General features: G+C 37.5%; 3 protein-coding genes across 3 annotated transcripts; 1 reads left to right on the top strand and 2 right to left on the bottom strand.

The window, feature by feature from the left end:
* Positions 1 to 789: 789 nt before the first annotated feature.
* Positions 790 to 3,731, bottom strand: LOC125179103 (transcriptional regulator ATRX homolog; the record flags this gene model as incomplete). The annotated part of the gene is made up of 5 exons (XM_047884268.1): positions 3,191 to 3,731; positions 2,502 to 2,895; positions 1,734 to 1,908; positions 1,221 to 1,385; positions 790 to 911 (listed from the first exon to the last, which is right to left on the bottom strand). Coding segments are annotated over exons 1-5 (1,397 nt in total), but the record flags the coding sequence as incomplete, so codon positions are not given.
* Positions 3,732 to 18,149: 14,418 nt separating this feature from the next.
* Positions 18,150 to 29,540, bottom strand: LOC108670923 (neuropeptide F receptor-like). The gene is made up of 2 exons (XM_018158418.1): positions 29,010 to 29,540; positions 18,150 to 18,722 (listed from the first exon to the last, which is right to left on the bottom strand). The coding sequence occupies exons 1-2, from the start codon at positions 29,538 to 29,540 to the stop codon at positions 18,150 to 18,152; spliced, it is 1,104 nt and encodes a 367-aa protein (XP_018013907.1).
* Positions 29,541 to 62,511: 32,971 nt separating this feature from the next.
* On the top strand, positions 62,512 to 62,994 carry LOC108670924 (neuropeptide F receptor-like; the record flags this gene model as incomplete). Its single annotated transcript, XM_018158419.1, has 1 exon — positions 62,512 to 62,994. A coding segment is annotated over exon 1 (483 nt), but the record flags the coding sequence as incomplete, so codon positions are not given.
* Between the last annotated feature and the right edge of the window lie 1,514 nt (positions 62,995 to 64,508).

Consider the following 64,508-nt stretch of genomic DNA (forward strand, 5'->3'; position numbering starts at 1 on the left):
TATACTTCAAATCGAATTCTGATATCCAAATAACGTTAATTTCACGCATGTAACAAGACGTTATAAACATGAATCACAACACATTCTGGGTCGAAGACACGACTAATGCGGGTATTACCAGATTCAATAAAAAATATTTATCTCACTATTTCCTAATATTAACCTGTCCAAAGTGTGCTTAGGGGCAACTATTTACATGATTAATTATCATTTTCTTTTCGTTTAGAGTTATCTGCCACCTCTATTTGAGAAGCAGCATTCTAAATGCTCGTACACACGATGACTTAGATTACGGACAGGTAGTAATTTTCTTGTATAGATGATTTAAAGCTTCTTTGCATCCATGTACTGAACTTCGTGTTACTCACATGCATTTCAAATTTTAGTTGAAATACTCGCAATAAATGCTATTGTGTAGTTTAAATGTCGTAATCTAGCATTATCTATTGCCAACATTTTTTGTCTCGTCAGGTCCCACGGAAGATGGGCTTGATGCCTTGATCAACCGAGTGAAGAGATAATTTGCATTATTATGCCACTTATTATGCAAATTAGATCTAAATGATCTAAAAGACTCGCCTAAAGTATGAAATTTAACTCTTAACACAAGCGCCGCCTTCTTCCACAAACCAGATGTGCACATCGAATTTATGACAGATTATGGCCTATAACTTTGACTATAACTTTATAACAGGCGCGAACGGAATACGAAACGTAACCTCCATCGTTGATCGCCCTGGACGCAAAGCATTACCTCAGAGTTTTCATATTTGAGTTGCAAAGTCTCGCCATGCATCCTTCTTCTCCTCTTCGGTTAGTTCTTCTTTTTCGCCATCGAGGAGTGAGTCATGTAAGAAGACCGCTGAGATCCAATTCTTGTGTTGGGCGATAAGGCCGGCCATCAGTTTATCCTGCAAGAACGTGAATAACACACATAAGAACAACAGTGAAGCATTGGGCAACTAGCTATTTAAGCTTTGATGCAATAGCCTAGAAAAGATGAGAGTAACTATAAAATAACTTTGCACTACGAGTTAAGCTAACAAAAATGTTCACTGTGCTGCTTACTATGGCCCTAATGCATAAGCATAGCTTCCCATCTAGGCCAGATTGTTTCAATTGAGCGAAATGAACTTCAATCTTACGTGGCCTGGGACTGCTACGTAGGGAACACATAGTAAGGAACAGATCATTAAGATACTAAAGAAGAAGACAAAGACCTCTACAATGGGCGTGTTGAGGTACTCCACATCTGCACATGACTCGTAGAAGTCGGCGATGTTGGTGGTGTCGAATGTCGGTGTGATAGTCTTCTCCTCAAGCACACGTGCTGACAGAATTAGCTTGAACACCTGTCGCCAGTAGATTTTTTCCTCCATTGAGCCCTGACAATGAAAAAAAAATATAACTCAGTACTCACTGCAGTGACAGACAGCGCATTTGCTCCAAAATCGACAATTACGTGACTTCACGGACAGACGGACAAACATGAGCACAATAAGGCCATTTTTCCATAAATGAGAAAATGCGCTAAAAATCAAATGCTAAATTGAGGCTAACATATCAGAGGCGCCTACTTTCGTGTCTACATGCAGTGAAGCAAGAATTATACAGAAGAATTATACCCAAAATAACAATAAATGCGGCTAATCAATGTGGCAATTGATGTGGTGTTAGCTGAGATAGAAAACTGCAGGCAATTAAAACAATGCAAAACATAACAAAAGTATTACCTGTGTGACAAATCGGTAAATGTAGCTGGTCTTGGTCTGGCCCATGCGATAGATCCTCGCCGTGGCCTGCGCATCGTGAGAAGGATTCCACGATGCGTCAAAAATTACGGCCCGATTGGCCGCCACGAGGTTGATGCCGATGCCAGCCCGAGTGGAGACAAGGAAAAGTCTGCACCTGAGAAATTATTAAGGTTATTTATTCAGAGAAGAAGAGCCAGAGCAGGAACACAGGCTGTTTTTGGTTATAGTCTTGTGTGCAGAAGACTTAAAAATTTTATTTTAATTTTATTTTAAAAAGATTTATTGCCCACAAGAATTGCAGTTCATTGTTATACTGTAAAATGGGGTTACTTTGACCGGCGGGGTAACTTTGACCACTTTTCGTTTTTTTAACAAAAACCCCCAAAACTCAAAAACGATTTGACATAGAAAAATTTTGTCAATCTGGGGTAACAAAGACCATCAATTTTTTTTAAATTACATCAAAACTATGAGAGGCAGGAGCCAGCAATTTATGGTGAGTAAAGCTAGAGTATAGACCTGTATTTTGCATGTTTCAATTTAAGTTTAACTTATCTAGTAAAAAAATGGCATCATTTTGAAAAAAAAGTGGTCAAAGTCACCCCATTTCACGGTATCCATTACATTAGCAAGACAAAGACATATTGAGACAAATAACTTCACTCAAGAGACTGACTCCATATTCAAATCATTGAATATTAGTCCTGGTATAACAATTTTATTAGTCCTGGTATAACAATACAGTACCTGTCATTCTCCTCATCATTGAAGAACTTGCAAAGGCGTTCCCTGGTGTTAGCAGGGGTGTTTCCATCCAATCTGAGGTAGTCCAAGTCCGGCGTCCAGTTTGTAAACTGCAGCGGCTTGGCATTTTCATAGGATGGCATCGTAAGGTCCCCTTTTTCTATCAAATCTAAAAAGTTTTCGATGAGGTTTAACGTTCTGAGGCTTTGCGAGAAGATTAATAGTTTTTCACCGTTGGTAAAGCAATCTTGCATGACGTTCAGCAGTATTACCATTTTGCCGCTGTATTCGGGGCAGTTCTTCCACGTTTTGTCTTTAATGTCAACTGACGCTGCCACGATCTCCTTCCACCAGTCCAGCTGCATTTTGTCCTTCTGGGTGAGACCGTCGGGTGAATCTGTGACATGTTTTAATTTGATTAATTAATTTTCCTTATTAAAGTTAATCTGTTGAGGAACACATTTAAAGTTTTCCAAAATATTATAAAACATGCAAACAGAACCACGCTATGTGCATGGATATTTCTACTTAACGGTACCAAAAGAGGCAAATTTAAACTTTATCCATGGAGCAAAATTACACGTCTATATTCATGAAGCCAGATCAACATTTCAATCGTAAATAGCAACAAGCTAAAATTAAACTGCGCAGCAAGAACAAAAGGCATAGGTAGAAATATTCCCAAAACTCACCATCACTAGGACTAGCAGGCTTGCAAACTGCCTCCTCAGGGTAGTCCAGCTCGTCAATTTCCTCATCTTCATCACATTCGGCTTGCAGGTCCTCATCCTTTTCAGACGTGTTAGTCGCCAGCATCATAGGATGCGTCCAGACACGACGTAGGTTATGTAGATCTTGCAAAAACGCAGATCGACCAGGGCGACCCGTTGCGCTCTTCTTGTAGCCGCCTTTTGCCAGGTTTTTATTGTAAAAATCGTACATTTTGGCCTGCAGGGGGCTCATCTTTATGAGGATTACATACTCCATTTTGGATGGCAATGGCAACAAAGTCTTCAGCGATGTGTGGTCCAGCCACTGAATGCAGCTGTCGAGCATGTCCTGCAGCACGTATAGTCTCCACTTCATCCTCTTCACATTACAAGGAGTTGCGTGAGCATTGCTCCCGGCATCGATTGGTTTCACAAATTTGTTGTGGAACTCCTCCTTGGAGCCCAGCAGGTTTGGCCTAAGCGTAATGCAGCGCACTCCACCCAATTGCAAAAGCGACGCCATGTCTGCGCATCCGTCTGGAAAACTGGCAGCTGTAACTAGGAAGCAGAACCTAATAGAAGAAGAGCTTCTTAAGGACACAGTAGACTGTGTTTTGATTCGTGCTAAGTACACGGATTATTTGTTGCAGTTAGAGACCTTCCTAAAGGCCTGTGAACAAGACGTGGATGAGGACTGGCTGAGACCCCACCGTGCTAAAATAGACCTATTTCGTTCAAGAATGGAAGATTTCTTCGCATCTCAACGGGAGCCGGATGCTTGTTCCAGCCGTGGCAGTCGCCGTTCCGGAAGCGTACGTTCGGCTGCTAGCTCCACAACATCGTCAGCCAGAGTCAAATTGGCCCAACAGCGCGCAAAGACGTACGCCGAAAAGGCCCTCTTCGAGAAGGAAGAGAGGCTTCAGGAAAAAGAAATGGCCATTCGACGTAGCCAACTACAGCAGGAGGAGGAACTCGAGAAAATAAACCTCCAGAAACGGAGGATCGAAATAGAGAAGGCAGATATTGAGAACAAAGTTTTGGAGGAACAGCTGAACTCCTTGGAGGAACAGATAAATCCCATGGATATTTCAAGCTCTTCTGAATCAATTATCTTACGCAAAACCTCGAAACAACTATGTACTAACCACGGGTTGGAGAATTGTCCCAGTGCTGCGATTTCCGGCGCCTTGACACAGGACGTTTTCATCAACGTTTTAGAAAAACAAAACGAAATTTCAAGTTTATTAGCCAGAAATCAGGAAGAAGCCTCGCTGCCTCCTAAAAAACTTGAGCCATTTAGCGGCGAAGACGTGACCGAATTCAAGGCCTTCCTGAATAAATTTGAAAGCGTAATAGAGTCAAAGTGCACTAATAATCTTGATAGACTCGCATATCTGGAACAATATATGATCAAGGATGCCCAAAAATTAGTAAAAAGCTGCCTGAACGCCGACGCGACGATTGCTTATCAGCAGGCAAAGTTACTCCTTAAGAGAGAATACGGAGACGAATTTAGGGTAGCTGACGCGTACTTGACCACGCTCCACGCTTGGCCAGAAATCAAATCTGAAGACGCCCATGCTTTTACCGAGTTGTCCCTGTATCTGATGCGCTGTCAGAATTATTTGAAAGATGCATCTCAGGCCAACCCGCTGCAAAAAGAAGATTTGCCGAAAGAAAAAACACTTGGGGTACTTTGGAATGCGGACGCTGATTTCTTCACCTTCGCTCCCCTACAGCCACCGGGTTGTTCCTCACGCAGGAATATACTCAGTCTCACCGCCTCCATCTACGACCCTCTTGGTTTGATTGCGCCAGTGATCGTGAGGGGACGAAAAATTTTTCAAGAGTCGTGTCGTTTGCATCTTGATTGGGGATCAGCCGCTACCTCCCGAACTTCGCCAAGCCTGGGAGGACTGGTTGGCCTCGTTGGATTCGCTGTCTGCAAATGAAATACCAAGATGTTTAATATTTTCTGTTGCACCTCGTGAAACCATTTCCACAGTGCTGCACACGTTTTGTGATGGCAGCGAAACTGCCTACGGAGCAGTTTGCTACTTGAGATTCATAACTTCCGAGGGTGCCTTCGTGAGTCCGCCAGTTTTTTCAAAAGCAAGACTCACTCCTCTCGGTAATAAAACTCTGAAGACAATTCCTCGAATAGAGTTGTGCGCCGCAAAGCTCGCAGTGGACGTTGCCAGATGCGTGCAACGAGAAATAGAATTCAACTTGGACAAACGATATTTCTGGTCAGATTCAACAACTGTTCTAAGTTACATCAGGAACGACTCGAGAAGATTCCAACGATTTGTGGCTAACAAAGTCGCGTACGTGAGAACCTGGTCGGACGCTGGAGATTGGCGTCACGTTCCCTCGGAGCACAATCCTGCTGACTTGCTCAGTAGAGGAGCTACCCCCGAAAAGCTCCAAGCTTCCAGAGAATGGAATCTAGGACCGACTTTCTTATCGGATCGGGATTTGTTTGTCTCTGATGATATCTACGAGATTAATGAAAGTGATCTTGAATTGAAAAGCACCAGGCTTTTTAAGACGATGGGCAGCAAACCAGACATCATTTCCAAATTAATCAACTCTACGTCGGCCTGGGAACAGCTGCGATTCCGGGTGGCATGGCTTCGAAAATTTATCTCCTATCTGAGATCACGAACGAATTGCGAGAAACGTTTAACTGTGAACGACTTGAAGCTGGCAGAGGATTCAATAGTTCGGTACGTCCAAACCCTCGAATATCCGGCCCCGAATATTCTGAAGCGAGATGGCTTGAAAGAAATGGGCCTGCATAAGTTGAATCCGTTTTACGACAAAAACGGCATCCTCAGAGTTGGAGGACGGATTAGACGCTCAAGATTGGACCACGAAGAAAAGCACCCTATCCTGCTACCTGCCCGTTCCCACATCGCTACTCTTCTCGTGAATAAAACACATCGGTTCTTGGGACACCTCGGGAAAAACTCTGTTCTTTCGGAACTTTCTAAAAAATACTGGATTGTTGGAGGACAACAACTTGTGAAGAAAATTCTGAGCAGATGCACTATTTGCATCAAGTATCAAGGAAAATTTTGTGCTCAAATGATGTCCGATCTGCCCGCCACGAGGCTGGCGACGGACACCCCAGCCTTTACCCATGTGGGTATTGATTTCTTCGGGCCTTTTTACGTGAATAATAACCGTAAGACGGAAAAACGTTTCGGCGTGATTTTCACGTGCTTAACAACTCGAGCAGTTCATCTCGAAGTGGCCTTTTCCCTCAATACGGACTCCTTTATCAGTGCCTTCCGTCGCTTTCTCTGCCGGAGAGGAAACGTTGCCTCCGTTACGACCGATAATGGCACGAATTTCGTTGGCGGAAACCGAGAATTGCGAGAAGCGCTAGAATCTTGGAATAAGGTTAATTTCGAAAATTGGTTGCTTCAACGAAACATCTCGTGGAAATTTAATCCGCCTTACGCAAACCACTACGGAGGCGTGTGGGAAAGGCTGATTCGAAGCGTTCGAAAAATTTTAACTTCTCTGCTACTCGAGCAACCTTCGAAGTTAACAGATGAGAGCCTGAATACTCTCTTCTGCGAAGTCGAGAGTATATTGAATAACAGACCCCTCACTCCGTTATCGGACGACCCGAATGACTGTGACGCTCTTACCCCAAACCACCTTCTGCTCCTGAACTCGACCCCATCGTTGCCTCCAGGCTTGTTCGAGCCGTCGGACATCTACCTTAAATGTCGCTGGCGTCAGACGCAATATCTCGCAGACGTTTTTTGGACTCGTTTTCGACGCGAATATTTGCATTTGCTGCAGACAAGACAGAAGTGGAACAAGGAAGAAAGGGTTGTGAAGCCAGGAGACCTGGTTATCGTCTCAGATATAACTTTGCCACGAAATCAGTGGCCACTGGGTCGCGTCGAAAAACTCTCCCCGAGCGAAGATGGAAGAGTTCGAAGGGTCAAAATTCGTGTATGTAAATTTAAAGACGGCTCAGTTACTCGATTGGGGACTTCAATTATTGAGCGACCCATTTCAAAGCTAGTACTGCTCATGCCAACTGATTGAGCTACCTTGTTTTATCAGTTAGTGCATTTTAACCCGTCTGATAAGATTCAGTTTTAGGAATAAAATTTCCTTTTCTTTCATACTTCGATAAGCCGGTCTTTAAATTTGGGGCCGCTGTAAAGAATTTTACTGAACATACTTCTCCCGTGTACATAAGGTTGGGACCTTTTACGTAGGACCAGAGTTGATGAGCTCAGACAAAATTCATTTTGAACCAAACTTGCCCGAGATTGTTCAGCAATTTGGTATGTTATGATTTACTTATGTTATGATCCTTTTATTGTTAACCTTGTTTTTTTTCTATATTGTTTATAATCTCGAATATGACCTAAATTTTGTATTCAGATTGTTCATTCTTTGTTTTCAGAAACCGTTACAATCTACAACGCGTTTTCATTCTGAACAAATCCCCAGAACAAAGAGCCATAATCTTTACAGATGGTATTGTGCCCTCATTAATGGAATTCTGTTCTAACGTTCCGATGAAATTTAAATATTAAGTTAGCAGAGTATCAATACGATGTTATAACGTTAACTTATAAATCAGTTCAAGATCATAAAGCACTGATGAATATTGTCAATTATTGTTGAAGCCCACCTGATAATATCATTCGAATTATATTTTTAAGTCAAATTTTAATCCGAACTGTGTTATCACGTGTGCTCACGTGGCTCTCCATGAAACAAATTAGACGTCGAGGTCAGGAATTAAGTTTGTTCACGAGCGGCCTAAAGCTGCGAGAAATTTTTCGGGGCGTATTTAGGGATATTTCGTGGACGGAGCGGAAAATCTTTATTTTACTGATAAAAACCCACAATCGTGGCCCCTATTTAGATGAAAGATACAGTGAAAGTCTCGGTTTTCATCAGTTTACGAATAATAAAAGAGTCAATTGTTACTTTTTTGACTAATTAACTCCTCAGTCATTCGTATATATGCATGCTGTGTTGGCCTATTGTCAGGAAATTGGTCCCATTGGTTAGCTTCTAATTGTTTTCATCCTTCCAAGTTGAATTTTTACTTTCAATATTAAAAAAATTCTTGTTTCTGTGAATATTCATTGAAATTCAGGCCACGATCGGTGCCTGGATTCTGATTCGAATATCATCGAGGCCCGCAATGGTTCAGTGCACCGTATCGTGATGGCGCTGCTTCGTGGCATATTATGAATAAATAACAGTCATCATTGTTATCTATTGTGGAATGATTAATGTAGATTATCTAAACATATTAAACAGTCTATCGTCACTATTATTTAATATGTTCTGAGTGATTTTAACTCGATGAAATTAAATTTTCGCGGACAATTTCTGGGCAAAGGTCTTCTTGTCACGCGAAGTGTTCCACTTTACCAGCAATGATGCTGCCAACTAGGCTTAATCGTACCTGGGTTTGGGGGCTAGAGAAATCCCTTGTTCAGATCTCGGATAGTAATTTGAATGTGTAGGAGTAATGAAAAACTATAGTTGCCGCGAGAAAGTAAGGTTATTTTTTTAATAATACAGGATAAATTTAGTGGAATCTCACTTCAGACAGTTATTCTAGGTTAAGCGGCGTTTGAACTAGGTAAATGCAGTGATATTTAAATATTTAATAAATTTTATCTAATTGAATTTCTGTGCAAACGGCGTAATGCAGAAAGCTCATTATTTGATTTTTATTGCCTCGTTATCATTTACAGCTACGACGTCGCTCGCTCTTGTATTACTATCACTGTCAGTGCACAAACTAATGAAGCACAGAGCATTATTGCGTGAGGGTGATTGATTTGGATCTAATGGCATATCTGGAGGCTGTTAATCACCACAGTCGACAATCTAGATAGATTAGTACCAAAATATGTACGCATAATTTATTCCCACATAAAATCATCCTATTTTGTACGTAACTGAATTTTTTACAGGCATGACCAAATCTGTAGTGATATCTGAGAAATGACATAACTGAGAAATTTTCTGTTAGAAGAAAATCACCTCGCCTGATGAACTCAAGTATTTTGAGGACGCGTCTACGTGATACGACCCACCAGGCAAACGATGTTGAATCTACTTTGAAGTAAAAGATGTTTGGTTGAATAAACGTTCCAAGGTCATAATTTATAGTTTCATTACGTTGAAAAAATATTGTAATTAATTCGAGAGTTCGCTAAATTGCTTAGTAAATCTTAGAAAACAAACACTGAAGACATTGCGTTTCGCAGAGTATCTGTGCAGTGCACACATTGCTTGACAAAATACCACTTTCCAGCTAGTCGTTTCTTCAATGGCTTCTGATATACTGCAGCAAATCACACTTGATTAAATTAAAAAATTTTATTTTTAAACATAAATTTTTGTGTGACTTGGTGAAAGTGCTGAAAATTCGTACGGCAAAAAAATGCCGGAGACAGCAGCTTGAACCAAAAAATTTCAGCAAAAATCTCGAGGTGAATCTTTGATCCAAAGAAAGAGTGAAACAATTCTGAGTTAAATAGATCAGGCCCGAATATGAAAGAGATTCATAAGTTCCAGTGGGCAATGGCCTTTGACTTTTAATTATGAACTTATGTGCGTACATCTACTGAAATTTTTACGTCATTAATTACAGCGAAGACACGTGAGATTGGAAATTCAGTGCCGCACCGAGATGAGATTCTTCCCTGAATTGTGACATTTAATTAAAAAGTTCATTAAAAGAATATGTGCCAATGATTTGCGTGGAATGAAGCGTATTGATTAAGTTCAACGTAGAGGCACATTCCTTTTCCTCGTTTTCGCAGTAATTAAGCGGAGGCTTATCCATGTGAATTGGCTTATCCATGCGATAACGTTCATCATAGCGTTTGTGTTACTTCCTGATATATAATTGAACGAAGCTCAAAATATCAGAGATGCGACCTCCCTCCGTGACATGCAGCATGCGATTCGAAAAATATTTTGGTTGCACGATAGATGAATTGGATAGTTCCGTCAGCTTTAATGTGTAATGCATCTAAGTCGTGTTCAGTAGATATGTAGGTATTGACATCCGCGTGACGGCCGATTTTTCCAGGCTGTTTCTGATATTTATGTGTAGAATGCTAGATGTCCTACAGTCAGGACTGCAACATTATTGATATGATATTGACTGCTTACTCATTGAAGAAAGTCGCACTGTTAAGAATGGCAGATTCTAAATTGACTCTTCGACTCAATATAAGAGTCTGCGATTTGGGGCCAAACTCGATACGTTTCTGCTTCGAGCAACACAACATGCAATACTATTACATTCAACTGGTGAGCGTAATTTGCGATACACATAAAATATTCTTCCATTTCAATGTTTAGCATTAGAGATGGTTCATGATTCGCCAGACAAGGCTAGATGTAAATTTCTGAAAATATAGTGTGATATCTATCACCAACATGAACTTGAAACTCTCAACTTTACTTCATAGTAATTTTTTAATAAACGACGCACGATTCAAGAAAGCCTCGCGCCGGCCCCACGCTTTTAACGCAGAACGTTTTTTTTTATTTCTGATCTCATGCATACAAAACTCGTGAAATTAATTGAAATAATTTTTTTATTTTCATGCATTGTCTTCTTGTTTTTCGTCCGTTTAATGAAGTGTAACTTGGAATCTTTTCACATGGTAATGTGTATTGAAATTCAGATCTCATTGTAACGCTATTACCTGCAATGGCGGCTCACGACTACTGATAATGCTATGCTTGGCCGGTGCATTAGTCAATATCGGGAGTATATTGGCTACTTATGTGACGTGCGTACGACAGCGGAGTCGCTTGCAGTGTAGCAGCAAATCTATACCTATAATTCTATCGCAAGGGATATTATATGCGACAAATAAGTGCTTCTACGCCTGACAGCCCAATAATTGGCACAATTATAGGAAGCAAATTAGGCAATTAGTTCGGACGAGTTTCTCCCACGCGACATTGGAATTGTGTGAACGCGAAGTGGGAGTCGTTGTTGGGATTCCGTACACTCTCTGTGTGTATGCGTTCCGTGCACAGCACTTCGTGCGTACGCGAGTGTCAGCGACTCTGTGCACTGACTGTGATCTGCGTGTCAACATTCCATACCATCTACTTAGCATGAGTGTCTGCATCTGTGTTCACTGCTTCGGTCTTCGTGTCTCGATCTGACATATAATTATGAAGCTGCCTACTCGCCTGCTTCAGTGCCTCGGCCATTTGATGCCTTCCACTACGGATGCAGATGAATATTTTGTGTTTAAAAAATAAAAGATGAGCTTGCGGTTCAAGCATAAGCAGTTTTATCTGCGATACGCCTAGGTTTCTTCTTTCTAATACGATAAATTGTCTCGAAAGTTCAAATAAAATATTTTAGCACCGAGTTGCAAGTTATATCTTTCTCTTTTGAAATATCAGCTTTACTGCATCCATGTAATTCTATAAATGTACAACTATTCTCGCTATTTATACAATCTCTATTGTGCTGACTTATATTAACTTATTCTTTCAAAATATTTGGAGAGACTCAACTGCACTCATGTTTAAAATGTTCGAATATACCTATCCCATTAATTTTTCACATAGTGTCATTTTCCACAATTAACTGCAATGTTATACAAAGTACAAGAGAATTGAAACCCTGCAGTAAACAACCTACATATTTTGAAAACTTTTTAATTGTCATAAAATCCGCGGAAATTAAGCTCTTCACAAGAAATAATTTTTATTGTCGCGCATTCTATATTCAACTACAATGGTAACAGACTAAGAACTGAACCCGCGAATGGATGCCAACCAAAAGTCGTAAAACAGCTTTGCATGGACGAGAACCGTACCCTCGCTTAAGGTAATTTGCATCTGTGCCAAAAATTCCATCAGTTTATTACTAAAGAGGAGGGTTACAATTTCTTTTAATATCATTTAAGTTTGATATTTTTTATGAAGGGGGTTCGGAAATTAGAATTTCTAATTGCATCAGGGCAAATTATTGGTTTTGTACCCCTATTTTAAAGATGCAATTTATCAGTTTGAGATGTAGTAGATGTGACCGCGTATGAAGCAATCCGAATGATGTAAGAACTTTCATCTTTCATTCTGCCTTTACTCGGGTTCGAAATCGCTGTTTGACATCATGCGCATTTATCGAGAGCGATTGCGTGTAATTGTTTATCTGCCTTATGGATGCCCCAAAAAATCAGTGTAAATCAAATTGGTATTTCCAAATTATTTATGATCAAAACTGTCATGCTGAAGCATCTTTAAATTATTACCATTCAATGTTGCCTATAGTGTGAATGGGGTTCTATTTTGCCGTAAATGCACCTGATGCTTTATGCGTTGGCATGCACTGGGAAAAATAAAAGTATCTGAAATTATTATAAAGATTTCTGCTCCAGCTATTACGTAGGTATATACTCTAATAAATTTACTTAAAATTACGAATATATTGAATTTTCCCCTAAGTTGATCTCTTAATTCTTTGTTACAAGTATCGTTTCCGTTCAATTTGAATTTCAATATTTTTTACATCATATTTTACATCTACTCAAAATTCATTTTAGTTACGATTTCATCACTCTATTTTAATCTTATCCCATGATTCTATGGAGAGTAAGAGAATTCTTTAACACGAAGCTTGATTTTACGCACTGTAATTTGCGAGGAGCATGTAATCGAATTGAGGCTTTTTCTCAGAGTCGTGAAATAAAGTTAGGTAATTGGCCGTTCCTTTTTTTCGGCCTTCGACAACCGGACGGCGACGGACATAGTTTGTGCGATAGAATTACGACCGGAAGAAGGATAAGTGTTGATCATTATGGATACGGATGAGATCACATGGCATAAAGGTGAGTGATGATCATTATGGACACGGATTGATTAACTGATCACAATATATATAAAGGTGAGTGATGATCATTATGGATACGGATGATTAACTGATCACAATGTATAAAGGTGAGTGATGATCAATTTATGATGACCATGTCCAAAAATTACCAGTGCCGTCAGGTTTTTAGAACCTAAGTAACGGTAGCTGCGGCGTCGTTAATTCTCTTGCATGAAAAAAAGTTTTTCAAAATTAATTTAGTGATGCCGTGTAACTTCGACCATCGATCTGAGAGGAAGTCAAGTTATCGAAAATGTATAGAGGTCTTGTCTCAAGTGTTCACAACATTTCTTCTTTATAATCTACATAGAAGCTTTAGGCTCCACTCGCTCGTTGATACAGGTAAGTTTCACTTGATGGCTTGAGCTGAATTTTTCCGGGCGTTCCGTAACTTTCATACTTCTTTTTGCTCGAGATACTCGCCCGGTCGAGCAAAAATATGAAATGTGGCGGAAAGTTTCGGCAAGACCAAAACAGTAGAAGTCCTTATCGACTCTGTCAGGCAATTCGATGGATTTCGAGTTAGAGTTTTCTTCTAAAATATAAATTGTTACCCCACCACAGCCGCTGATCCACGAGCATCCAGCATCGTTCAGATAGAAAACCGAAACGACTTTTTACAATTAAAGACTTGAAAGACTTTAAGACTTTAACTAAGTTGAAAGACTTGTTTTGGCATGGGTTATCAATAAATTATATCTATATACGCCGATAAGAAGCATATTGTAAAATTTAATTAGAATACTATTTCTTATGTCTTATTTCAATAGGAAATGCACGAATGTTCACGTGGAAGTAGAAACAAATCCACTCCAAGTCATGGCGTTTAATGAAATTTTTAACTTAGAATTATTTAAACTGGAAGCCTTGCCCCTATCCGTTCTCTCAGCGCTGAATTCTCGCCAAAGACCTGGCTCAAAGTTTCCGGATTCGGAATCATGCTTTCCTTCGGGGAATTTTCAAGTGTCTGATACCCAGCGGTGTTATCGTGACGTACTGCCCGAGATGATGGCTACGAGTTTGAGCTGATTTACGGGGCCTTGTTTGTTCCGCTGCCTCTTTCCAATTGCACGGCTGCGTCGATATTTTTTTAATTTCATCGCTCACACTGAGCGCTTTTAAAGTTTAGACCGCATACGATTCTTTCTATAACTTCCGTGGAAATTATGTTTATTGAAATAAATTATGAATATTGTTTTGTAGATATTTTGATCACTCTAGTTGAAGACTAGTTCTTGATCAGTAACTGGGACTGGTCGCGACCGTTCTGTTTTAATTATTATAGTGATTTGTTGAATTCACCGCATGTGACTATATTTAAATCCCATTTCGTTCATAAAATTATCAGAGAATATGAACTTTTGATTGAAATAGTGACAAAATTTTTTTCTTCAATGTTATAGCCGTCTTGTATAAAAATTAAGGTTTAAGCTGCTTTGTGCAAGAGTTGTGAGCCAATCTGAGCAACTGCCTACGTTTTCATTAAGAGAGATTCATTTCGAATTTTTTTCGCCGTCAATTGCTAAGTTTTCTGCTCATATGACAAGCCAATGTATTTCTGACTTGCTTCCCTGATATTGGCTGATGAATGGCACAGGCTGATAGGACAGGCTCATGGATCGTCTACCTTATATTCTTTCCTGTATATGAGATCTAAGCTAATTAGAGCCTCAGCAGCTGAAAGTGATTACCCGTAAACATCGGCGCGCTCTGAAGCGACGTGCTGCCATTTTGCGCAAAATTCAGTACCGTCATGAGTGGATTTGCCGATTCATTGGATTTTTACTTATGGATAACACTACGCAAATGTGAGGAAACTGAACAACGAACGCATTGATCAGCATCAAAGTCAAAAGCTGTCGATGAACGTAAGATTTACTTTTTTTGTGCCATTTAATTGCGTGACGAGAGAGTACAAAATCTTCTGAAAAGTTAACTCGTGAAGTATAAATACGAGTAATTTGATACAAAAAATATGCGAATGTCATTCTTATATGATTTCATTAATATTGTGCACACGAAAATGCGAAGTAGGGACAATTGCACCAAACGTTTAATCGCAATCAGTCCGCTTCAATAAAAGAAACCTATTAGTGGGTGAGACATTCGATTTCCTTCCTTACATGCATCCAATTCTTATCCTGCTAGCTATTTACTATATATATATAATATATATATATATAGTATAGTTCCTTAAACAGAGTCATAGTCTTACTTTGGTAAAAGTTTTATTCTTATAATGACAATTCCTTCCTCTAATTCTAGGATGAACAAGCGGCAAGAAAAGCCATCACAGCAGCCAATTTCTAATTACATCACGAAGGAATGACATCAAAGACTGCAATAACCTTCTGTTCTCTCTAAAAAGAAACGCTACTATTAGCTTCGATATTGTACGGACTGATACATTCGATTATTGTCGATTCCCACTGTAATTGATAACATTGTCATTGTCGGATGGTCGTTATTGTACGTTGCCGCATTACTGAGACACACTACAGACAATTTGTTGATTTCATATACGTTTCTATTTTGAATTGAAAAACTACTGTCTGTCTTCAATAGAATATGAACATTAATGATGGCTAAGTAATAAAACTGATATCAGGAAAAAAATTCTGTTCAGGACTACGTAGAAATAAGTATGATGCCTACCGTCTTCTCCCAATTAATGTCCCTGCAACAGAAGAATGAAACTTGCCGGATGATCATTTTTGGCACTTCTTTGCTCTAGGCTGGACAAAAGTCTCCACATTAATGAAGCTTGTTTCTGTGTAACTTTTGCACCTGGCCGACCACAAGTCGGACAGAAAGCCTGTAGGAGAACTAATGTTCATTGGGAGAACATTGCCTGGTAAGAAGAGAACAACACTAAAGAGAGGACGGAAGCCTGGGAAGGTATTGGCTCGACATGATGAATGACGCGAGTGAAGCGCCTGACTCGACGGGTAATTGATTGAGCTTCTCGAGGAAGCGATGAGGTCGAGATCAGACTAGGCAATAAACACTGGCTACATTTTTGGACCGTCAAATATAAAAGTTTATTAAGCAACACAACGAATATCAATATATCATCATGCACATCAGCTTTATTGAACTAATATTTCTTGTATCATTATTTTATTGAAAATTTTAGTGAAGCATACAGTAATATCGTAACAGAAGAACATATATATTGATCTTTCATTAGGAAGGTTCAACGCAAGTCTTATGCTTACTTGAGCGAGTTTATGGAAAATTAGCGAGTTTGAGCTCTCCAGCAATTAATGTATTACATAGTCTTTTGATGAAAACTTAAGATATTGAATTCAGATTGCAATAAAATTATTAAAATTTTTATTGTAAAAACATTGCAATAATTTGCTGACATTGAATAAATGAAATTCAAATGGGTCAAAGTCTAAAAATTGCAAGCCACGTGCGTGGACAGGTCATAATTCGAAGTGCCTTGGCCAAAATCGATGTCCCATTCCGTTCTATTATAGATTGAAGATGTTTTAACTCAATTAAAAAATTTCAATGCTCTATGCAATATTATGTGACGTCTCTAGATTTTTGAAGTTAACTTGGACAACTGTTGTGCATGAATGGGGCACGTGCAGAGATTTTCCCTCAACCTCCTTACCTCACTTCGGAAAATAACATTAATCGTTCTCATGCATGTTAATTTAGATCGACTCCCGACCACGATCTCTCACACATTCCATCCAACGTATGGCGAACGAGCCAACCAAGACTCAGGCTAGCCTTCTGACATTCTTAAGAGTCTGATCCGATGTCAACTTATCATCCAGGTTTATTCGACTGCTCGGAGTGCCAACGGAGGATAATTGACAATATATAATATATCCTCTGAGGTATTGTAGCAACTAATTTAATTGTATCATTATCAGTGACGCGTAGATATTAGCACGCAAAGATAGATGATGACTACCAAACGATGTTCGTAGTAGTGATGTTTTATTGCAATCGCCTTTCATAATAATTTCATGAAGAATATCAGAAAGAACTCCTTGAAAATGTATTTTTTATGTTTTTTAAATGAAAAGGTATTTTTTATGTTTAAATATTTTTGTGAAGTATATGCTTTCAGTAGAATGTTTCTCGCTGGCAAAAATTTCCTTGTAACCTTGATTTTTTCTTGTCTCTTGAACTCGGAAATTGGTGGCAATTATAACCCGTGACAATGCTTGTAGGTATTCAAGAGTGAACCAATGACGGCTACGATTTAAACTGAAAATTTCCTTTTATTAGATTTCTGTTCATGCGCAAATGAGAGCCTGACCTCAGTACAGTCTAGAGGAAGCACGAATTACGAGTAATCACGGAACACATTATGAGAGAGAATCACTGCGCTTTTTTAAAATAATAATCTATTACGTCAAATCACTTAATGATTACCTTACTTAGCGACTTCGGAAATTAGACAGCATGTCTCCATGTCTATTTGATTGCCTCTTGATAATATTTACTTACGAATACAAGGATAGTATCATATCTCAATCACAAATAATGCTTTACATTGTTTTCTACTTAGAGGTTAATCTAATAGCCAACGCTACTAATCATAAAGCATTTGTAAAAAATCAATATCTTGCCAAAACATGCAGAAAGTAACGATTGCTGTTTCATCGCATTTACCTGCGAATGCCTTTAAAATTTCACATCACATGCCGGCAGCGCATAGCGCAAAAAAGTAAATTGAAGCAGCAGCTGTACAACTTTCAAGCAGATGGTTGACAAGGATTCTACAATAGAGTAAGTACAAGTCAATGATACATGCAGGATAAAGGGTTATTTCAGTGATGTGATCGTATCAAGTATTTTGACAGGCTCACAATTCATAATTGAAAGCAAAGGTTCTTCATATCTCATACAGGCTTACTAATTTGTGGAAAAGCTCTCCAGCAGTTGAAATAATTATTTGAAACCATATTCTCCTTCACACCGATGTGCATTTTACGTACAGTGAAAGATCCATCAAACCATTAGATATTTTAAACGGTGCGTTAGACTCGATGAAATCTACCACTCTTGGAGGAGGAGATTGAGCCATCCGTAAAGCACAGGATTGGAGCAGGCAGATGACATGCCTAACAAATGACAAATGGCGTACACCATCAACATGGCGTCCGTGTCATCGCCGAATGGGTTCGAGAAATCAGCAATTATGTTGTACATATTCAAAGGTAACCACGATAAGCAAAAGATAATCGCTATTGAAATAAGAAGAATATTGGTTTTCCTGTTACGAGTTTCGTCTTTTCGTGTCTTATTACCGTTTCGGACAACAGTTTTGGTCATACGGAATTTAAGTTTATGAACAATCCTGGCATAGGAGATGGTGACAGTGAGAAGAGGCACGAAGAACTGCACGAGCATCACGAAGACGCTGTAGTATCCTCGTCCGTGGTCTACAGGCCATTCTTCGAAGCAGAAGTTGACGGCGTCGAGACCTGGCAAGCCAATGTCGTGGTGTTGCAGCGTCCTGAAGAGGAACTGTGGCATCGCCAGCAACAGCGCGCACGCCCAAATGCCCGGTAAGGTCAGCAGCGCCCCCGAGGTGCCCAGCGCGCGACGCGTCGGGCGAAGAATCACCTGGGGGAATAGAAATATATCAATTAATGCGGATATTATGTTACAGAAAATAAGGTCGAGCCTTTCAAATTGCAGCATAGAATAATTTTAACTTCATGTATGCGAATATCTCTTCTTTTATGCTTTACTAGAAAATCGCTCTTATTTGGCAGGATAATTTTCTTTCTGAAATCACAATCTCTCTGAAGTTAGGCTTCACTTGAGTTAATATTTTAATCCTACACTACCATTCAAAGAATGGCATGTGAGTCTGATATGCCCGTTAAGAGCGCTTTTCAAGTAACCTAATAAATAAATTCCTTCGAAATTTGTTTCGCTTTCTAGCAAAAATCTTCAAAAATATTCAAAGCATCATTAAATATTTTACTGTAAATTTTTTTGCTGAAACTTCTCGTTTGGTTTCCTCCATAGTTTCATCGCCGTCGGGACAGGAATGTCTGTGTCTCATTCCTTGACTTTACGGCCTGGCGCCCCGCGTGCTGAGAAATTCCCCAGCGTCTTTCATGAACTCTAAAGCGGCCTGAATGCATTACGCTAAACCGCAAGCTTGTCTCCGCTCTGCTTTTTGTAATTCCTAGAAGAAGCTGTAGAAAATGCTTGAATTGAAGCGTTTATTTCGGTACACATCGCCATCAAGACCAGATGAATTTTATGGCCCATTTTTCTAAATATTTTAGATCAATTTTATACATGTTTCGTTAGATATATTATAATAAACTAGAACATATCCATCACTTATACGCGTATTATAATTCATTTTAGTACATGATAACTGGATAGTTATATCCAAGTACAATTTTGTATGGACATTTGTAGAGCTTCTTAGCCTCTTGATCCGCTGAACAACATCTCTGCTTTCAAATTTTTCTTGCGATTAATAATAAAAATTGGTAATTTCAGAGCATGTAAAGCTACATGCCACTTGAGACACCTTGATATTAGCTGTAAGTTTTAGTCACTCCAAAAATTTACATAGTTATAACTTTATTCCGCAAACGATTTTGAAGAAATTTGGAACTAAATTTCAAGTAAAGATGAATTATGACCATGAAAATCAGCAGTAAAAAAGTCGGTTTGACATAAAATTTTTAAACTGAAATATGAATTCCTGATACAAACTCAATTCGCGTTTACGTTTAAAATGCTGTAATAAATGGATTGAACCAAAATAATAGTTTAAAATAATCTAAATGGTAGTCATCTAGAAGCCTTTGTTCTTAATTGAACTTTGAAACCGATCTACACTTGTTTATCAAACTCAATACTGGAGTAGTGAGCGTATTCGTGAATCATGAGACAGGAGCTGTGGAAGAATATCATAAATCCCAGTTGGTGTTGTCCACTGAAGGGATCAGGTTACATCAACTGTAGTTGCCCACCCAGTGGGTACTGTGAGTGCGTTGCATCTGAGTTTGAAATGAATTCATTTAACTACCTGGTGAAGTTAAACACCTCATTATATAAGCCGTTTTGAGTGCATGCAACATGTGTTTCAGCAGAAAGTAAGAACACACGACACATTTTCTTCTTGCGGCTGAATAGTGAGAAGTCTTATGAAGAAGTATACCTCGGAAAATTTGTTCTTTGGCACAGACACATTGCTGTGACATTAGTGTTTATTTACGTTGTGACACATCAATGTGAAAGTTCATGAGTTTACATGGACCATATTTTTGGATGTCGTCTTTATTCGATTCGAAAGCAAAAATGTCGACCAGGATTCAACTTGCCAATCGTAAATGAAGCAGGGAAATGCGATCTTCTTCCAGAGGGTTAAAAAATAGTGTTCGATATATATACAGGACAGGTAGTTATTTCATGCCGCTCTTAGCAAGCATTAATCATTTAACGGTGTTTGAGTAGCCGCATTCGAGAGCTAAGGATAAAGTTGTTGCACTTCTAAGGCAGCGACGCGATAGGCTGTGAGCGTTTAGGCGGTCTCTGAAGTGGTCACGCGGTCTCTGAAGTGCTCCATAAACTTATCAACACCTCCTCAGTCTTTATTGCCCGATATGAGTGTCGCTGGGTCCTTGTGATGACACCATGCCAACTTGTTGGTCACGTTGCCAACTTGTTGGTCACGTTGCCAACTTGTTGGTCACGTTGCCAACTTGTTGGTCACGTTTCAATACAAATTTTGTTAAATTTAACGTTTAAAAGGAAAACCTCAGAATTTTGAAGCATCTTTGTTAGTCATCTCAACCAATATTCAGGGATTTTTCCAATATTTTCTTGTAACACACATTAAAGTTTTTTTGTAGTTCAGTCCCGCTTTTCATTTGACCGTTATAACTAGTTACAACTAGTTTATTAGTAGAAACCGCTCATATCTGCTACATTCTCTTAAATTTATGTAGGAGTAACACATGCCATATTTTTCTGTAGGCCACGGAAACGGCAGGTAAGTGGGCCATTAAAGGTACAAATTTGGTACCTTTACAATTGCGCAAGTGTCATTTGTACAGGTACAAATTGTACATGTACCTGTACAAATGTACTTGGTCTTGATGGCCGGTCATTTGTACTGGTGCCATTGCGCAAGTGTAATCTCTACCTGTACCAATTTGTACGTGTATCATTACTCGGAGGTCATTTCCTGTAATCTGTGCGGCGTGCCTCTCGGGCTCTATTCGACTGAACGAAGGGCTGAGCCGCCGTCATTTGTTTCACGGGAACTGCGTCTTTTCGCCATAAATTTCAGAAGCCCGCATTTCATTTGATACGAATATTATTTTAAACACGGTGTACCGGTTTAAGTTTAAAGCGTATTAGTTTCATAATGCAGAAATATGAAGTTTATCTCATGAAGTTCAACATCAGGGCTGCTAAGCACCTTAGATATAATTTTTTCTGAAGTTTTGCTGGCTCACCCGGCCCGTCCTATTCTTCTGCGCGCTTCAATTCGCGCTCAACAGTTCGACGTGACTGTCGCAGAGCGATTTTAAGATTCTGGGTGCCACTACTGGTGAGTAGGATTTATGTATTTTGAAATAACAATTAAGTTATTTTAGCAATTAAATTTTCATTTCTTTTATGTTGTTTATGCTTTTTCTTTTGAAAGTACTTATACATTTTCCTAATTTTTAACCGATGATGGAACTGGACTTTGAAACGTTTTCGATTACGAGATGGTTGTAAGGTTGTAAATTAAATTGTAGAAGGCACCGATTGAAAACATTCGACGAAAGAAATAGACCGGGTCTTAGACGAGTCGTTACGGAACATTCCTCCTGTGAGCCACCCATTTCACCATAACAATTACGCTTTCACTTACTTAGGTTCCTAGTTAACACACCCTGCCTTTATTGGTAAGATATTCGACTCAATCAATTCAAGTTAAGCAGTAAAATCTGCTGTGCATATCTGATATTCAGTAGCTATTGAGTGATGATATTAATTGCGAGGCCATTATCAACGTGCTTAAATGATTATAGTCTCAGTCAGTTCTGAAGTATTATCATTTTCAATGTGTAGGGTTCGCCACATGGACAATTGCTCATTCAGTGAATCAGGGTAGCGCTTTTAACCGTTGTGTCAAGAAATCGCCGATCCATCCGGAGGATAGTTAGAGTTCTCAGCCAATGGGCCAACTTGTTTGCGTCTTGTATTATCTATTAATGCATATATTTCCACTTCTCTTGTTTTAAGTACATTGTTGGTGTTCATTAATAATTGTAGTATCCGCGTGAGGGAAACGAACCCAATGAAGGAAAGCCTTCATTACTATGGCGAATTTACTTGGAAATTTTTTTGCTGTTAAATTCTCGATTAACCTGGTATTATTCAACCTAACTAAGTACTTATCTCATGAAGTTAGGACACTCATGAGCTCAATTATAATTTATTATCACTTATACACCTTGGCCAGCAATTTACATATTGCAATGCCTCATAAACATGCATATACTTCTCTAAGAACATTTATGTCGTCAAGAATACACTATTGCTTCATAGGTTTAATTGAGAATCATTACCACATTTCGTTCCCAATTCCGCGGAGGTAATCCAGCTTGACTTGTAATGCGCGTCTTCGATTACTTCCGACGAAGCTAATTCCTCTCGCTCTGGTCTCCTTATGCAAGGCCCTTAATTTGCCGCTCAACTAACATGAGCCGCTCGACTAAGCCTGATTCTGGTGTTAGGTTCTCTCGCAAGGTAACTCAACGGCAGGCAATGTATTCACTGCGCCGGTATGGTCGGTTGGCACGACAGACGGCAGACAATGTATTCACTGCGCCGGTATGGTCGGGTGGCACGACAGACGAGGCACGACAGACGGCAGGCAATGTATTCACTGCGCCGGTATGGTCGGGTGGCACGACCGCCGGCTGTCACCGAGGCTTTCGGTGAGGTCGTTAAAGAAAGACCACGGCAATAAAAACCAGTCGGCAGCTCAAGGTCGAACCCGATTGACATTATTTGTGATAAAAAACTCTTATACAGTGATTTTTCTTGCTTAAATACGGTAATTATTCTCAGTCATTGAAACTTATTGAATTTACTATACTGAAGCCTCAACTTCATCCCAGTTGAATTTGTTCAACACAAGAAATTGCAGAAATAAACAAATAGTGAATAAATTTTTTGTGGAATTAAAATCAAATATCGATGTCAATTGATGCTGTTTTATTTGAAAATGTTGCCGAGATCAGCTCTATTATCAGTTCTTTAACAATACAGGCATGATAATCAATAAAACTACCAAATTTACATGGTATATGGAAGAGATTAAAACCTTGCCTGTCATATAATGGGGCGGATCAATAATATAATAAGTATACTTGAAACTTTATCTGATCATAATTTTATTATAATTTGAGATTATAGCATACAATTGATGCAAAGTTCCGAACAAATTATATAAATTAAACCATGGCAGAATCCAAAAAAGTTAATAAACTATTTGCTATATGCTAAATCACACTTAATCTCTCATGACTTGAATTTTTAGATCCTAAAATCCCCCTGCATAATTTTTCCAATTGTTACCATGGTTGTGATTTACAAAATACTCACCCAGCCACCAATTTCACTCCAAAGTCTGTACAAGAGTGACGTCCTGTTTATCGTCGTCTCAACTGCATTAGGTCTCGGTGACAATTCACGGCCGCTATATTGTTTTGATTCTCATTATGTACGTCAGTGTCAACGACAGAACTAAGTTTCAGTCATGAAATAACCTCTACTTACATAGAAATGTTACCGTATTACGAATGTTTTTTTCATTCGTGTTATATTTTGTGATACTCACTGTATAATGTATTCTGCCATAGACGTATTAAAGATGTTATTTCATTTTGTGTTATGTTTTGTGATACGCACTATATAATGTATTCAGTTCAATCGAAGTAATTGTAAGAACGCTCGACTGTAAACACAAAATAATGTGGTCATTACTTAGGGTGCTACATGAATGTGTTTTCGTCGCAGTTGTGCACAATACATTTTTACTTGTTCCTAAAACTTTCTCAAAGATCATCTACTCCACTATTTCCAACATATACCATCTCGCCAGTATTATACCCACCATATTATCTGTATTATCTTCATCATGCAATCTCCCTTGTGTTATCTACTTTATTTTAATGAAATATCTTCATTCACATTTCTTATTAGCTTAATTCAGTTAGTGGGTTTTGGAATAAATAAATTTATATTGAAATACGCAGCTATTGCCATAAACGTGCTGTCAGAAGAAAATTACAACGGAACTCTTTCCTGCTATTTAACATAGATATTTTATTAATGTGTAACCTAAGCATACGCCAAGAGTAAGAGCGGCTGGCTTCGTCAGGAATCAAATAATGACTGGGAAGTGGCATATGCCCATCCTAAATTTAGGTCTAAACGTTGCCAGATCATCTGTTTCTATATACTTTAAGACAAAGTATCGCACCTTAGCACCTTATGTATACCCGAGGACAGTCGCGTGGATCATTTTACTTTTACCATCCCCTACTCCTTCCCACCCCCCTTTGATTCTTCCTACCACACCTTTGCACCCCCCTCTTAGCACATGTCACTGAAAGTTCTATCAAACGTTTATGGCTACATCGATTTTTCTTATTTTTGGTGGAGAGGCGGAGAAAAACATTGGGAACAAATCCTGACCTTCCAAAAATTTTTGACTCTATTACTTTTCGAGTTACAGTCATTCAAAGTTGAATATCTTTTTTTTTTTTGGACAACCGGTATATTGAGTCCATACCATCTTGCTCTTCAGACAATGCAGCTCAGACGCTATACGAAGCAACGCTTCACTGCGCCCTTGCAAGTCCTCGAATCTTGTCGCCAATGTCCGATTAAACTTACTCGAATGTACTGTTTTAATTCAATTTCATGTAATTTCAGTTAGGATTTCGCAAATTCATTTAGTTTTTAAGACCATTAATCTACTAAATCAGTCTAATTAATCTAAATTCAAGCTACGTTGACGCAATCTGTATTAAATTTTCGAATTGTATCGACGTTATATACAGGGTGTTTCAGAATTAAGTAACCCTTTTAATTTGTTAATAAATAAAAAACTAAGAACGTTATGAAGTTGAAACTTATTTTATTTAAAAGAAGAACATTTTCATGGTAATATTGCATCATAGTTACGTCATTATCCTGTATAGCTTGCTAAATTTGTGTTTAATTATCAAGCCTTAAATTTTCATCATGATTCGACTATTTTGTCAAAACAATTGTGGTGGGCATTTAAAAGATATTATATTAAAAAACTAGGATACAATATTACCATAAAAATGTTCTTCTTTTAAATAAAACAAGTTTCAACTTCATAACGTTCTTAGTTTTTTATTTATTAACAAATTAGAAGGGTTACTTAATTCTGAAACACCCTGTATTTATGCTCATTTTGCTTGATGCGTTTTTATCACCGATGATGTTTATTCGCAACTTGTATAATGGATACCCAATATATTCCTGTACCGATGCACGATATGAACTACCGAAATTAACACCAGTACCCCCTAATTTTGCGAACAAAATTACCTTACTCGTTAGGAAATGGTTTAAAAATTACCGTTAACTTCTGATGGCTAGCCGACTGACGGGTGCGTAACTTGAAAAATATTAACATGCATTTTTTATGTTCTGATATTCACCGTGGTTTGGGTGCTCTGAATCCTAATTGACAGCCAATATAAGATTTTTTTTGTCTCGACGTTGTTTGTTGCAGAATTTTCTGCTATTCTGGATCCATTTCCTAGCGAAGAAGGAAAGAAAATGCTTCTGCTCTCCGGGCTGACAGCAACGAAACGACTGACCATTTCTGCTCGAGAGCTTTCGCCCTCCGAGCAAAAGCCTAAGTGCTAATGACATGAAGCATGCCGAGTCTACGACATGTCGGATATTTTCAACGAGTTTTTGGACAGACATGGCCAAGGTCATTTGGATGCATGAAATACTTGCCATAAATGTGCTAATTTGATTGCTTTTAGGGTATTGGGACGAGACCTAGATACATATGTCATGCAACATTCAGTATAAGAAATTAATTAATTATTTTCATTCTTACCGCTCAATTACAACAATTTTACAATTGTTCAAATCATTATGGACCCACTTTTCATGTTTTTCACTGGCTGTTACGTCTGTTGTGTTTCACACTTAACTAATGACTGTGTGAAACTGTAAAATGTAAAAAAAACAATCTCTGAACATTGGGGTATTTAGGGATTCCTTTTTCTGACTTGTTTGAACGATGAGCTGAATTCGAAAAGGAATCGCAATGCTCTCGGTGTTGTTGTTTGCATCATTCATCAAATCTGCGTACATAATTCCAGCATAATACAAAAGCCTGCTTTCCATTTGTATGCTGACTCTGGATGAGGTCCCGAATCTTCATAACTAAATTCTTCTTATCATTCACGAGAATTTCCAGGCATCATTTTCGTTTGTACGTAATGAAATGATGAATCCTGATGATGATGAATTTCTTGGTCAAGATGGTAATTTATCTTACTTGTTAAAAATATTTGTTTTAGTGAACAGAAAATGGCAAGAGTTTCTGAAGAAACAGTTTTATATTTTTTTCTTGAAAATTTTCAATCTCGTTGAACGTTTACGAGTGAACAATGAATGAACCGGAGAAAATTTGATCTCACTCCGTTTAGGCATTATCCGTCATTCGTTCCTCTAGCAATGTTTTGTTACGTCAGTCAGCCAAGCTTTACCACCGTACGTGAGCACACGGCGTACCTTCACAATTCGCTCAACGGAGTCTGATGAACGACTTCCAGATCAGAGTGCGCATATCAAACAGAGCACCACAGGCCTCCTCCAGTTTCTCGGGAATTTGAGCTAAGTGAAATTGGAATAAGTTCGCCTGGATTATCGTGAAGAATTATTTCCATTAGCTTTTAATCTTAACCATTCCGGTATAAAGTAGATGAAACCTTCACTTGCTTACCTCCTTTAACTTCTTCATTTATTTAAATAATCGTTGCCTAACTCGGTCACGTTGAATCTTTATTGCGAATTACGATTTGATCGACAATGTCTCAGTATCGCTGGATTTTGTTTCCTTTCGATTTTTTTGTATACTATAACGAACAAAATATAAGAATATCTGACTACGCAATTACTACGCAATTGTATTATAAATTATATGCACAAAAGTCATATAGACGAGTTGAAATCTAAAATTTTCGAATTTTGCGTGTTTGAAAGCATGGCCAACTATTGGCCACTGTTTTGCACACAAAACTAATAAATTTTTACGATTAAATAATGGCATAGATGGTGAAATTTAATTTAAGAATTGAAATGATATTCCTATTTGACAAGCGTACCTTATTTAAAAAAAATAAAATGTTCGCCAATTTCGAAACGGGAGTTCAGTGGAAGATCCGTGCTAAACGACTGTCGGAACGTATCTTTCATTAATTGACACTAATTCAATTTGGCAATTATTAACAGAATTCTAGGAAACGGGATGTGGAGAACGGGGTTTAACAAAAATTGTGATTATCTTTATCGAGCAACGTCCTGTTGTTTTGAAAGCAGAATAAATGTTTTAAAATACAATTAAATTCATAGTTTTTGATGGAGTTCAAGCTTCGATATGGGTTTGAACATGAAAATTCATGTATAACAACGTTTTGAAATATGAATTGGTAAAAAAATGGAAATACGATTTGATGAAATTTTCGTCACTTTTCAGAGATTGCATACTTCGTGCAACGCCGGGATTTCCGATCATATAAATTTCAAAATGAGTGAGATGAAAATTGCATGTTGAATGGCTTGAACAAGTTTTGATTGCAGTAACAGCATTTAGGTTGGAAGTTAATAAATAACATCATATTGCTGGCGAAAGCTCACATGAATTTTTTAACATTATCTTGCAGTTCATGTGTATGCATACATGAAATTTATTTTAGTATTTACTGAAAGAGGAATGCGGGGTGAGCACGCAGAGAAATTTTTATGCGATGTAAAGCCCGAACGGAGCTGTAAGATACGAATTAGTAGAGCAGAATCAGTAAACTGATGTAAATAAATTTTTTGTAGGCATAATTTGGTTCATATAAATCAAGTTTACAATGTATCGCAAGTTTAGTTTTTTTTTTGTTCTCTTAGAAAAGCCTCGAAACTTAGTCTCTTACTCCAATCGGGAAATACGGAAGGAAGGATTGATTCAATAAAGTGATTTTGATGAAGACAATCAGTAACTAGGTCACCATACGATAAAAATGTACCAAATATTGATGATAAAATCTTAAACTTAAACTTTCCAGAGGAAATATGTGCTCTCATCCTTACTTTTCTATGATCGATCTATTTTATGAAGTGTGTTTGGAGCTCGGACTTGTAATCTAAAATTGTATTTCAATTCTGGAATCATGAAACGTTGTATTCATTCGATTTGAAATGACTGTTTAAAATGGTACGAGCATAATGTTCAATTTATCGTTATACAGTTTTATTATAAGTTTACCCATTATAATGTACTTTAAATTTGAAATGGAAGTTAATAGGAGACTTTGTGTTGAATGAAGGTTGAAGGGATCTTTTTTCGTTGAAATTACTTGAAATGAAATTAAAATGGAGAAAAAAAGCGATTATTTATAAGAGGTTCCCAAATGTTAAGCAATATCCAACCCAATAAATGCTAAATTCAGTTACTAACAATTAACAATTTAGAATAAAGTCATACCTAAAAATGTGGTCCTGTGCCTCATCAACACCAACCGTGCTGATGGAACACAATTGATTTTGTCTACACAACTCAATGACCCATATTTGTAAATTGGCTTAATTTTGATAATTTCTCACATAGTATCTGTCGAGAGCGTTGGCCGTGATGGATATGGTGGAGACGAAGATGGACGTGGCCTGCAGAGTGCCCACCAGCTTGCACAAGAAGGGGGTGTCCCCGAGCGGCCAGTATTGAGGGACGATCTCGAGCAACGTGAGTGGAGTGGTGGCCAGACAAAGCACCAGGTCTGAGATGGCCAAGTTGATGATGAAGACATTTCTGGCGGTCCTCATGGCGGGCTTCCTGATGACGGCGAGCACGACGAGCGAGTTGCCTGCCACACCCACGGTGATGACGGCGCCGTAAACGAGCAGAAGAGTGGCGAGCAGAGTTCCGTCGAGCCGTAAATTGCGCTCGAACTTCAGGATCAAGTCAAAGTTCAGGCCACCGCTCGTGTTCCACAGAACGCTCAAGTTGCGCGACAGGTTCAAGTCGCTCACATTCATAGGAATTGAGCTAACTTTTGAAAGGTGCAAGAATGTTTCTTTTGGTGACCCAATGCTTTCTTCGCTGCCTGAATCTTGCTCTTCTGTGACAAGCAAATCCATACCAAAGTAATTTTGGTACGTCTCTGTTGTTCGCATAAATGCATTCAGTTTTTTAGTGTCAGCAATAGAGTGACACAATTCATGAGTTTATCTTTATATTCAACGTTTCAATGAATATAGAAACATTGAATATATACGGAATTTGATAAATTGAATATATATATAGTCAAGTCAGTGTTTCCTCCGAATTACCCAAGTTTAGGCACGCTGTTCTTAGGTTTAGGGAAGATGAACATGAATCATGTAGATTCTTCGCAGCTTGACTTTTTATTCATATTATTAATCGCCATTCATTTTAGTTTCACAGTGCATTTTATTTTTGATTTGCTTCAACAATAATTTAATCATTTCAAGTCCACGAATGTTTTATTAGCATCGGAACGCCATTTTGGACGGAATTGCATTTTAAATTCAAGTTTTGTAGGCGCCCATGAATTCTCGATTTGATCTACCATTACAAATAACCTGGTAAGTTTTTTTACCTGAACACAATACATGACTTGGGAAATTAAGCTCAATTATCCAGAATTGTTTCATCTTCGTGTTTGTTTTTCTGTGTAGCGATCTTGATCAATTATAGTCAACATCGAAAAATTTTGATGAAATTTTCAAATTACACAGAAAGAAACTTGAAAAACTGTTGAAACTCTATATAAAAATAAAGTCCGATTTATTATTTCTAAATTACACAGCACTTTTTAAGGCAAAATTAATATCTTTAGGAATGCACATTTTTGTCCCTCGCATGTTGAGAAAAACTATGTATAAAATGCACGGATGCCTTGGTGGTGAAGATCACGACGAGCTCGCAGTACGCACGCCAGAGTGGGAGCGTGCGCAACCATCCCCCGTGCTGGCTGAGCTCAACTGAATTTCAGCAAACAGATGACGCCAATATATGCCGACCAGGTTCCCCGAACAAAGTTCCGCTTGCGTGTCGCATGAGTCCGGCATTTAGCGGCCCCGCTAAATGCCTCAAACACGAAATGGCCTCAAACGATCAAAGAATATTACCATAGTCTTCATTATATTTATTTAAATAAAAATTAAGCTGAAAGGTCGGAAATTTATTTCAAAATGTTTAAGCATGAGCTGACCCCTGCCTTTTTTTGCATGAAATTTATAGCCAAGTGACTCGCACAGGAGGACGTAACCGGTTCACCTGGAGCCTCCCTGCTAAGCAGTCCAGAATCTTCACATCTGTCAATAGATTTATATTTCATTTCTCTTCATCTCATAATATCTTTTCGACCAATTTGTTAGAATTTTTCGAACAAACTTCATCACATCGTAATATTTGGCTTAATTGCCTGAGAAGATATAATTGTGGAACATCAACTGTGTGATGAATTATGTTTTTGAAGTCCGTTTTTGTTATCACTCGATACTAAGTATTATTAGTTAATGCATTTTTTTAGTCAAATGTTTTTAGCTTGGCATGCTTACGAGCAGCTCCTTCATAATTCCTTCTATGATAACATTCCTGTTCCATTTGATTTATGGTAAATGATACTTAAATATTAGTGGCATTTCCCGTAGACTTTTCCGTGTTTTCCGTGACACTTCCTGCCTGCCGTGGAGCTTTGCCGGCCGTGGCTACAGGAACAATGTTTGCCCGTCGTTTTATATTATAATCACTCTGGATATGGTCATGTCTACTTGAACTTTTAATCATAGTGCATGAGAGTTCTTAGACTAATTTAACAAGAATCAAAAATTATTTTATTTATTTATTTAATTTTTATTTTTTTTTATGTTTTATAACAACAATAATATGTAAAATAAAATGACATAACAACAGTTATCGGCCTTATATCTAAAAATCGAATATTCTATTCCTGCTTAATTCCTATAACAAAGGTACATTACGGGCAGCCTGCCATGTACTGTTCCTCTAATTGGGCGTTCGATCATCGAGCGTTGATGTTTCCATCGACTGTCCGTCCCTGCGTTCGGCTCTCCGTCTGACTGTCGTCATAAAATAATGGCTTCCTTTACCCCCAAAAAATGTAACTTGTGCCCTCAACAATTGAGAGTGGCATTTCAATATAGAAATTCTGTTATTAATGCAATAATTCAAAATGATTAAAAATATCTAGATGTCGAGGAATTAAGGATTCTACATTTCTCGGTCAGAGCTATTCGAAACTTGGCAGTCAAAATAGTTTCAGTTACAGATTTGAATCGCGCAACGATTCTCGTGGCAAACATGGGAATAAGATATCTTCTGCATTTATCGTGTTGAGTTAAAAATAAATTTAGGATTAATGTACGTCTAGAATGATTGATGCGCATTTGATGACTGTGCATTCAATGGTAATAAATACGATTATTACCTTGCCTACCGCGAGCAAACTTTCTAATTATTTTTGTGCAATTCATTGCAATTATTTTACAAATTCTGTCAATGCGCAGCCTTCATTTGAACTCGATGAAGAATAAGCCTCAATGATTCATTATTTTGTTTGTCAACGAGTTTTAACTGCTGTATTCAGTGACGATAGAGAAGCATTTAATAGGTGCAAGGTGCGACCTATGACTTGCACGTATCGACGTGCTAGCTTTACTGCTACAGTTACGCGCATATTTATTGGCAACACGCTTAAAAAAATTTAATATGAGAAATAATATAATTTGAAGCATTTATTGCAATTTCTGCATTTATTTTCAGTTAAATTGTTCAAAGAACATCTAATTACTGTGCATAACGGATAGTAAAACTTTAGATCTTTGTTGTATTTATATTTATTAGAAAAACACCAGAAGCAAAAGTAATGGCAACATTTTGAAAAAAAGCATATAAATTGTTGGCAACTCTGAATTAATACTTTGTGTGACCTCCCTTGGCAGCAACGATAGTAGACAGACGTTTCCTGTATGTTTCTACGAGGTGTTGGCATGTTTTAGTAGGGATCTTGCGCCACTCTTCCATGGAAAAAGTATTCAATTCTTCGATGTTGCTGGGTCTTCTTTTATGAACACGCCTCTTGAGTTCCCTCCATAAATTTTCAATTGGATTTAAATTTGGGGTTTGGGAAGGCCATTCCAACACTCTCAATTTCTGTGCAGCAAAATATTTCTGTGTAGATTTGCTTGTGTGCTTAGGGTCGTTTTCCTGTTGAAAGACAAATGCCCGTCCAAGATGCAGTTTTCTTGCCGATTGCTTAACATTATCAGTTAAAATGTCTTGAATCTTGATATCCTTCAAAATTCATGATGCCCTCTATCACAGAAATATTCCCAGTACCTGCAGCAGCAAAGCATCCCCACAACAAAATGGACCCACCACCATGCTTCACAGTAGGTAGAGTGTTCTGTTCCAGCAGACCATAACCAGATTTCCTCCATACAAAGCGGTTGTCATTCACACCAAAAAGTTCAAGCTTTGTCTCGTCCGATCACAATATATTATAGAACTCTGCTTGAGTAGCATCGATGTGCTTCCTGGCGTACTCAAAACGCTTCTCCTTGTGAATTGGCTTCAACAGTGGCTTCAGCTTCAACAGTGGCTTCATCCTTGCTTGGTACACGCCCGTGAAGGCCCTCACGGTTCAGGTAGCGTCGCACTTTGACACATCCACAGTTTTTCCAGTACTAGCCAGATGTGATTGCAATTCCTTGGAAATGATCTTCGGGTCTTTATTTACTATTTTCATGCAGGAACGCACATCTCTTTCGGTTAATTTTCGATTACGACCGGTTCGTGCTCGATTAGCAGTGGTCCCACCTTTCCTTGACCTTGACAATAATATTCCTTACGGATGAAATTGGAACATTCAGAGTTGATGATATTTTTCGATATCCATTCCCTTTGTTGTGTAGTTCAACTACGCACTTCCTTATGTCCTGTTAGTATTCAGAAGTCTTCGCTATAATTGAATTCAGAAAATCTTGGAGATGTGTTTATGCGACAGCTTCCAACGACGAACTGAGCGAGCGCAAACTTGGCGTATAGGTTTATAGTATAGGCACATAGTGTTTTGCAAGGTTCTGATATGTTGTAGAGTCATCCTCAGATCAACCTAGAATTTTCTTGATCAACAATGATGAGTTAAATTTATTTTATGTAAAGGTTGCCATTAATTTTGCACGAGGAAAATAACAATCGATTTACAAAATAAGATATACTTGAAAATATTAAATGAATAATATATTTTTAAGGTAAGAAATTAGTTTACACGATTACAAGCTAGCATTTTAATACAAGAACACTAATATTTCATCAGTATCTTGGACATAGGTGCAATAATTAAATTTAGAGTTGAAAGTTGCCAATAAATATGCGCGTAACTGTACGTAAACACCTCGTTTTAGTATTAATTGAAACGCAAGTTGTGGTGCAAGGTGAGCCAGAATGAGGTGTATGTATCAAAGTGCCAGTATTACTGCAATAAAAACACTTCGCTGGAGTATTAATTGTAACGCAAGTCGTGGTGCGGATTGCTGCCTAATGAGGTGCATGTATCAAAGTGTTAGTGTTCACACCCCGGCTGCTCTTTTGATCTTCTCGCCGCTTTTCTGAGTCTGCAGCAAAGTTCAAGCACCGGAAGTGTTGCTTCTAAGAAGTTCGTTCTTAGACTAACCCCTTAATGCTTCTCACACGTGTTGTCTTTGAAGGATGTTTCAATGATGTTCTCTTGCTTGCATGCCTCACACTGTAAGATTGTTATCCGCACTACTGCGTGTAATAGCATTTTTTCAGGCTTAGCCAGCCAATACAGAGCACTTCGTCTCGTTTGTCCCTCTGATCGAGATTGAACTAGTTATTAGGCTCTAGGGTGCTTCAACCTTACCTCAGGTAAAGTTGAAGGTTGGTATTGTCGAGTGTGAAGTGAGAAAATAATATCTATTTGACGCGTGCACGCGTTTTGGTCGTATGAATAGCATATCCGGTCGTTTGAATACTAATATCGAATGCACTAAAACGTTGAGACATCATATAACTTGAAAATTTGGCAGTATTTTCCCTTAATCTTCAGTCGACTGGAAATTTTGGAGAAAAACTTCCATTATTTCCCGCAGATTTCCCGAGTGTTAGTAACTTTTATGGATAATATTAACTATAGTTTATAAAATAGGCACAGAATAGTTGATCTTTAAGTTTATGTATCAGTTCCATGTCATTAACATAGCTTTAAGATCAATAATCGGTTCCAGTTTTAACAAGCAAAAATAACGTTCAGGTAAATTTGATAATGAATTCATCATCCAAACCAATAAAGCGAACGAAATTAAATCAATCAAAAATGCATGCTATGAGCACTAATTTACTAACCGAAAAGTGTTAAGCTTATGTTTTCTATTCAATATTCCTAGGCAGCTCTCCTCTAGAAAACGTTTCTACGAGAATGGACATTTTCCCGTGCCCGAATGTCGTAAAATTCGGGAAAAGTGCGCCGCCTAAGATTTCGGAGTTGCAACCGTGGATACTAGTGCTCACATAGAAATATAACTTGATAAAATCATATTGAATCATTCGCCGCAGCACAGGTCCTATCAAACATTACTTCTGATTACATTTAACTCGAACCCTTGTATTATGAATGATTAGTTACTTTCTTCTTATCAAATTATTTCTATTATCTATCGTTTATGCAAAGTCTTTTCTACTTTGGCTTATAGGCGATCTGATATTTAATCTCTCTAGGTTCTAAATGTTGACAACAATTTTAAATAAGATAATTGATAGAAAATTTAGGAAATTTCAAGAGTAAGATGGCACTTCAGTCTGCGTGCTGACAAAATTATACAAAAAAGCGTTCTGAATCAACATTTTTAAGAATGACCATAACTTTATACATAGAAAAATGCATCAAAATTGGATCAGCTAACCTTGTCACATGTCAATTAACTGAAAAGAATATAACTTGTTTATTTATCAAACGAGTTATTTATCAAGACGCCATATTAGTATTTCAGTACTCGCCTTGCCATCAGCCTTCAGGCAGCTTAATGACCATTTCTAAGCATAATATGGATCGCCATCTACAACACCATAACTCATTTATGATGCTCAAGATCGGGTTTAAAACTTCACCCAGATCACTTATAATAACAATTAAAGTTTTCAGAAATAAGGATTAGAACATTTTAAAATTTTACTCAGAAAATTTGGCTCAGAAAATTTTACAATTTTACTCCGAGTTCAATGTAACGGCCAATTATGTTATCTCTATGTTCTGTATCTCAAAAACTTGTCAACATCCATGACAGCCCATTTCGGTCGCTCTATCTATTCGATTAACTCGATGACAAGTCCTGGAAAACATGTTGAATCTTTTCTCTGATTTAGTAATATTGCCGAAAATCTTCCTTGATTTTATTTCATGCGCATTACTATTGAAGGTCAAATTACATCAATACATGCAACTACAAGTTGACTTCTGCTGCTTAACGATTACTGGCAAATAACTAATTTAATTACCGGATATTATTTTAACATGTACATTACGGTACCACGAACTGGACACTGAAGAAACTGTCAAACGCAAGAAAAGGAATAAATCACCAAGTATATCAATTGTATGAAGATTTAATTCAGGTAATTTTCAATTGAAGAAGTGTCCTAAATTTTTCCGAATTTTCTCAAATCTATTTCAAAATTTGAAAGCAAAAAATATTTATGATCTCTAATTGTCATTTGAACACATTTTTTGTTTAAATCTAAATTACTGGAGCTCTATGCTCGAATAATTTTAATTAACGGGAAAAAATCTGTGGTCTTTAATTGAAGTGATACGCACGAAATGTGACTATTTATATGATCAAGGTTATTGAGAAACACTATTGTAGTTCATATCATGCACTCAATACTACTACACCAACGTATTGTACTATTGAGCCTCATTGATAGTGCAATGAATCATCATAATCATGAAGCGCTGCAAAGGCTGTCCACACAATACCGAACTCTCAGTGAGCCGCACAAAGCTGAGTGCTGTCTGGAGGTGATCTATGTGGCCATAGATCACTCGGCTCCTCAGGACTCTTCGGCTATCGGGTGCCACGTAGCCTGCAGACGCGTTCTCTGTTGTATCTGCCGGCCTGAGATCGCTAGAGCTCCGGACGGTTTTAGATGGAATGGAGTTGTTAGGTTTCAGATATGAAGTGAATCTAATATGGCATATGTACAATAAGTTTTTGTACAATAGAGTCTTTATTATTAATCAATTGAGATATGAACATTGTGCCAGCTTCCGCACACCCTTGCTAGTATTTTTGCCACATAGATACATGGAGCGCACGGTTGGAAGTTCTCTCACGATGTTTCAACTGATATATTCAGTGTCACCATCTCAGCCGCGTGGCTCAAATAGGTATACTTGATCATGTTTGTCGAAGGATAGAATGTGCTGGTCTATCTATACCTAAAATTGTTCATAAGTAAAATTTAACTTTATTTTTTGTATAATTTTACTATCCTCAATATATGCTTTAATTGTAAGTAATAAACTTGTCGTTTTTTTAGCTTACAAGTTGGAGTGATGCGAACAAAATGTTGTGTTTCTTAATTACTAATTATCTGTCCGAAGGAGTGTTAACAATGAACTGCTCGTTCAGAACAAAAATCTGGACAGATTATAATAGATTGGTATTTTTAAAATTTAAGATTAATTTCAAACAACAAACCTCACCCTATTCTTTGCGTATCAAGTCTATGGAATACGAACGAATAAGGTAAATTCTAGATTAAGTAAAGCTCGGAGATAAATCCATTCCCATGTTGTTTGCTCAATCTTTCTGGAACTCGAGAGAGCTCTTTCTGGAACTTGAGAAGACTCAGCAGGATCCTGAACTTGTTGTAAACCTCTTCTGGCCACCGTATTGTCTCAAAGACTTTATTTGCTTGCTCTGAAAACAAGTCTGTTATTTTTGCCAGCATTTGCGTTTTCGAGTGAAACTTCTTTCCGTTCCAATGGCTAAATGTCTTCCTTTTCCGTCGACTCAGATTTCTTATGCGGGCTAAAAACGAGGTCCTTCTGAGGAGGCTCAAGTGTTGATGCCTTCCAAGATGAACAGAAAAAGTATTCGGCAGGTTTTTATTCAATTTGTCTTGGTATATCATCTTTTATCCACCCGTATGGTTGAACTTGGAAAAACTAAATTGTATGCACCGTCTATGTCACTTCACGCATGTGGATACTCAATCTTAGTAAGGCTCGAAGACATTTCATTTTCCTTTCAAATATTTTAATGTTTACAATGTTTCTAGTTAAGTGTATTGGCAAAAACCGCTGCAGTTTTTAATTTTGTGTACTATGAGCAAATTCTTTGGTTTACGAAGGCATGGTCCGTCTATGTATTCTATCTCTAGGTTTCTGTCTCTGTAGTCCACTGAAATTATTCAAGAATGTGAGGTGTTACACGCTGAATCTGCCGCCGAAATGGGTAGCATCCGCAGTCATATCTTAATTTATTGTTCCAATTAAGGTCAAAGATTGAAAATAAATCTCTTGATGCGAAAGGGAGTCAGAAATAATCGCAACAAAAATTTGCCATGAAATAGCACGAACGGTGATGGTAAATTAATTTATTTCAAAACCAAAGAGAAGCATCATTTGATTTCATCGTCGTCTGACCGATGAGCATTCGCGTTTTTGTAGTGCGTAATCGGTTTCCTTTAGCAGCTTGGCCTCAATCGAACTGTATCTGTCAATTAAATTAGTGAATTCTCCGATCTTACTTAGTGTCTGTATCACTGATTAAACATATTTCATTTACTGAGTAGTCAGATCACGCTTAACTAGTGCTATTGGTAGCCTAAATGGATCATTTGCCGACAACATGGGATTTTGGAAAGAATTTGAGTGATGTTACTGGGGATTGAGGGTTCCTAAATACAGTGACACGCATAAGTATTAGATGCATTACAGTTTTCTTCATATCCCAACTTATAGTGCAAGATTTTACCTAATATTCGGTCAGTATATCGCTAATGGTACAAGAACCATTATTATTAAAGGATATTGAAAAGTAAGTTATTGTTCAGATTTTATCCATTAAAATATAAAAATTATCCCGCGCAAAAGTATTGGATACAACAATTTAGTATTTGGTTGCGTATCCTCTATTTTGTTGTACATCTATCACTCGATTCCTATAATTGCAGGCGCGTTTCTTGCATACATTTGCGGATATTTTGTGCCATTCTTCTGTACAGAAATCCTTCAGTTGCTGGATATTACTTGGGTTCCTTTTGTGAACATTGATCTTCAGTAATTTCCACAAGTTCTCAATGGGATTGAGGTCTAGATATTGGCTAGGCCAAGAAAGAACATCAATTTCCTTATCTTGAAGCTATTTTTTATGAGCTTGGCTTTATGTTCGGGATTATTGTCATCTTGTAACACAATATCACGTCAAAGTCCCAAATAATCGGCAGATTTGAAGAGGTCGCTTCAAGAATCTTTCTGTACATCCGCCCATTCGTCCTGCCATCAATAATTTCAAATTATCCAGGACCTTTTGAACAGAAACATCCCCAGATCATAATCGAACCGCCACCAAACTTCACGGTAGGAATGGTATTCTTGTTGTTGAACGCTGAGCCGGTTTTCCGCCACATCCGGGTAGCTGAATTCTTTCCGAAAAATTCGAATTCCTTTCGTCCGACCAGATTACCATATCCCAACATACCTGTGGTTTCTCCCCGTATGTTTTAACATAACATAACATAACTTCGCGTTATGAGTAAAGTTGCATTATTGCTCAATTTTCTTCAGACAGGCTCTCACGTGTCGCTACTTCAACAGCGGAACCTTTCGTGAGGATCTTGACATAAGAACAGTACGATTTGGAGCTCTGCTGATTGTGTCCTTTCCTACATAAATCCCAACTTCCTTCAGGTCGATTTCTGCAACAAACAAACGGGTTCTCCCATTCCTTTCTGCTCATCCAATTCGCATTACCGTCTGTTAAATTCCTTGGACGATCGGGTTTTAGAAGGTTTGCAACAGCATGCTCGAATGATGTCGTCTGGATGATTGCTTCCTGACGAAATTTCCAATTGTACAGTTGTACTTAATGATATATCAAGCTCCTTGGATAGTATTTGATACCCCTTACATATCTTGTGACAATCGATGACCTTTTGATGCAAATCTGCCGCTAACTCTCGAGTTTAAGCCATTTTAAATTAAATGTTTAACATGAAGCTGAATAGTATCTTCACCGGAACACAAAATCTTGTAAATACAAACTGCTCTGATTTGCCAATTAAATAACGATATGAGATTAGTGGAACATCTAAAGCGAAAAACGAATTTTGAATACTTATAAAGAAGTTATTTTTGTTCATTTTGAACGTGCTTACCGTTTAATATCCTTTCTACATAATGTTTCCAGTACCATTAGCAATATACTGACCGAATATTAGGTGAAATTTTGCACTTTAACTTGAGATATGAAGAAAACTGTAATGTACCCAATACTTTTGCGTGTCACTGTATTCGAAATGTTTAGAACGATATATGTCATGAAATGACATATTTCATGTCATTTCAAGTCTCAGACATGTATCAAGTCAACCGTCACTTCAATTACTGCAAAAATCAGATGATTGTCAGATAAAAAAAAGCGAGCAAAGCTTCATGAGTGTAAGAGTTTTCTTCTTGAACTGCTCTCCATCAATTCGCCCAATTCCGACTGGATGGAGGTCGATAATAAACAATAATTACTGATATAATGTGCGCAGATTTTTTCGGTGTTAGGGTCCGCTTGAACTCTTTACTATTTTTGGGTCCACTTGTTTCACACGAGCTTCTATTTTAATAACGTGTTTGTGTTTATTTGAGAATCACATTTTCGATGCTGATTACATTATTCATCCCCCACTGTTTACTCTTATGTCACTAATTTATTTGGTTGCTAGTGACTATGAATGTAAAATGCAATAAAGGTTGCTCTTTATAGTTACACATTTGGTGCTTTTTCTCATTGAGAGTTATGGTTTTTATTATTATTTAGGTTGTTGTCAAATTATTTCTATTCACTCAAGCTACAAATTCAAATATTTAATCTATTCTATTTCTTAAATTAAAAATGACCCTAAAAGTTTCCGACACACTTATAATTTGTGTCTGCGTGTTGCATCAAAGTGTTGTCATTAATGCACTTAGAGATCGCCTGTCAATTGCATAAGATTGTTTACATTCGCAATCACTGCCATCTGCTCGTGAGCCTCACGAGGCTCGCTAATTTTCGCAAACATGTCTTTGGATTTAACATCTCTTGCGTCTTGCGCTGATGGGGACAGGAAGACTTCTGCTCATTAGTGATGCGTTTCCGGCATGTTTGTGGCTTAAGCGCCGGTGCTTTGGCCCACTGTAGGTTCTGTCAGGTTCAGAGAGGCTTGAGGACGAGAAAATACTGAGTTTTATATTCGTGTCAACATCCTTTATTTAGGTTTGAACTATAATGAACAGTTAGTTGATTTTCCAGCGTATTCCCAATCAATTTGAGTTTCTTTCTCCGGGGACATGAATGAGGAATAAACTCGCGCCATCTCACAAAAAAAAAATTAATAATTGGAGACAGTTGGATTCGAAGAATTTTGTTCATTGGATTTGAAATACGATTTCACCCTTACGCTAGAACTTTTTTCATCTAATAATCATCTAAATTAAGCAAGACTTATCGAATGAGGTGATTGAAAATTTTTTTGGTAAATGCTGGAAAAATACGCATTTTAGTTTGTTCAAAAGCTCGATTGCTTCAATTTGCGTATTTGCCTAGAATTTAATTCTTTGCGCCACATGCGATTGGGAGATTAATTGTCAAAATGCAGTAAATTCTGAAAAAAACTCGAACCTGGTGTATATCAGATTGATCAGTTGAAAAACTTACGAGGAATTTTAACAAAATTTTAACCGCGCTAACTCCATCGACTTTTATCATGCAGAGGATCCAGATTTTTCCTCATCGCAGAGCCGCAACAACTCACATTCGGCGTCATGTGATCTTTTGCTGTCACATGCATGTACTATCTCGGGCAATTTAGATCGGATTTATTCTGAACTAAAGCTCAGGGAAGCTTCGTTGATTTTGGTATCAATGCCTTGGCATTGTTTTTTCTAAAAGTTTGAAGACACTACTGCACGCAGAACTCGATATAACTAGTAATGACTCGTGATGAGTTATTTTTCATTATTGCTCAATTTTTTATTAAACAACTCTACGAAAAACTATGTTTTCAAACGCGATTATTTTTCACGGTGCTTAAAGAATAATTAATATACAGCGAGAGTCAATATGAGTAGCAATAATAGTTATTATCAAGAGGATATAATTTTCTTGGCCTCTCTTGCCCCAGGAAGTAAAATTGAATGAACTTGCGGAAATGATAACTTTGGAGATGGTCTGGGTTGACTTTGATTTAAATTCTAACCGGACGTGCTTAAAACTGTCTTGTAACATGCAGAAATCTGTTTGAATATAATTGAATTACATTGAAAATAGTGCCGCACGATTATGAATAATTCACTTCAATAATGTAATAAACAATTTACAAGCTTGACTATTGTGGAGAAAAACAACAATCACAAGCAAAAACAAAACACTGCATTTAATCTGCAATCAATTGCTCCTAAACGATGCATTATCATCTAACGCCCTTGGCATGAGTGTTCTCCCGTGCGGGTTTGGCTTTCAGCGCAAGGCTATAAGCCTCTTAGTGGATCCGAAGATCAGGAATTTGCCAGCCAGGAACTGGCGTCTGATCAGCTTTTTGATGGTGCGATGCCTTGTGCTGCATTCTTGTCATATCTTTTGTATGGGAAGCCGCGGCTCCAGATTGGACGGCATTCAGAGAAACGGCTGGCATGGACGTGCCTCTGATGAACCACTATTATTTATTCCCAGGCGTGCGCAGGTAATGGGAGGAATCGTCAATATTTTACTATTGATTTGGCTTTAGAAATTTGCTCGGAAATTTTGCATTTTTCTCCTACGATGTACTTTCGTTGTTGATTAATCATTATTGGACACGCAATCAATGGATATATTTGCAGCCGGTTTTTTGCTTTAATTGCTAAAATTAATTACTACTAATTTTTGATGAAATATAAGGAGCTTTCAGAATTTGTTTAATATCGTATTGACACATAAAATAGTCTTATAAACTTGCGATTTATTTGTGCGTAATTGGATTCGCTCATCGTAGGACTTAATATTCTTCTTGGTAGAGTCTTGGAATTGTGTTTCTCCGCGGCCAGCTATTTCTCGGAAAACATTTCGAGTGCTAGAGAAGTTCTTTACAAACTGCACTACATCCCAGTGAGCACTTACACGTTTCCTCCCATATGAGCTTGCCAAGATCTCTCTACTTTCCTTTGGTGGAAAGAATTCTTGTAAGTAGCTAAGATTTCCAATAACTGCTACTTAAGCACAATCTGGCGTACAGTTAGTATAGAGCTGATTGAGAGTGATGAAATCAGTTGACAAATCGGAGTAATTTGGAGTTACCTCTACGTTCACCTTACGATGTCATTTTAATAAATTCATTGAGCAAAAAATGTGTAACAGCAGCAGTATGAAATTTTAAATTCAAAATTTTGCAAGAGTTCGTAGTCCTTTGAAGAAAAAACTCCCCCAACTCCCGAGCAACGCCGGCTCAACCAGCTGTTCGGTGCTAATCAGTAAACCCAACCAACGTCTATGAGCCAAATAGTTTTTGTATTTCCCAGCCCTCATCCCTTAGCAATAACACGTCTTCACCTGGCCGGTCATCCTGTTCCTTCTTCAGAACAGAGAGTTTTGTGCAGCTCCTCAAAAGAAGTTTTGCGTCCTGCAGCAACGCTGGGCACCCGATCGTCTCTCCAGTTGGCAAGCGCTGAGCCTTAAAGTGCTGCTTCTCGCGTCCATCTTTTGGCCAGCGCGGGTCTCTCCGCTCTCAGCCCTCCATTGGACAAGCTTCTAACTCTCGTGACGCGGCTCTTACCCTTTCATTTGTTGAGCTTTAGATTATAAGGCAGCTGCTCAAAGCCTTTTATTCGACGAGCATTAAGCTGATGTTCATCTGATCTTGGCCCTCCATTGAGCAGGGTTGTTAGGAACGAAATCCGTGGCCAGTTAATAAATTGTATTGATTCGTTCCGAAGTCGAACAATAAAAAAAATTATTCCGTATTAAATTTAACGCTTTTTAATTTTCATAATTTCACATCAATAAATGTTTAATTTAACAACGAACTGCAATGGCTTCCTGAAAAAAAATTATCTTATGATACGTTATTACAACATCACTTTTTCAGTTCAACATCCAGTAACATTGATTTATAATAAAATTTTCTGTTCAAATTCCAAACAATAAAAGCATCGCGATAATAGCAAAATTATTATATTTTTAAGATTATATGCGCGTGCTGCCTGCACGTCACGACCACGGTGCAGTGCCTGCAGCCTGCGCGAGGTCGTGCGCCTTGCAAATTCTATTTCCGCAACTCGGACTTGCAAAGAACACGTAACCTTACGAGCCCATTCCTAGTTCCGGGTTTCAGTTTCTTCTTAGATATAGTGCAGCTTATATTGGATAGACCCCAATGCTAAAAAATTAATTTGAGAGCACGCTATTAATTGTGCTATTTTTCACGTTCGGAATTATGAAAAATAGCATATTTTTCACGTTCGTTTATGCTATTTTTCACGTTTGGAATTTTCCTATTATTTTATGGTCTGACAAAATATTTTAAATTAAGGGTTTTAAAATTTTTACGGACTAAGAATTACCGACACCATTATAAAGCACTTCTGCCCTAGCTTCAATCCATGATAATGAGCTATGCTTTTGACCCCATACTTTGTTCTCCAATTCTTATTTAACTTTTGAATTGAACGAACTTTCAATTTTATTGATTAGTTCAAAATTATTGCAGTTTGCGTGCATTCATTCAGCAAAAAAAGTTGCAGCTTCGTCATCAACATGTCCCATATCCGACAGCTTCACCATCTAAATGTCCCATATCTGACAGATTCGTCACTTACATATCCCATATCCAACAGTTTTGGCATCTACATGTCCCATATCAGACAGCTTCGTCATTTACATGCCCCATATCAGACAGCTTCGCCATCTACATGTTCCATATCTGACAGCTTCATCATCAACATATCCCATAACCGAAAACTTCGTCATAAACATGTACCATATAACCCAAACAGCTTCGTCATCTCCACGCCATTTATCCGATGTCATCGTCGTCAACATGTCCCATATCCACCAATACAGCTCCTTGACTCACGTGCTTTTCGTAAACAATGTCCTTGTGCTTCATGGGTCACGGCATCGAAAACTTGGCAAGGTCTTCGACATCCATGCAAGTGAAGTCATTTTGTTAAGCTCAAAAACTGTTCTTCTTTCTATTCTAAAAAACGAGCTTCGGATGCTGCTTAATTTTTCTTCCCCAAGCCGCCTGATCCGGCATCCATTTTTCACTTGCGTTTCCTAGACTGTGCACTCGTGAACATCGTAAAAAACATGGACGACTGTGAAGAGCTCGACTTCTCTGACTGAGATGTCAATTTGTTCGCAGGAAATCCATTTTAAAAGAAATTCTTCGTACTAGCCTAGAGTTTTCTCCTCTTCTATCATATTTCGATCAGAAAACTTGTATGTGAATTTTCCCCAGTGCCAGGAATTCGTCCTTGAAATTTATATATGATCTACTTTGAATCTTTCGTGAGGCAAAACTGGAACTAATTGCACACTTCGAGCACCAGACCTTGAACGGTGCGTGGATTTATAAGGAAGGAAAATTTCCTACTCGGAGCTCATTAATGTTTAATTGGAAAACATGACTTCATTTACATGCCCGAAAATTTAAAAATAATAATACTCAAATCGAAATCTGCATCTATGGCCGCCAAAGTTCATTAGATCTTTCGGTGAAATGTTTGCTGGAATAAATTATTTGTTCACTCGCGAGCTTCGTTCAGAGGTTGTATTTGCATGGATGTTTGTTCCATGTTAATTGACTTTACTCGGCTGCAATGTTCTTAACTTAAAATAAAGTTTGAATTCTGATAACTTATGTTCTTACTTATTGCGAACATTTCAACTGATGAGGTAAGTCTTATATATACTGTATATATAGTTACATATATTCTAGCTATTGCACTTCTGTATGTATTGCACCTACAAATATTCTATTACATGTCATTATTAAATATGTACTAAGTTTCTTTTAGATTATTTCGTTATTTCGTGGTTGAAGTTTAATCATATATAGCTTCAATGACGATGATATCATTAATTAGGAGCCATACGTTATTTGTTCATAGTCATTAGGCAAGAAATTTTGATTCAATCGCTGCGGTAACAGAGCAGAAAACTTTGCTCATTTTTAAGCTTCATATGAAATTTCGCTCAGCTCCTGGCCGATTGCCAACTACCAATTAATACCAGTCACTGGTTCACTTTATTTGTCTTGCTTTATATGCTTCTAAAATATTGAAGATATCTTGCATGCTCTGTGAGCCGCATGAATATATTTTAAGTGATTTTCATGTTTCCAATTTTCACTTCCGTTGTGAGGCCAGTAGAGATTACTTAATTTCTCGATTGCTGCTGCATGGTTAATTCTTTTATTAAAATCGTTTTCACAAATTCTTAAATTTATTATTCTATAAAATTCCAAGATTTTCAAAGGGATTTAACTAAATTTTGTAATGAAATTTTCATTTGGTGGTTTTCGCATAATGCTTTAGAAACGGTTACATTGAGTTAGGATATTACGTAAACTGTTGCAATTTAAATCAATTGAATAAATACATTTCTCGTACTAAAAAACTGAATTCAGAAATATGCATAAATCTTTTATACAGATAAACTTTAGAATTTTAAGTATTCTAATGACGTAAGTGTTGATCGATGAAATAATTGCTGTTATTAATGCCGCATTCAGGGTGCATACGTGGGGAAAAAGCTTTTCTAATTTTTCATTATTTTGAGAATATTAATCTTTTAATTCAATGCACCTCTACATGCAGTTTAAAAGTCCTAAATTCACTTTCATGCACTACCGACCGCTTTCATACGAGCCTATTGGTATTCATATTGAGAAGATAAGTTTGACATCTTTTAATACATCATTCCGTCAGCACTCACAGACTATCAACAAATTATGCCAACCCTTCAGAGCGCTCGATGCTTTAGTCGCAAATAACTTTTAAAGTCCAACACGGATGTTCCTGCAGGATATCTCCCGCTGAATACCTGTGTTCTATTTTAAATCGTCTTATCAAGGCTATGAAGCAAAATCGGTGATGCTCTGATGTCTGTCCTTGATGAAAACTGGCGCAACTGTTCAGTTTACTTGTTCTGGTAAGGACTCAAAAAGCAGTTAGTAAGCTTCGCTTCAAAAACATAACGAACAATGTGTGTAATCCATATAATAATTTTTTCACTTATTCAAGAATAAAATTATCTTATAAATTAGATTGGTACGAGAAATTTTTAGCGAGTTGACATGAGTGAGCAAACTCAAATGAGTTTGCTCACTCATGACATGAGTGCTCAAAGTTGACATGAGTGAGCAACATTAGCGCTAATTTGCGATTGGCAAAAATTAATTATTCATTGGAACAGTTTTTTTTAATTATATCTTAAAATTAATTTTATTTGCCACTTTTAATTTCAAATGAAAGGAAAATTTTCATGCTTACGAGCTTCTACCGTTTGCTAGTGAATTTTAAAACTTGAATTAACGGTTTACTTTGTTGCTTCTAATTGAAAAATTGGCTTGCTTCGTAATTTTATTGTAACATTTCATAGACAATTTTAATCTCAGCCATGGCATCGCTGAACTAAAATAATGATGGCAGACAATCCTTCGCTTTCTATCCTTTCTAAAATACAATCCGTGAGCTTTAATTAATTTGGCTCTACACCCGAGCTCCCATATTCCAGTTACTATAGGCATGAGCTTGAAATTCGTCTCCTCCGAAAGCAATTATTCAATTTGGATCCTGATTGGCAGGCACTGTTACATCAAACTCGCGTCACCATCCGACTTGCATACCAACACATCGCTGCAGGCTCGCTTGCAATTCTGCCGACTTCAAATAACGAGTCCAGCCTTTGCCTCGATTTTAGTTGTTGCCATGCCGGTCTGCTGTGTCATTTGACGTGTATTTATCCCAACATGGCGCTCATTTTCTGATATTTAGGATACAATTTTCGCAGAAATTACTCCCTAAATGCAATAGTGCGGCTCTAAGAGTGAAGGTCCGTGGCGAGTGAAAAGGTTCGTGATGCGTGGCACGCGGCCACCATTGCTTGATAGTGATAATATATATAATCAACTGACACGCTGGTGGAAATTCTGATCTTATAATGATGGTCAGGCGTATGATGAACGCATCAATAACTACGATGTTTTTCAGTCAATGCAACCAGAGACACTACGATCATTTAGGAGCCCCTACAGTTCATGCAAAGACCCTTGCACAAGTTTTGAAGTTACTTGATTTTAGCATTTTTTTAAATTTTCTTTTTTATGTCGTCATTCCTTTTCATGTCCATGATTAGCAAATAATCGCATTTATTCAACCAATCGTCAAGATATTTCTATAATTCAATTTTTCCTTAGATTAAGATTCATAATTCTTGTAGTTCACGTTCAGGACATTTTACATGCGCATGGAATGAACATTATCCGAGCAGGATCGTCTTCAGAGCCTGACTAGCTTCACTCCTCTTGGGATCAAATTAGGATTCCCTTAAGACTAACCTGGCGCGTCACAATAAATGTGCCGAGCTTCTTTGTGTGATGACTATAACGAAATCATCAGCTGCTGTATTTCAGGCTTATTTTGTTAACTCTCATGATTAATGACTAAAAATCATTGATGATCACGGTTAACCTTCTACTATGGACGCGTTGTACGAAAAATAAACCGAGGAAACCTGCCTTCCCCATGCATTACCAAGCCTGGTGCTTAGCAAGAACTTTCCATGCTTCTCTCTTTTGTTCGATGTCTTTGGGAAAAGTGGACTTTGAATATATGATGGGAAAGGTGCTCAGACGCATTGCGAATTTCAGCTCACCATCACAATTTTCACTAGTACCATTACCATCACAATTAGACATTTTACATCAATCTTCTGCAAAGAGTGAGAATTACTTCGGGAATAATTAATTATTTGAGCACTTAACCACCATTCTTCAATAGACTAATAGCGTAGTGCGGCACTATAAAGTACTCTAACAGCGAAGTAGCACTTCAAAGTTTTTTCTGCATACGAATCAGTAGTGCGACACTAAGCGACACTAAACATTGTAGAGCTACTTCGACTTCGTTGGACATTTTTCAAAACCTCATTCCGTCAGCACTCGCCGACTATCAACAAATTATGCCAACCCTTCAGAGCGCTCGATGCTTTAGTCGCAACTAATTTTTAAAGTTCAACACGGATGTTCCTGTAGGATAACTGCCGCTGAATGCCTGTGTTATATTTTAAATCCTCTTATCAGCCAAGAAGCAAAATCGGTGATGCTCTGATGTCTGTCCGCGATGAAAACTGGAGTGACTGTTCAGTTTGCTTGTTCTGGTTAAGACTCCGAAAGCAGTTAGTAAGCTTCGCTTTAAAAACACAATGAACAATGTGTGTATTCCACATAAAAATTTCTTCACTTATTCAAAAATAAAGTTAGCTTATAAATTAGATTGGTACTAGAAATTTTTAGCGAGTTGACATGAGTGAACAAACTCAAATGTCGTCCAAGTGCAACATTAGCGCTAATTTGGGACTAGAACAATGGAGAAAATTAATTAATTATTGGAACAGGTTTTTTCATATTATATCTAAAAATTAATTTGATTTCCCACTTTTGATTTTAAATGAAGGAAAAATTTCATGCTTACGTGCTTTTAGCGTTTGCTAGTGAATCTTAAAACTTGAATTAACGGTTTAGTTTGTTGCTTCTAATTGATAAATTGGCTTGCTTCGTAATTTTATTGTAAAATTTCATAGACGATTTTAATCTCAGCCTTGGCACCGCTGAACTAATATAATGCTGGCAGACAATCCCTCGCTTTCTATCCTTTCTAAAATACAATCCATGAGCTTCCATTAATTTGGCTCTATACCCGAGCTCCCATATCCCCGTTACTAAGCATGAGCTTGAAATTCGTCTCCTCCGAAAGCAATTATTCAATTTGGATCCTGATTGGCAGGCACTGTTACATCAAACTCGCGTCACCATCCGACTTGCATACCAACACATCGCTGCAGGCTCGCTTGCAATTCCGCTGGCTTCAAGCGAGCCCACGCCTTTGCCTCGATTTTAGTTGTTGCCACGCCTGTCTGCTGTGTCATTTGACGTGTATTTATCCCAACATAGCGCTCATTTTCTGATATTTAGGATACAATTTTCGCAGAAATTACTCTCTAAATGCAATAGTGAGGCTCTGCGAGTGACGGCACGTGCAGTGAGTGAAAAGGTTCGTGATGCGTGGCACGCGGCCACCATTGCTTGATAGTGATTATCAACTGGCACGCTGGTGGAAATTCGGATCTTATAATGATGGTCAGGCGTATGATGAACGCATCGATAACTATAGATGTTTTCCACTCAATGCAACCAGAGACACTTCGATCATTTAGAAGCCCCTACAGTTCATGCAAAGACCCTTGCACAAGTTTTGAAGTTACTTGATTTTAGCATTTTTTTTTTTTGAAAAAATCTTCGTTTTTATGTCGCCATTCCTTTTCATGTCCATGATTAGCAAATAATCGCATTTATTCAACCCATCGTCAAGATATTTCTATAATTCAATTTTTCCTTAGATTAAGATTCATAATTCTTGTAGTTCACGTTCAGGACATTTTACATGCGCATGAAATGAACATTATCCGAGCAGGATCGTCTTCAGAGCCTGACCTTCACTCCTCTTGGGATCACATTAGGATTCCCTTAAGACTAACCTGGCGCGTCACAATAAATGTGCAGAGCTTCTTTGTGTGATAACTATAACGACATCATCAGCTGCTGTATTTCAGGCTTATTTTGTTAACTCTCATGATTAATGACTAAAAATCCTTGATGATCACGGTTAACCTTCTACTATGGACGCGTTGTACGAAAAATAAACCGAGGAAACCTGCCTTCCCCATGCATTACCAAGCCTGGTGCTTGTAAAGGTCACTACCATGAGCCTAAGTAAGTAAACTAGCTTCAGGTGTATCTTTAATATCGAATGTGAATTTAACTTAAAAATAACCGTGACCTAGCCTTACACTCACTTTAACTTCACTTCTTGTTTGTTTGTCTAACTGTCTGTCTGTCTTATCTTATAATCTTATGTCTGTCTATCTTATAATCGATATTTAACACACTTCTACCTGTCCAATCGATCTAAAATTTGGCACACTTGCGAAAAGTTGGAGACAATGCATGAATCAATTGACAGAATAAATAATTTTATAATTAAAATAATTTTTTTTTCAATATTAAAAAAAAGTAAAAAAATTATTTCGTCTCCTACAAATCTTATAATCATATGTGACACAATTCGACCTGTCCAATTGATCCGAAATTTTGCACAATTGCATAAAGTCAGAGATAATGCATGAATCAATTGACAGCATAAATAATTTTGGAAATTTACAAAATTTTGATATCATAAAAAAATTTGAAAAATAATTTTTTTATATATGAAAATGAAATTAGAAATTCATTGTACATGTGTAACATCCAAGATACTGGATTGTTCAGAAGTGTTGTCTTTAAAAAACAATTTTTAAACGCTTAATTTTGTGTAATTAACTTCACAATTAACCTCACTTCTTGTTTGTATGTCTGTCTGTCTGTCTGCTACAAATCTTATAATCGATATTTATCACACTTCTACCTGTCCAATCGATCTGAAATTTGGCACACTTGCGTAAAGTTTGAGACAATGCAAGAATCAAATGACAAAATAAATGATTTTAAAAATTAATTTTTTTTAATATCAAGAAATTGAAAAAATAATTTTGTCAGCTACAAATCTTATAACTGATATTTGACACACTTTTACCTGTCCATTTGACCTGAAATTTTGTAAACTTGTGTGACGTCGGAGGCAATACATGAATCAATTGACAATAAATAATTTTGGAAAAAATGTATATATTAAAATAAATTGAATAATTATTTATTTTTAATATTCGAAAATGAAATTAGAAATTCATTGTACATCTGTTATCTGTAACATTGGAAACACATGATTCTTTAGAAGTGTTGTCTTTTAAAAGTAATTTTTAAACGTATATTAATAATGTTTGAATCAAATAAGTATGAGCGTTTATTTCAATATCCTTCCTGAATTGAATGCGTGCAGACGTGAACAATATATTTTACTGTGCATAAATTCTCAGGCATATGTTCTATTCCATGGTCCGTATGGATAATAAAATATGAGTTTACACATTCATTTTTAAAGACAACACTTCTGAACAATCCAGTGTCTTGGATGTTACACATGTACAATGAATTTCTAATTTTATTTTCAAATATTGAAAAGAAAAATTATTTTTCAAAATTTTTTTACGATCGATTGGGTCAGGTGACTCAGGTCAGATCGATTGGGTCAGTTAGAAGTGTGTTAAATATCGATTATAAGATTTGTAGCAGACATACAAGAAGGAAAGTTGAAAAGAAGTCTTGTAAGCAAGTTACTGAGCTTAATACTATAATCTTAAACTGAACACAAACGATTTCTTCTAGTTAGGGCGATCAAACGATATGAGACTTAAATATATTATACCCTAAAATAAAAAAAAAATTACTGGGCATATTAGTAAAGTCTTCAACTGAACACAAGCAATTTCTGCTTGTGAACACGATCAAACGTTAAGAGAGTTAAGTATATTATTCCCTAGAATGAATTAAAAATCACCGGGCATATTACTATTCTATTGAACTGAACACAAGCAATTTCTGCTTGTGAACATAATCAAACGATCGGAGACTTAAATATATTATACCTTAGAATATAAAAAGTTACTGAGCTTATTACTATAATCTTAAACTGAACACAAGCGATATTTACTACTTAACGTGATCAAACGATAGGAAACTTAAATATATTATTCCCTAGAATTAGTTAAAAATTACCGGGCATATTACTAGAGTCTGGAACTGAACACAAGCAATTTCTGCTTGTGAACACGATCAAACGATAGGAGACTTAAATATATTATACCTTATAATATAAAAAAAGTTACTGAGCTTATTGCTATAATCTTAAACTGAACACAAACAATATCTTCTAATTAACGCGATCAAACTATAGGAGATTTAAATATTTTACACCCCAGAATAAATGAAAAAATTACTGGGCATATTACTAAAGTCTTGAACTGAACACAAGCAATTTCTGCTTGTGAACTCGATCAAACGATAGGAGACTTACATATATTATAACTTAGAATTTAAAAAAAAAGTTACTGGGCTTATTACTATACTATTAAACTGAACACAAGCAATATCTTCTAGTTAACGCGATCAAACGATAGGAGACTTAAATATATTATACCCTAGAATAAATAAAAAATTACCGGGCATATTACTATAGTCTTAACCTGAACACAAGCAATTTACGTATCGATGATACGAAGCGTATCATCGATATACGCAGTCTAAAGACGAATATCCTCTCGAGGATGACGTGCATTAAAGGTTCCCAACCCCTGCTTGTGAGTTACTTTAGAGTTTATAACTAGTGCACAAAGGTCAACCATCCTACATAATGTTCATTTCATTTCAGTTGGCCACGCAAATGCACAAAAGAAAATTCTTTTCAAAGTTCTGAAGAAAATAGTATTCGAGGGGATACATTGTTGTTCCCGTATTTATCTTGGTGCGTGGCTGTAAAAAGAAAGGTTCGGTAAAAATACGCCTGGAAACGTGCAACAAATCATTGATTACTGTATTGTTACCGGTAGCTGAGCTTCCCTAAAAGTTTCATAGCGCTAGCTAGCGGGAAAGTTGGTTAAATATCGATTGCAAGATTTGATCATCACAGACAGAGGGACACGAAAGCGAGCTAAGAAAAACGTGGTAAAAAGGATATTGTCAGTGTTTCCTTCATATAAAGGAATTCCGACTTCATGTCCTTCATCTCAGATAATTTCAGTTTGACTTATTAATTGAATTTTACTGGTATATTCTTTGCCTAGGCTGAATCTTGACAGTAATATTTTATCTTGTTGAGGTTTCTGCTCAAATTAGAATTAATTAAATTAGAAATTAAAGTTATTATCCGCCACATTGTACGTAGAAGTTGTTAACTGTTTAGTAAAGATGGTTTGCGAGTGCTCGCCTTGCATGAGATATGACAGCGTTTGAGGCTATCCATCTACGCCGGCCTCTGATATGCTCTAGAGGCTGGCAATGTATAGCCTCGCTGTTTTTATTTCCCTAATAAAACTTCTTAGGCAAAACTTGTTGGTTTTAGGCAACTTTTGTGCATTCCAAACGACGAGCATGTCTCAGCAACTTAAGATATTTTTACTTGAAGTTCACGGCCATTTTTTTAGATGAACGTTTAAGGTTTTGCTCCATTATAGAAATATGAAATATAAAATTACCTTTGATGCTTTTCCTTCCTGTGAAGCCACGTAATAGCGTCATTCCAAAGCAAATGGAAATAAACAAACCCCTTCGGTCATAAGCTGCAGATCGCACGTCTCTATCTTATCGGTTATTTCTTTGGCGCCAGCCTCAGCGTTCTGGCCGATTCAGAATTGTTCCTATTGCTCAAACTCCTTTATAATTTCAAGTTCTATGAGGTTTATTGAACCAATGGGTATTTTCGCGAGGAAAACAGCCTGCAAAAGTATGACCCAGCCAGCATCGTCTGCCAATGCGCGAAAAAATTCTGCACCACTCGGACAGAGCGCGCCGGAGCCTTGAAGTGAATATGATGCTCGCCACCGACCCGTCCGTATATCTGGCCCGAGCATCGCATCACCCCACGGTTGAACGAACGGCCACTCTTTGAAGGAATATAGATATTGGAAAAGAAATATGCTATCTGAAACCAAACCTCAGATGCTTTGAGAGAAAAGTTACTTCACTTAACGATCCATCGGAAGTCACATTTGATCCGTGGCCTAGTAGTGCACGGCAGGTTTCATGCAGTTCTCCTGAAGAGCTCGGCTGATTTGATTGGTCGCAGTCCATTGTACGCTGGTCGCAGTTCGAGCTAAAGTCAGGAAATGAAAATACGTTTCGATGAAATATTCATTGGTGGACGAGCATTACACTCGCAAGGCGATTCACTCCTGTGTATGGTGGTGTAAAGCCCATAACATTAGAACAAGATGATGTCATAGGCGCTTAACTGACGGCAGGCTTAATATCCGCGACTGATTGGTGGCTATATGCGGAAATATGCTAGGTGTTCCATTCAGGACTGATTGGTGCATAACATTGGTGGTGTACGGCTGCCCTCCCATTATGGTGAATTATATTGTCAACGATCTGAACGTTTTAGCACCGAATTGAAAATTCGTCTCACCTGAGGTTACTTTCTTAAATTATAAACGCTGTATATAATGTACTCCGTACATGATGTACACCGTAAATAATGGACTAATCGAATGGAAAATACGCCGTATATAAATGAATTGGAAAGAATTGAATCTAATTGAATGGAAAAAACTTTGATCCCTACCCATAAGCTACTGAAGAGTGCTTGTTCACATTTGAAGCACTGCTTACTTAATTTAATTTGATCAATTTGTGATTTTTGAGCTACATCGAGTTTACTGTGATTACCTTTAATATGATTTAAAAGATTCAATAAACTTGTTTCTGAGAGTGGGTGACTTTCCGTTTAATTAAGGTTTTCCGTGTAATTAATTCGCTAAGTATTTTCAAGGTTAAAATAAGACTTTTAAAAAACTTTCAAACAGCCTATTCAAGTTCCGTCCTACTAAACTCTTAAAAAGTTTATATCGTTCGTTCTGTTTATGGCTTTGCTGCACGAACGAATTTTATCATCTCGAATATTTAATCTTAATCTTGGTTGTAAACAGTTCGATTGAACATCGCTTGTAAAGTGTTCTCACCAAAATTCGCTTTCCACTTTGTCTCATATCATGCAATTGTGTTTATACCTGGAAATTGCCTCATTCCAGAGAAAAGCAACGAAACTTCTTCTTTGACGCCTTCGTAAAGCAAGCATTGTCATGATATTGATGCCTCCTTGTGAAGCTGTGAAGTAATTCAATAGAGATTGCGATATATGTTTCCGGATTTGAGTTTAGGAGAAATTGTTTGCGACTACAGCGCGGGGATTGAAATCCTGATAGCATTGAAGACTTCACAGGCCATGCAGCGCAGTGATGAAATCGAAAGAGTAACTGCACTGGAAGACAATTTTTTCATTTACATATTGCTTTCAATATCAAAAAATTTCCCCAACTCCTTGCAGTAAAATCCTAGCCTGGGAAACATTTATAACCTAAACCCTTCCCTATATCTCTTAAAATTGTAATTATTTATCGAACAACAAATGGCGAGTAACCCTGCTTATTTATCGGAAAGAGTGCAAATAAATTGCCCGATTATCACTATCTACACTTGTCGCTGCAATAACGTAACAACTAAGAAGTCCAATTGAAAACAATGCCCAACTTTTGCTGGGTAGCCGGCGTCTTGCGATGCAAACCGGAAAACCTATGAAAATTCTATGCATGGAAATTTCCTCGTCACGAACTTTTTTTTTCATTGGTATAACGAGAAAAGATGTTAGACTATGACCAATACATAATTCACAATTAATTCAACAAATGTAGTTGATTGTCGACTTAGAAGCATGAACTTTCGCATGTATTTATTACTTCTAGAAAACGCCTATTTTAGAGTTGATTTCTTGAAGGATAGAAGTACTCTGATTTTTATATGAATTATTATGTTCAATTCTCTGCACTACACGCGCTAATTTTGCTTTGAAAGGGAGAGTCAAAGGAGTTAATCATATCGCAAAAATACATGATTTCCTAGTCCAATTTATGATTTGCCAGATGTGGAAGTCCTTGACCTAATTTATTAATACCGTTCCCAATAATTGACACGAGCACTTAATTGACACGAGCGCTCGACGCATGCGCTGAGGCCTCATGGCTCCGTAAACACATTGCTTGACGGTGTTATCTTTTATCGTATAATTCGGTCATAACAGCATCGGCAAACTGTGAGCAAAACCATCAATTTCATCCGAAATTATCAGTAAAGCTGCAAGCGCTTCTATGTTATGAAAACATGGCTAAAATAAAGCATGGTATTGTCTTGCGGTTTCATGCGAATTGCAATGTAGCGATATAGCTTCAAGATTTAAATTAATACTATGCGCATTTATTTTGTTGGAAGTTATCGATGTCATGAAATTCGCCTAACTGAAAAAGTTAGGTTTTAAATAACTTATCTTTTTGTTATCGTTGAAAGAATAAGGTCTCTTCTCAGTTCAGTGTTGTGAATATCGTTGTAAAAAAATCAAACAAATATTCCTAGCCTGAAATTGCAGTGCATCTCGCGCAAATGATTGGGCTGTACGCGCGTTCAGCTTTTTCATGCTTCTTAAATTAGAAAAATTATTAGCGGTATGTCTGAACAATTTATATTCGCATGTCTGAGAGATAATTACTAATACATCTGATCGGTAAGTATTAATATGACTGAACGTTAATCAGTAGCAAAGTAAGTGCATCTTCGTCATTTATTGTTATATAAAATAAAAAAAGTAACATTTGATTAGGCATTGTTACCATATTCTGTAGCTCTCGATCTTTGAGTAACGTTTGAAATTTAAATGCGAATGTGGAGCATTAAGAGGAAGGCAATTCATTGCTGGACATTACCATGCCAATAATTCGCCTTTTTCTCGAAACTTTCTTCTTGTTTGTGCTTTTCAACACACATGATCACAACCAATGCATGTTAAAATTATTTATACCTACCAGCCTGCAGCGTTGCAAAATTGCCTCTTAAGCAACCATCAGTCACATCATGTGAAGTTGTTATCTTGCTTCACCTTAGGCATGAGTTAGTCTTGAAAATATCCTTTCAAATGACAAGATTTTAGATCTTCTATGAACAAGTCACGAAAAGTTCAAGATTCGGCGACAGGCCACATCAGGCCTTCTCTTTAGCGTCGACATCACTATGTTATGTTACGAGTTACATTGATGGCGAGTAACTTTATTTTTTAACACACTTGTTTTTTCGTCTATCTGTTTTACACGAACATAATTGCTTTTAATGGGTTTTTGGATCACCTTGCCTTACTTCAAGGCTTGAGCGCGTCCTGCGCGCCGGTACTCGACAACACACAAGGCGGCAACAAGTTCCGTTTTAATAATTTCGTATTGCTGCTCGAGGATCCTCGGGCCTTGTTGCTACGGATGCCAGTATCCATAACACGAGTGAATATCGACAGGGATCGAAAAAATATAGCGTTTTCTACTTGTTTCCAATTGCATTCCATCACTGAGAAACAAAGTGACTATAGGAGCATTTGAATATAATTTAAGTAATTTTTTACGAGGTTGGACATTTTTTGCGATTATTTCTCAAGTGAAGGATAATCTTTTATAAGCAGAACGAGTATTTTAATGTAATGTAAAAATGCGCATTATATTGCATAGACTGGCACGTACATTTTATTCCAAATGCAGCCATACGATTACGAACGCAGAGAGAAGCCTAATTTTTTTCCTCGTGGGCAGGCATTACTAAAGCATTGTGCTTGTATTTGATGTTGAAACATTTTAAATAATCAGAGCATGGTAGATAAAATCAAGAGGGTCCATAGCGTGATGGGTTCACATCATTATTGACGATGCATAACACCAAAGAGCACCAAACCTCTAAATTCGAAGAAACTCTAGAAAAAATATTAGCTATTATCTCTAGTAAGACATTCGAATTATTTGTTTTGCATTCACTTATAGACTTGTCTGGAGCTAATGAGAGAACCTTTAAGGGAAATTGAGAGGGAAATTCTGTATTGGAATAGGCTTGCTTGTATTCTGGTCCGTCATCGAAGAAATATGTAAATGGTTAGTTTCATTGATGATCGAAATACCAAGTCTAAGCGTCAAACTAGGAGCTGAATAACAAGTGAATGTGTTCGTTTTGATGATGAGCTGCCCGATAAAAGCGTCATAACAAAGCTACATTCAAATAGTCTTGGCTCGCACTCCAATTATGCCTGCTGGCAAGTTAAGCACGATTAATTGATGATAAAGCACGATCGTTCAGAATGATGTAGGATAAATACATTTTTATTATCAACGTTCCAGGCAATCGTTAGGAATATCATTATTATTGTTAAGGTTTATTAAGATACTTCTGTTAATACTGCCTCTTATAGGAAACGCTACTGGTCTACACCTACTTTTTAAGCTGCTCCGCATTCTACACTACATTTCTTCTTTTGTAATATGATATATTGAATTTAATACACAATATTGCAGTTTCCCCATTGCAGACCTTAAAAAGAATGTTATAACTCACATTTTCTCAACTCATATTTTAAAAGATTACTGTTGGTCTCATAGCTAAAACTTTCTGCCCCAAAATATCTGTAATTAACCTGCCAGCTACATTGCAGTATGGAATATAATTTTCACAGCTAGCTGTGGGTTTTAGGTCGCAACTCGCTGCAGACACCTTGGTAATCATGACCACGTGGTACATTTAAGTCATGGACTCCATTTTCTACTTCTTTTTACCCCTCAAGGAGGGCCTTCTTAGTCGTGTCATTGCTCCTCATAAGTCCTATGGGATCTCGCGTTCCTAGAGGCATTGTTCCTGAGCGCCCCACTATGGAGCGCACAGTATCTTCCTGCAGGTCACAGCTGTGGGGTTAAGCTGTAGGCAGGATCAAGTAGGTAGGATTCCTTGCATTTCTCTTCTCTGTCTCTCTCCTGCGTTTGCCGACGCCTCGTGTAAGCGACCACTTGTACGAGTGTCTTTTTACATTTCCACTACAGTCTATTGTATTTTGATTACTGAGACCAAGACGATTCGTTTGCCACCATTTGCACAATAAAACTCGCAAAACTCGATGTGTTATGATGTTTTAAATGGGTGGGGCTAACCTTTTGCGTCGGGCTGTAGGCAGCAGACCTGCAATTCTAGAAGCAGTCCAAAAAATTATTACGTTCATTAGTAAAACTAAAGGAGTTTTATCTTAGGTTGCAACGCGACATTACGGCCACGTCATAAATTTTACGAGGAGCACCTGCTGCTTTGCAAGAGTGCTAGAAAACTTATGCCGCGTAAAGGCAATATCGCGTTCTGCATTGTAATGAGATCAGAGTTTTCTCGATACTGAGAATTCCATCTAAAGTTGTGATAGTTCCGTTGATCATACGGTAAACCATAATATACTAAAAACGTATACACCAATTGGATCGAATAATTTATCTGAAATTTGCACACATTTTTTGATAGGAATGATGAGGCACCGACGACACCATTTTCCAGTTTCCAGAAGCCGTCAGTTCTGCGCCAGTTCTGCGCAATGATGCTACCCCTCAATTGTTTCTAATCGCGGTTAATGATAGCTTCGCACTAAATTAATTATATTATGTATTGTAGCATAATCATTTTATTTTCAGCTCAGTTAGTGGTGCAGTCCCTTACTTTTTTTTATCGGAGGTGCAGTTGTCTGGTAAATCAACAGGTCCCGCCGGCGTCAGGCGTCTAAATCCAGTCAGTCATTCAAGGCCGGGCGCCGGAGAAGGTTAGGTAGAAGAGTCGCTCATTGAACAACGTAGCCACGGACTTTCAACAGACCCAGTGTCGGTAAACTCTCATTTGGATCTTTGAAAGCAGAACTCGTTTATTTAATTGTAGATTGAAAATATGAATGTTGAAACCCTATTGGGATTGAACTCGGAATTGGTGCTGAAAACTCGCATTAATAATTAGCATTGAGTCGTGCTCCCGTGTTACGATTTTAACTCTGCACCGACTTCAAGTGAAACTTGAACGAATTCAAATAAAACGTGACGTATAAATTTTGTAGCATTAAAATAAATGTTTGCAAGCCTGCAATGAAGTTGAGTGGTCAGGGCCAACAAAAAAGGTTGTCTAGCAGTTATTTGAGTGTATTATTTCAGTGTTTTTAATTCAGTTTATTCACATGACATGAGGCCTCTAAATTGCTATTGTAACCGCTCTCATTAGGAGGTTTGTGTACGACCGATAGAACTTTATGGCGCCAAAATAATTTGAATTGGGTATGTTGCTTGAGTTTAAAAAAAATATCATGCATGAAATTAGTTCATCTCTATTTCATCAAAAATTAATAACTAATTCTGAATAGTATGCGTTTTTATACCAGATTCAACTTGTGATTCGTGGATTACACAATAACTGGTGCATGAAGTAGTGAGGACGTGAGTTAGGGTGGCTGTTTATGAAGACGCACGCCATGCTGCTTTCTAGTTGTTAATCCCACAACTCTAAGCATTTTGTCCTTGTATCATACGCAAAAGAAGTGATGGGAGTTAGTAGGTCACCTGATATTTGTATTGAATGCAAGCAATGATTGAGCAAGGCATTAAAGAACTTCTTAGAAATGTCACACATGCGTTATTGTAATGATTGTAACTAAATCAGCAACAGGCTTCATCGAGTGAATGGTAAAAGCGGCCTTTGCATCCTTACCTATAGGAATATTTTTTTTTAACTTCCTAGAATTTGCTATGAGTAAAATAACGTAAAGGTAAATCTTTTTCATCGTGGTAATGTACATAGTTTGTTATGTAAACATAGTAACGAAAATAGTGCAGCTTATCTGTTTTTTGTTTTAACTCAAAAGGTACTACCACTTGTATGCATATATGTACGTGTAAGCCACCAAATTAGCATACCGTGGAGGCATAATATTCATGAGCTGACCATAGTTTAATTTTGTTCACAATTATGTTATAATGGTAACTTTATATTATTTATGTGATCGGCTTGCGATGTATTGCAGTAATTCTCCCGTGATAAAACTTAGGGCCAAATTAAATTAAAAAAGTTCGTCCTAATCAACGATGAGAACGAGCGAGAAAACTTTCACACATCGTCTAGTTAAAATGGGCGGTTATTAAGAAATTTATCGGATATTGTTTTTTGAAAATGTGAATTCTTATATTCGAATCCAGATAAAAAACTTCACTGGGCGCTTAGCAAAACTAGATATGACAAGTTGACAACTACAGAACGTGGATACTAAAAATTTTATCGTTTTAAATAATTTATTTGTTAACTATGGTGCAAATGATGGATTTAAAAATGGTTTAATACTTCCCCCCATGAAGCTTTTTTGTATGATCGGTATTTTTAACTGTGCTATTGTTTTTTGGCTCTTTACGCAAGTATCAATTTGAAGCCACTGGAAGTTGTTGGTCCTGTATTTAATCTATAGCAATCATGCCATAGTGCAGGAACTGCAGTCTTGTATTAAACGCCTAATTTCATATAAAGGTGAAACTGCTTGCACACGTGGGATTAATAACAAGTGCCGGACATACTGCAATAGTTCAAGTGAAAGTCATTATCGTCAAATTATTTTGTTAAATCCATGAAATTTGTTCATGATAATACTGTATTTCTATTAAATTACTAATTTTTTACCTAGAAACTAATCTGTTCCACTAAAATTCTTAGTGGAGCCATAATAAAGTGTCAGCTTATGCAAACTTGTCTCTAATTCTGCTCTGACTATTTTTGTTTGGCTATAGTTGTGTATTTTTTAGCTTTTACTGCAGTATTGCGATTTGCTAGCTTGTCTAGTGCAGGGAACTTAAGTGGACGCAGTTCTGTCACTAATCATGCAAGTTTCTTGCACCCTTTCATCAATCACTTCTTGAGTGCCTAACATTACCATAATGAAGCGATACATTACATCTTTAACAGTGCTAACTCTTTTTGTGGTCTTCAATGGCTCTTGTAATCGACCAAATCAACATTATTTCGGGCAACATGTCGCTACCACCGAGCGTGGCCATGTTTCTGGGAGACCGGCAGGTCAGTGAGATGAACGCAAGCGACTTGAACCTGTCGCGCAACTTGAGCGTTCTGTGGAACACGAGCGGTGGCCTGAACTTTGACTTGATCCTGAAGTTCGAGCGCAATTTACGGCTCGACGGAGCTCTGCTCGCCGCTCTTCTGCTCGTTTACGGCGCCGTCATCACCGTGGGTGTAGCAGGCAACTCGCTCGTCGTGCTCGCCGTCATCAGGAAGCCCGCCATGAGGACCGCCAGAAATGTCTTCATCATCAACTTGGCCATCTCAGACCTGGTGCTTTGTCTGGCCACCACTCCACTCACGTTGCTCGAGATCGTCCCTCAATACTGGCCGCTCGGGGACACCCCCTTCTTGTGCAAGCTGGTGGGCACTCTGCAGGCCACGTCCATCTTCGTCTCCACCATATCCATCACGGCCATTGCACTCGACCGTTATCATGTGAGTGAGAATTCCTTAGGTAAAACAAGTCGATGGAGATCTTGATCGAAAATATTCATTTTTAGGCTCCTTAGACTACTTCGATTTCTTACTCTAATTTCGAGGTTAATAGATAATTGTCCAGTTATATTGCAGAGTCAAAGTTGAAGGTTTGAAAACTTTTTTCCTTATACAATTTAGGATTATTAATTCCGTACTGTGTACAGCACTTAACTCTCCCCTCGTCAAATTAAGTTGAAATTTTAAATTAAAATCCAGCTAAAAAGGTAAATTTGAATTTGGCTTGGATATGAGATTTGCTCCAATTCAATTATTATGATTATCAAATAAAACGTGCATTGTTAAACACAATTTAAAATTACATTGTCAAGCAAAAAGAAGAACTATATTTCATTGAATGGATTATAAAAAAATAATTTAAAAACAAATTTTTGCTTTTAAAATGTCATTCAAAATAATAGTTCCGTAGCATTATCCATGTACGAATTAAACGGTGAAAAATACATTCAAATTAAATACCAATTTGATTATTTTCTTTCTGCTCCCCATTTCCACACTGCCAGTTTTCGATATGCCTCTCACCTTTCAAAAGCCATACCTATTTTTTGAGGGCGATCAGTCTACTAAGTAAATAGGCTCCACATTTAAATTAGTCGAATAACAAAATCACCAACAGTCGTACAATGTCATTAAACGATGCTACCGATGTTGCCTTTCATTAAGTCGGAAGAAAGCGACGCTTGTAAACGGAGATTGAACAGAACACCCAACAATATAACGTATGAGCCCGCTCATGTCAATTAACCTACTCATTCCTTCTCCTCGGAAAGCTGACAAGAGAAGCATCATTGGCTTAATTATTTATTATTATTAATATTATTAGATAATTTAATATAAATAATAATATTAATAATATTATTAATATTAATAATTATTTCTATTAACAAAAACATCATTGGTTCAATTTAATTAAGAGAATTATTGGCTCTTAATATTAATATGAATTATCTAGTAGAATTAGTATTCCACTCGAAATTAAAACAAATTTCCTGTGAGAAGGTATGCGACAATGATTTTTTTAGGAGTCAATATAAACTCACTTTAAAATTTGATGTAACAAAACTGTGCTCTTACATGTCCATTCATACATTCTCTGCAGCTCTCCTGGTAACATAGCGCCTCCCTTTCGTGCAACAGATGTGGCAGCAAGTGTTCAGATGAACAGCTGTTTGATCTCCCTGACATAACCTTGTACATGATATAAGCTTATAGAAACGATTGGTGCTGGCAGTATGACAGGGAGATACGGTGGGAATTGAAAATAATGCAATCCCTGTGCAGTATATTTACGTCAGAATTTCGGGCTTCGTCACATGAAGCTGGGTTAATTCGGACATGGTGAGAATTTAATGAGAGTTCCCGTCGAATACTCACAAAAAAATGTGTGATGATTCAGGAGAATTATAAAGCATGCACAACAAAAAATAATACATCGATGGAAAACGTGATTTACG

Source organism: Hyalella azteca, unplaced genomic scaffold, assembly GCF_000764305.2.
Source record: "Hyalella azteca isolate HAZT.00-mixed unplaced genomic scaffold, Hazt_2.0.2 contig15061, whole genome shotgun sequence".
NCBI lineage: Eukaryota > Metazoa > Arthropoda > Malacostraca > Amphipoda > Hyalellidae > Hyalella > Hyalella azteca.

Coding starts and splice junctions, on each gene's coding strand:
- LOC108670923 (XM_018158418.1), bottom strand. CDS start 29,540: ATGGATTTGCTTGTCACAGAAGAGCAAGATTCAGGCAGCGAAGAAAGC. Junction 18,723..29,009: donor ACGCTCTCGACAGATACTAT/GTGAGAAATTAT, acceptor CTATTCCCCCAG/GTGATTCTTCGCCCGACGCG.